General features: G+C 42.5%; 2 protein-coding genes across 3 annotated transcripts in view; one reads left to right on the forward strand and one right to left on the reverse strand.

The window, feature by feature from the left end:
- The window catches only part of Zc3h12b (zinc finger CCCH-type containing 12B), a 46,584-nt gene extending 27,288 nt beyond the window's left edge, over positions 1–19,296 (forward strand). Inside the window, exons 2-5 of the mRNA XM_028774368.1 lie at positions 13,697–13,836; positions 15,816–16,050; positions 16,633–16,739; positions 17,876–19,296. Coding sequence (XP_028630201.1) covers positions 13,697–13,836; positions 15,816–16,050; positions 16,633–16,739; positions 17,876–19,296 — 1,903 coding nt within the window. The remainder of the gene's footprint in view (positions 1–13,696; positions 13,837–15,815; positions 16,051–16,632; positions 16,740–17,875) is intronic.
- A 6,888-nt stretch (positions 19,297–26,184) lies between these two features.
- Positions 26,185–47,707, reverse strand: Las1l (LAS1 like, ribosome biogenesis factor). 2 transcript variants are annotated; one of them, XM_028774366.1, is made up of 14 exons: positions 47,439–47,707; positions 46,709–46,834; positions 45,952–46,021; positions 44,012–44,093; positions 42,675–42,956; positions 42,194–42,240; positions 41,222–41,331; positions 38,448–38,533; positions 38,074–38,124; positions 37,563–37,769; positions 37,104–37,251; positions 31,659–32,308; positions 28,276–28,426; positions 26,185–26,495 (listed from the first exon to the last, which is right to left on the reverse strand). In XM_028774366.1, the coding sequence occupies exons 1-14, from the start codon at positions 47,627–47,629 to the stop codon at positions 26,384–26,386; spliced, it is 2,313 nt and encodes a 770-aa protein (XP_028630199.1). In that variant the 5' UTR covers positions 47,630–47,707; the 3' UTR covers positions 26,185–26,383. The 2 variants fall into 2 exon arrangements, with proteins under 2 accessions (XP_028630199.1, XP_028630200.1); XM_028774367.1 differs by lacking the exon at positions 38,074–38,124.
- Between the last annotated feature and the right edge of the window lie 24,382 nt (positions 47,708–72,089).

Genomic DNA, 72,089 nt, shown 5'->3' on the forward strand with positions numbered 1-72,089 from the left:
TTTGATCTTACCCATTCTGACAGGTGTAAGAAGGAATCTCAGAATCATTTTGATTTTCATTTGTCTGATGACTAAGGACATTAAACATTCCTTTAAGTGCTTTTCAGCCATTAGAGAATTCTCTACTTGGTTCTGTACACCAAATTTTAATTGTGTTCTTTGGTTTTATGGTGTCTAATTTTAATTTTTTTTGAATTCTTTATATATTTTCGATATTTGTCCTGTCTAATGTAGGGTCGGTGAAGATCTTCCTATTCTGTAGACTGCTGTTTTATTGTATTGATGGTGCTTTTTTACTTACAGAAACTTTTCAGTATCATGAGATCTCAATTATTAATTATTGATCTTAGTGCCTGAGCTGTTAGTGTTCTATTCAGGAAGTTGTCTGCTGTGCCAATGTGTTCAAGGCAGTTCTCCACTTTTTCTTCTATTAGATTTAGTGTATCTGGCTTCATGTGGAGGTCTTTGATCCACTTGGACTTAAGTTTTGTTCAGGGTGATAAATATGGACCTATTTTCATTCTTCTACATGTAGATATACAATTAGAAGCACCATTTGTTGAAGATGCTTTCTTTTTTCCCTATTGTATGGTGTTGACTTCTTTGTCAAATATCACATGTATGTAGTGTATGAGTTTATTTCTGGGTCTTCAATTCTATTCCATTGAACAAGGGCAACATGGCATCACCTGGACCCAGGTTTCCTACTACAGCAAGCCCTAGATATCCTAACACAGCCAGAGCACAAGGGCACGACCTTAAATCCAATCTTATAAAGATGATAGAGGCCTTTAAAGAGAAAATGAATAAATCTATTAAAGAAATACAGGAAAATACAATCAAACAAGTGAAGGAAATGAATAAAACTGTTCAAGACCTAAAAATGGAAATAGGAACAATAAATAAAATGCAAACTGAGTTAATTCTAGAGATGGGAAACCTAGGAAAAAGAAAAGGAACTACAGACATAAGCATCACCAACAGAATATAAGAGATAGATGAGAAAATGTCAAGCATAAATAACATAGAAGAAATTGATACGTTGGTCAAAGAAAATGTTAATCTAAAACTTTCATGGCACAAAACATCCAAGGAATCTTGGACACTATGAAAAGGCCAAACCTAAGAATAATAGGAATACATAAAGGGGAAGAGCCCCAGCTCCAAGGCCTATAGAATATTTTTAATTGAATCATAGAAGAAAATGTCCCCCACCTAAAGAAAGGGATGCCTATAAACATTCAAGAAGTTTGCAGAACATCAAATAGATTGGACCAGAAAAGACTAACACTCCTGCCAAATAATAATAAAAACACTAATGTACAATTAAAAATTTAAAACACTGAGGGAAGAAACTGAAGAAAACAATATAAGAACAAAAGACCTCCCATGTTCATGGATAGCAGATTTAATATTGTAAAGATTACTGATATCAAAGGACTGAATCAAATTTCATTCAAATTTCAATAGCATTCCTTGCAGAAATAGAAAAATAATACATAAAATCTATAAGTAAGCACAAAAGACCTGGATAATCAAAGTAATCATGAGCAAAAGTAATCATATCCTTGATATAAAATATACAGAGCCATAGTAGCAAATAGAGTAAGGTGCTGGCATAAAACCTGAGACATAGGCCAGTGTAAAGCATAAAGGACCTAGAGGTACATTTTATAGCTATACCACCTTATTCTTTACAAATACATAAAAAAATTACACATTGGAGAAAAGATATCCTCTCAAATTATGTTGGGAAAGCTGGGAATCTATATAGAGAATAAAACCATATCTCTGTATGACATCCTTTACAACAATTAATTAAAAATGGACCAATGGCATTAATTTAAGGCCTGAAACTTTGAATATTTAAGAGGAAAACAGAGACATTCTGTGAAACAGGTTGTACTGGTTAGTTTTATGTGTCAAGTTGACACAAGCTAGAGTCATCAAACAGAAAGAATCCTCCGTAAGGCATTTCCTCAACTAGTGAGCAATGGGAGAAAGCCTTGACTATTGTGCATAGTGCCATCTCTGGGCTGGTATCCTGGGTTCTATAAGAAAGCAGATTGAGCAATTCAGTAAGCAGCACCCCTCCATGGCCCCTACATAAGCTCCTGCCTCCAGGATCCTGCCCTGTTTGAGTTCCTGTCCTGACTTCTTTCGATGATGAACAGCAATGTAGAAGTGTAAGCTAAAGAAACCATTTCCTCCCCAACTTGCTTTTTGGTCATGTTTTGTCACAGCAGTATAATCTCTAACTAACAGGTTGTGTTGTCTTGTTCTTATCAAATTGACATAAGCTATAGTCGTCTTGGAAGAGGAAACTTCAATTGAGAAAATATTCCCACCAGATTGATCTTGGGCAAGCCTGTGGGGCTTGTAAATTGATGATTGATGTGGATCAGCCCACTGTGGCCAGTGACATCTCTGGGCTTGTGGTTCTGAGTGCTGAGCAAGTAAGCCATGAAGAGAAAGGCAGTAAGCAGAATTCCTTCATAGCCTTAGCTTCTGCTTCTGCCTCCAAGTTTCTACTTTTAGTTCCTTGATGGTGGACTTTACAAGCTGTAAGCTGAAGTAAACCCTTTCCACCCAAGTTGCTTTGGATAATAGCGGTTTATTTCAGTAATAGAAATTCTAACTATTTCATTGTCATGTAAAAATAAGCTGAACAGAAAAAAAAATCTGTGAATTAAATGACATCATAAATCAAACAGAACTAACAGACATTTATAGAATATTCTGTTCAAGTACCAAAGAGTCCATGTGCACCCCAGCAGCTCATGAAACTTCCCCCCCAACACAAAACAAAGTCAACAAATATGGGTAATTTAAAGTTACATCCAGCATTATATATGGTTATAACCTGAATAAAGCTAAATAGAAACTTCAGTAGAAAGTACATGAACTCACAGAAATTAAACAGCACACTACTGAATGAACATAGAATCAAGGATAAAATAAAGATGGAAAGTTTAAAAGTCAAGTACAACAAAATTTTTGGAACACAATGAAGGGAATTCTCAGAGGAAAGTTTGTATTCATGAGTAGAACCATGAAAAAAAATGAGAGACCTCAAATTGATGCATGATGCATCTGAAGGCTCTGTAAAATCAAGAACAAATAACACCCGCAAAACAACATGAAACTGAAAAGCTTCTATAGAATTTCTAAACCAAAAGGAATGGCAAAATGTAAACAAAACAAAAAACAGTCAATGAAATGATTCCTGATGATCCTCTGCTATACTCCTAGATTGGTGCCTAGTCCAGCTGTCATCAGAGAGGCTTCATCTAGCAACTGATGGAGATAGATGTAGAGAGTCACAGCTAAATAGTAGGCGCAGCTCAGGGAATCCTGCTGAAGAGGAGAAGGAAGGATTTGTAAAAGCCAGAGAGGACATGGACACCACACAAAGCCCCACAGAATCAACTAAGCTGGGCTCATAGGGGCTCACAGAAACTGAGCTGTCAACCAGGGAGCCTGCATGGGTCTGACCTAGGCCCTCTGCACTTATATTACAGTTGTGTAGCTTGGTCTTCATGTGAAACTTCTAACAGTGGAAGTAGAGGCTGCCCCTGACTCTTTTGCCTGCTTTTGTGACCTTTTCCTCCTACTGGGCTGCCTTGTCCAGCCTTAATATGAGGGGAGGTGTCTAGTCTCACTGCAAGTTAATATGCCATATTTGGCTAATATTCCTGGGTGGCCTGCCTTTTTCTGAAGGGAAAGGAAGAGGAATGGGGAGTATAAGGGGGAAAAGGAACTAGGAAAAGAAGAGGGTGGGAGACTATGGTCAGGATATAATATATGAGAGAAGAAGGAATTAGAAATTAAAAATTAAAAATAATATCCACAAAAAATAAATCACAAGAAATTATCATAATCTCAAAAACTTTTTAAAAAAAGAACTCTGCATTATCTAGTACCTTTCTGTGATGATCTCCATTTTCTGGAGAGAGAAGACTCTTTGATGAGTAAGGGTAGCTCCAGTTATCTGAGGATATAAGGAGAAGGTATAAGGATAAGATTTAAAACGTAGTAAGTAGTTATGCTGACCTAACAAAGTACAGTACGATGTAGAGATCAATGGATCTTTGGCAGCCCACCCTCAATAGATACACCTACATCACAGATCCTGAGTCTATGGCTCAGGGAACACCACAGAAGAGAAGGCGGAAAGATTGGGAGAGCCAGAAGGCCAGAAACTGGGAAACAGTCTCTTCTAGAAATGTCTGCATTAACAAGACCAGAACAATAGCAATATATTAACATGGTAGGGGGAATTTTTGAGGTTTCTCATCTCTAGACAAAGAACTACTAGCAACTGGTAACTGCTGGGAGAATGAGATTTAGCCCAGGATGAGAGTTCTTCCAGGGATGAACTCTTGTATTGGCTGTTAACTGCATAGTGGTCAGCCTTGAAACTGTACACACAAACAACAAAAACAGACTTGGCAGGTTAAATTTATATATGTATACATGTGTATATATTTATATATAATAATATAAATAAATAAATGCATATAAATAAATATAAATATATATTTGTGCATATACACATATATAATACATATTATCAATGGAAAAGATGTTATCAACATGAGAATTGAGCAACACAGGTGGAGTTTGAGGGAGAATAGCTGGGAGGTACTGAAGAGAGAAAAGGGGTGCAGACATGATTCTAATTCAGTTCAAAATGAAGGAACACTTTCCAGCTCATTTTATGAAGCCAACATCATCCAGATACCAAAACCAGATACAGACTCAACAAAAATGAAAATTCTAGGCCAATGTCTCTAAATATGAATAAACATGAATGAAAATTCTCTCAATAAAATTGTTTGAAAACAAAATTCAAGAACAATTCCAAAAGATTATCCTGTAGGATCAAGTTGGCTTCAGTCTAGAGATGCAGAAATGGTTCGGCATATGTAAATCAATAACCATAATTCACTACACAAATTGATTCAAGGACAGAAACCACATGATCATCTCACTAGATGCAGAAATGCTCTTTGACAGAATTCAATAACATGATAAAAATCCTAGAAGATCTAGGGATAGAGACAACATATCTTAATATGATGGCGACAACAAACAAAAAGCCCAAGCCATTATCTTGCTAAATGGAGGGAAAAAAATCTAAATATTTTCACTAAAATTAGGAACTAGACAAAGATGTTGGCTGTTCCTTTTCCTATTCAAAATAGTGTCAGGAGTCTTACCTATGGCAGTAAGACAAATGAAGGAGATCAAGACTATGAAAAGGAAAAAAAGAGCTTAAATTATTCTTATTTGCAGACAATATGACTCCATATATAGAAAGAATCTAAGGATTCTACCAGAAGTACCCTATAGCTGACAAACACATTCATAAAAATACAAAATTACAAAGAGTACACAGGTAACAAGCATTCCAGAAAATAAACCTCAGAAGCAATTCCATTCACAGTAGTCTCAAAATATCTAATGGAATAAATCTAATCAAGTAAGTAAAGGCAATGAAAATACAATTGAAAGGATAAATTGGAAAGACTTCTCACACTCATGGATTGATAAAGTTAATATTGTGGAAATGACCGTCTTAGCAAATGCAATTTAGCAATTCCCAGAAACTGAACCACCAACCAAAGAGGAAGCATGGGATGTACCTAGGTCTCCTACACATATGTTGCAGACCTAAAGCCCCTGAACATATGTAGCAGATGTGCAGCAGGTCCCCCAATGAGCAGGGGCTGTCCCTGACTTTGTTGCCTGCCTGTGGATCACATTCCCCTAACTGAGCTGCCTTATCTGGCCTCAGCGGGAGAGGATACACCTAGTCCTGCAGTGACTTGATGTGTCAGGGTGGATTGGTACCCAGGAGGAGCTCCCCATTCTCAAAGGTAAAGGGGAGGGCTGTGAGGGAGGGGCTGTATGGAGGGGGGACCAGGAGAAGAGGGGATCTGCATTTGGAGTGTAATGTGAATAAATAAAATAGGAAAAAAGTGGGACATGGGGCTGGAAAGATGGTTCAATGGTTAGGAGCACATATTACTCTTCTATGGACAAGAGTTCAATTCCCAGTACCTATGTCAAGTGACTCACAGAAACCTGTAATGCCAGCTGCAGAGGAAATGAAGCCTCTAGCCTTCTCAGGCATCCACACATTTGTGGCAGGCACGCGCTTGTACACACTTGCGTGTGCATGCACACACACACACACACACACACACACACACTTTAACCACACACACACACTTTAAAAATGATCAGAGAACCATATAGACAGCTCTCAACTTATGAATTATAAATGGTTGGGAAATGTTTAAATAAATCAGATAAATGCAACATAAAACTTTGAGATTTTTATGTTACCCCAAACAGAATAGCTAAGATACAGAAAAAAAATGATGACAAATTCTGATATGTATGTGGGGAGGGAGCAACACCTATTCACTGCTGATATGAATACACACTGGTGAAGCCTCTCTGGAAATGAATTTGGAGGTTCCTCAAAAGACTAGAAAGAGGTCTACTACATGATTGAGCTATACTTCTTTTGGCCACATATCACTATAGTGATAACCTGCACATACATAGTCACTTCTGCTTCTTTATTCACAATAGCAAGGAAGTGGAAACAGCTTTGTTGTGCATTAACTAGTGAATGAATAATGAAAATGTGGTATATTTGATATATTTACACAATAGAACATTATTCAGCAACTAAGAAAACTGTAACTGAGAATCATATGTGTTCTAGTTTGCTTTCTATTGCTGTGATAAAGACCATGACTGAAAGAAACTTAGGCAGGAAAGAGCTTATTTGGTTGATAGATCCAGATCAGATTCATCATTGAAGAAAGCTAAGGCAGGAACAGAAACAGAGCAGAAACCTGAAAACAAGAATTGAAGCAGATATAGTGGAGAAATGCTACTTACTGGCTTGCTCCACATAGCTTGCTCAGTTTGCTCTCTTATGTATCCAAGGGTGACACTGCCCACAGGTGGCTGAATCCTCCCATAGTAACCACTAATCAAGAACTGACCCACAGTTTTGCCTCTAGGCTCTGCTAGTGGAGGCATTTTCTTGACTGAGGTTCCTGCTTCCCAGATTATGTCAAGTTAACAAAAATCCCCAATGCAGTCAGGTAAATGGATGGAGCTGGGAACATCTGTTCTGAGTGAAGAAACCCAGAACCAAACATCAAACATCATATGTTTTATCTCACTTGTGGATTTTAACCTTAAATCTTCAGATATGTGTGTTCCATGTAGAATATTCACAGAGGTCAGGAAATTAGTAAAGGACCATAGCAAGGGTAATTTCAGGGGAGGGGAGAGAGAATGCAGTGGTATAGAGTTAAAGAGGAATAGTGGCACAAAAGTATTTAGTGTAATAAATTAGGGAACATGGGGAGCGATAACTGTGGTGGTCTGAATGAAAATGGCCCCCAACAGGCTAGGAAGAAGCACTAGTAGGAGGTGTGGCCTTGTTAGAAGAATTACATCACCAGAGATGGGCTTTGAGGCTTCAGATTCTCAAACTAGGCCCAGTGCCACTATCCTTTCCTGCTGCTTGCTCACAGTGATGCAGAACTTTCAACTACCTCTCCAGTACCATGTCTGCCTATGGGCCAACATGCTTCCCGCCATGTGGATAATAAACTAAACCTATGAACTGTAAGCTGGCCACAATTAAATTCATTCTTTTTTAAGAGTTGCCATGGTCATGGTGTCTCTTCACAGCAATAGAACCCTAACTAAGACAATACCTAACACTAAAGACATTTCAAAAAAATTCTATGGAAACCTTCTATGGTAGAATCCCCCTAAAATCTGTACATATACATATATAAAAAGTTCAAAGGATTTATCTCATAACAGGGCAACAGTGTCTCTACTAGACACCACTGGATAGCAAATAAAAAGCCTAGTGACCAGAATGAGTTACCTTTTTACCAGTTGTTATCAAGTGAGATCTCAAGAAACCCCAAACAATATATACAAGTTATTGCCCATGCTCTTGGTTACCTTCCAAAATTGGTGGCAAGACTCTACTGCTAAAAATGCCATATACATCTGGTATATTCATTTGAGTCATTAAACATGGAAAAATCAAGCTCTTACTGATCAGGAAGCTTCATCTGTACTGGCTAGTTTTCATAGTACTAGAAGGTGCTATGCAAGTTACCACGAGAGAAAAGTAACCATTAGTTTTACTCAGTTGTGTGCTCTGGTAGCTACAAAAATGACCTGGCAAGACATGTTCACCAGAGCAACCGTGCCAGAAATGTTATAAGAATAACTAACCACTTTCCACTTGGATTTAAGGCCTACTTCACAAGTTGAAACCCATTTCTTGCACTGTTTTGGGGGCTTAGAATCTATAGCTAGACAAGTCATAGATCATGGGAGAGAAGTTAGTATTATTACTTTCCTAAAGGAACATAATGTTAAACTGACTCCTAATGATTTATCATTATATCCATAGATGAGTATATAGGCCAACCCGCATCAGAGAAGGTTCTTTTTCAGTACATGGTGATTAACACAGAAACACAACTGATCAAGGAGCAGAAAATGAGAGACTGTGGAATGATCAGTCCTAAATGAGATATCTGTGTCATAAACACACACATACACACACACACACACACACACAAGGATCAGAATGAATGTAAAGACTATAGGATGTGGATATCTACAAAGAAATCATTTTCTGGACACATCAGAGAACTTGTACATATGAATTCACAGCACTTGAAACAACGTGCACAAGATCTATGGAAATTTAAGCCTGACAAATTTCTAGCATGGAGAGGGGAGGTAGTCACTAAGTCCTAGATAAGGAGCTATTAACAGTTTCTCACTGCTGGGAAAGGAAGAGTTTGTTTTTATTAAGGGTGTAACCCCTGGTAAGTAGACCTCTAGTTAAGGCCATCCATCCAAAAATATATGAGCAGTATAAACAGTACTTAATGGATTAAAAAAAGAAGACAAAAAGTTGAGTGGTTAGGAAAGAAAAGGTGGATATACAAGGAATGGGTTAGAGGGAGGGATATAGGAATATAATAAAAATGAATTGTACACAATTTTCAAAGATCTAATAAAATGAAAAGATAAATTAAAGAATAAAAATAATAATGTGAAAGAATCATACAACTTAAGAGGCTCATAGTGAGGATGATATGAGAAAATTGTATCTGGGTGAAGAGTGGACAGGTTATGTTTTCCAAATCAGTGGTGGGGATAACAAACGAGATTTTTCCAAGATGCAAGGTTTTGTGACTTACAGCTTAGTGTGCCTTCTTTTGAATAAGGTGAATTATTACTATAGACCAAAGAGAACTAGAGAGAGGAAGCATGAGTCTGTTCACACATGCATAGTGGATGCAAATCTGAGTGTTGTCAACTTGGCTATTGGAGAGAGGGAGGATCTGGACAAATACTACTGTCCCTCCAGAGTTAGCACCCCAGTGTCAGAAGCACAGGACCAAATCACCCATGATTCAGCTTCTTGTTACTACTCCAGTTGGCTTGCAAAAAAAAAAAAAAAAACAAAACCCACTGGTATATTCCACTGCAGTAAGAAAACTAAGGAGGAGGCTGCAGCATTTGCTAAAGTTTTGGCCAAAGAGAATGGAGGAAGCAAAAAAAAAAAAATGCTAGGAGAGAATGGCCAAGAGACATAGGCTGTCCTTGCTGAGATCCTGTATTTCCGTTACTGTTTAGACTGTTACTTTTGGAAGGATGGGGGGGAATGTTGTCACAGAAGCCTTCCATGTCCCTCTTTCTCAACTATGCATCTGCAATTTTTTCTGATTGACTCAGAAATAAGAGTCTTTAAGAATAACAAACAAATGATCAGACCTTTGGAAAATTAATAAAATAAATGCAATACAGCATATACATAGATAGACTCACAGACAGAAATTAGATAGGATCATCTGAAGAGGACGAAATGGCTTTTGATGCACTTCTGCACTTTTTTATCATGAGGAAAAAAGACCTAAAACTAGAAAATGATAGTATGTCAACATCATAAGGTATATATATACAAATCTGTAGAACACCTTATAATAAATAGGGGAAATACCAAAATGTTTTCTTCTAAAATCAAGAACAAGTGTATAGGCTTTCTCCATTTTTAAACTTTAGCTAGAGAAATAAGCATGGGGGGGGAAAGCAGTGACAAGTAGGAAAATATATATGTATAATTGATTTGATAATTGATATATAATATATGTATAATATTGTATGTGTGTGTGTGTGTGTGAGAGAGAGAGAGAGCGCGCAAGAGAGGGAGGGAGGGAGGAAGGAAAGAAGGAAGAGAGGAGGGAGGGAGGGAGGAAGGAAGAGAAGGAAGAGGGAGGGAGGAAGGAAGGAAAGGAAGGAGGGAGGGAGGGAGGGAGGGAGGGAGGGAGGGAGGGAGGGAGGGAGTCAATAAACTATTAGAAAATTCTTAGGTCATACATATTATTTTAGAAACCAGGGTTTCTGAAAAAATCAGTAGCTTTTCTGTTTAACCAATGTACAGAAAATGAAATAGGTGAAATAATTTCATTTACAGTCATTCTCAAAGTAACTTAGAAATAAGTATACATAACAATGAAAGTGGTAGAACTTTATAATCAACTTTCAAAACAAAAAAATTGAAGATACTAGATGATGGAAATACATACCTTCTTGGATCAGCAAAATCAGTACTATGAAGAGGCTACACTATTGAAAGTGATTTACAAATTCATTGTTATCCTCATCAACATTCTAATGACATTCTTCACAGAAATTGTGTTTCATCTTCATGGTATCATTATACATATGTGTCTTTATTTCTCATTCTTATTTTTTCTGATTGACCATTGCCCTTCCTTATACATCCTCCCCTAGTGCACCTGGTTTCTTCCTGTGTATATGTTGTGATCTGTCTATGTGGGTGTTCTTGCCAATGTGGGTGTATGTAGAGGCCATAAGTTGCTGTATGAATGAATTCTTTAGTTGCTTCTCCACCTAAGGTGGTACAATGAACCTGGAACTTAACTGTTTTGAGTGAACTGGCTGGCCATCCACATATCTCAAGCCCTCAAGTGCTGGAGTAGCCAGCAACTCTTGGAACTCTAAATGTTCTTAATTTATTATATATATAGTTACATTGTATAAATTTAAATACACATAAAATAATGATGTCCTATGGCTTTTTCAAACATCCTCAGTGTTAATGGTGTTAATTATCCTACCACTCATGAAGGATCAAACCCTAATACCATCAGTGAGTAGAAAATAAATTGCTGTAGCAGCAACATTAAATTATATAACATATATAAATATACATAAAATCAGTTACAAGAAACCTAATGCTGTATCAATGATCATAAAGCTGAAAGTGGCAAAATTACTGTATAATGTACTAAAAAGATAAAGTTTGGATTTTTCATAATATTTTTTATTGATTCTTTGGGAATTTCACATGATGTACCCCAATCACGCTCATTTCTCAGTCCTTCCATGTCTGCCCTTCGCTTGTGACTCCTCCAACATAAAAATAAAACAACTCCAATTTGTGTTATCTATATACTCACTGGAGCATGGTCAAACTGTCAATGGCCTGCCCCTTAAATAGAAGTGAGTCCTTCCACTCTCACACCCCTGCCATAAGCCTTCAGTTGTGGAGCGATACACTTCAGCATCCTTATCCCACTTTTTAAGAGTTCTCTCAATGCTTGCTCTTTAGACTATTACTTTTGGTTGGGGGAGGGGAAAGGGGGAAGGGTTGTCACAGAAGCTTTCCACATCCCTCTTTCTCAGCTATGCATCTGCAGCCATCAATATCACTGCAAAAGTAGCTTCCGTGTTCATTACAGTAAGAGGCAGCTCAGATCATGGGCTTCCACATTCCTTCTGACAAAAGCACAGACCACGAACACTGCCCTCAGCTGCAGAAGGACCACAGAGATCAATATAGACTCAGGTGGCAGCACAACCCAGGGACATCAACATGGCTTCTGGCTGCAGCAACGACTGTGGATATCCTTATAGCCTTGCATGATAACATGGGCCATGAGCTTCAACAAGGCTCCCAGCCATATCAGGACCACTGACCTACTTGGCCCTCAGTGGCAGCATAGACTATGGACCTCAACATGGCCTCAGGTAGCTACAGAGGCCACTCACATCAACATGACTCCAACACAGGCAGCAAAGTGCAAAGCTTCAGTCGGTGGCACAGATCACATACATCCACATGGATCACAGGCTTCATCATGGCCAGGGGCAGCAGCGTGGGTCACAGACGTGAACATGATCTCTACTAGAATCATGGACCATGGAGGTCCTTTGAGGCGGTCCAATTTAGGAAGTGAACCATTCCTCATCTCAGCCTCCACCGTTTCCCAGTACCAGGACAATCCCACAGCTGGTTGACACGTTTGGGGCCTGAGTCTGCTTCTTCGTAAGCTCAGGGCTGCTGTACACAACCCAGCTGATTCTAACTGGGCATCTGTTCACCTCAGGCCTCTCTTTTATCTGTCAACTGCCCTTTTGTCTCTACTTCTGCCTCTCTTCACAGCACACTCACCACACCTTTTTTTTCTATCTTTCCCACTTCTCCATCACATAAGTATATTCATTATAGTGGAATATAGTATGGAATATAGTGGAATATATTATGTTCATTATAGTTCATTCCTCATGAGGAAGGCCAGGTGGCCTGGCTGGCTTCTGCCCTCCACCTCCTGGATTTAAATGTGTGTGTGTGTGTGTGTGTGTGTGTGTGTGTGTGTGTGTAATGGTTGTAAGCCACCATGTGGTTGCTGGGAATTGAACTCAGGACCTCTGGAGGAACAGTCAGTGTTTTAAACCACTGAGCCATCTCTCCAGCCCCTCCTGGATTTTTTTTTAATTACACAATGTTTGTGGAAATAGATTTTTTTCTCTTATTGCATCATGTTCTAATTATAAAAGAAATGCTTGACTTTGGAGGAAATTTTAGACATAGAAGAAGAGCATATTTATTTTGTCATTTTCACTGTCATTTTAAGCATAATATATATGCTTAACACCTGGGAGTATGTCACAGAAGAGGTTCCTCTAACATTCGTAAGGCCGTGAATTTGACAACGTAGAGTGGTGGCATGAGTATGAACATTTGTGCATATGTGTTTAAGCTTCACATCAACTATGTTCCATATAAACTTTTTCTAATCCTCTGAAATGTACCCTTCCTTTTCAATCTGTTGTGAATACCCAACACCTTTGAGTAAAGGTGGCAACAAAAATAGAAAGGAGGAAATGAAACTAATAGTAGTTGTCATGTCTGCTGTAATTTGTGAGTTGTTATTAATCACCCTTGGCATTGAGTGAAATTTATAATAATACAACAGCAAAATAAAAAGAATACAGTTTTCTCTTTTAAAAAGTAGTTTTTGCCATAAAGGTATAACTTAATAGTAGCAAGTTTGTGACGGTCCTGAGTTTGATCATCTGCACTTGAATATATATATATATTTACATGTATGTATATACGTTTGACATCATAAAAAAATGTTAGTTAGGAATGATGTTAGTACTCTTTAATCTCTGTCTGAAAAAAAATGTAGGAGAAAAGAAATAAAAATGTCTGTCATTAATCACAGCACTGAGAAAGGCACTGGTAAAGTGTTTCTTTTTGCTGTCTACAATTAACCTTTTTGTCTCTTGCTCTCTAATGTTTCTGAAGCCATGGGAATAAAGAAGAATTCTCCTGCAGAGGAATACAACTTGCTGTGGATTGGTTTCTAGACAAAGGCCATAAAGATATCACTGTATTTGTACCAGCATGGAGAAAGGAGCAATCCCGCCCTGATGCACCAATTACAGGTATTATTTTAAATAAATAATAAAAAAAAAGACTTTTCCTCGAGAGTCAAAGCTAAAAAGCTAGTTTGGAGAGAGGCAGATGGTCCCAACTTAGATAATTGCTTTTCTAAGTTAAGTATGCTTAAAATGTCTTTTAGTGACTGCATTTTTTTTCTAAAGGGATCCATATGAAACCATCCTTGTTTTGTGGTATGAGATAGCTGATTAAAAATTTACATGTAGAAACCCACAAAGCATATAATTGGAAAAAAAGAATGTTATTCTTATGGAAATCTGCACACACCTGCAATCCCAATACTCAATAGACCTAGGCCAGAGGATGGTGAGTTTGAGGCTAACCTGTACTGTAGTGAGTAACAGGGCAGCCTGTTTGATCATAGATTTCAGACAGTAGGGAACAAATATGGTTATGAATATAATGGATTTTTTCAATAAATTAAAGGTTACATGATATACAGTCAATCTTATTTTGTATTAGAGAAACAACTGTGGGGTTTTCAAGGTAGGGGCAACAGAGAGGAGAAAAAAATCCGAAGACAAGAAAAGCCAGTTAGCCGCCAGACAAAGGAGGCTCAGAGCCTAGGGGCGATCCCAGTTTTTAAAAATCTACAAAAATGTTTTCATTTTGTTCTTTTTCACATAAGAAAAAAAACAGAGAATAACAATAAATGTACAACAATACACTTAATTGGATTGTGTTTGTCTTCATATGAGTGCAATTCTAAAATGAACTTTTAGATATTTCTGTGGAAGAAAGAGCTCATGAAAATAAAGGTGCCTAAATTTCACAAGAATTGTGCTGTGCACCTCATGCTAGTAGCTCAGTCAGTACATTTCCTGTACACATAAGATGTGCTCTGTATAGCACTGAAGAACATACAGATCTCAGTATCCTGATTACCACCATCTCATTCCTGATGTAACTATTCAGAAAGTACAGTGAGTGGGTGGTTGAGTTCTGTGTGGAGCTGTCTATATCTGCAGAGCAGGCCCAAGCCCCAGTGTGAGAGTAGATCTTAGTACTGTTCAATCCAGTAAGCAAGTTTTCTCTCCTAAACAACTGGGTCCAAGTCAGCAAGATGGCTCAGCAGGTTAAGGCACTTGCTGCCAAGTCTGATAACCTGATTTTAATCCTTGAGAACCAAATTGTGGAAAGAAAAGTAACTCCCACAAATTGCCCTCTGACCCTCTCAAATGTGTCATAGCAAACGTAAACACACACACACACACACACACACACACATGCGCTCGAGTGCGCGCACGCGCATTATGCAACTACTTAAATGCTATAGCTTGTTGTCCCACCTCAGTTTTGTCTTTCTTTCAGGTAAAAGTAAAAAACAAAAGTCTTCATGAGTGATGGCTTACCCTCCTGACAGACACAGCCTTTGCTATTTCTGAGCTTAAACAGTCAAGAAGCCAGGCTAGGGATGAAGATGTGGATCAGTGAGAGAACACTTGCTCTTGAGTTTCTGTTTTCAACCCCAGCACCACAGGGGGAAAAATCTGATGCTTCAGACAAAGAGCAAAACAAGTATCAAAATGCTAGAGTAAGCTCACTGTGTTGGCACACACATGTTATCTCAGCTCTTGGGCCAATGAAATAGAAGACTCTGAAGCCTCAGGTTAGACTGGGCTGCATAGGAAGACTGTCTTAAACGAAAAAGAAGGAATGTTATACCACATGTTAGTTCTTATTCTTTGTGATAGTTTTTTTTTAATTAAATGTGTTGGAATCTAGGGTTGTTTTTTGGTTTTGTTACTCATTTTACTGAAAGAAAAACTAAAGTGTGAAAGAGAAAATAGCTTATATAAGGTCACAGTTCTATTTAGTGTCACAGCCAGAAAAGTATCACACTTGTTCTCCAATTAAAAATAAATCATTTATCTGGTATTAACTCTTGTTTTGGTAATATGGGGATAACACAGTTAATTTCCAAAGATGATTTCTACTATGTGGCATAAACATATTTTGATAGATCAAGATATTCTACGTAAACTGGAGAAGGAAAAGATTCTCGTCTTCACACCATCCCGAAGGGTCCAAGGCAGAAGGGTGGTCTGCTATGATGATCGGTTCATAGTCAAATTGGCTTTTGATTCTGATGGCATCATTGTATCCAATGATAACTACCGAGACCTTCAAGTTGAAAAGCCAGAATGGAAGAAGTTTATAGAGGAACGGTTGCTGATGTATTCTTTTGTGAATGATAAGTGAGTTTCTTTCTAAACAGTTGTGTACAAATTACTGGTAGTAATGCATTACATTTCAATAAACATATATTAAACGCTGTATACAATGAATTGTGCTGATTTGCTCTAAAGATAAAAGACTTAATAGGAAGCAGGACTCACCATCAAAGGCCTCAAAGTATGTGAGAAGAAAGGTAGAGATAGGGTAGAGGGAAAATGACAGGATGTTAGAAATTGCTTTGTCTTTTGAAATGAATTTTACAGAATAAAGAGGACTGCTGGGTATGACATGTGAAAGGAACACTATGAATAAATCTATAAAGGTATGAAAGTGGCTGGTGTACTAGGGGAAACCAACATTCATACCAGTATGACTGCTGCATATAGTCTATGAAAAATGATGCACAAGGAAATAGTCCTTTCTGTGTGACCAATTAGAAACAAAGGGAAGGAACACTGTTTTAACAGAAGATAGATGGAAGCTGGAAAGCACAATTAGAATGTTATGACCGCAGTACAGGCAAGGGAGAAGGAAGGCCTGAACTCTTACAAACTGGTAGGGACAGAAAGAAAGACATTCATCTCCTGTTGGCTTGCTTTCAGATTTATGCCGCCAGATGACCCTCTTGGACGTCATGGTCCAAGCCTTGAGAATTTCTTAAGAAAGAGACCTGTGGTTCCTGAGCATAAAAAGCAACCGTGTCCTTATGGTGAGTACTTCTTGACAGAATTAAGTTCTGTACTAAGGGAAGCACACAGATTCTTTGAATAATTTTCCTTTACAGATTTCTCTTTCAAGTGAGAAATCTTGGCATGTCCACTTTCTGTGAGTGGAAATGTGTCTTTATGTACTCTCAGGAGCACAAAGAACCATCCTAGAAACTGCATGAGGAAACAGTAACTAGAATTGAAGGTGGGAAATAGTTGTCACTTATGAAAATGTACTCTAGATACCTAAGTCCTGAGTGATGTTTCTGAAAGTAAGGACATGCAGAAACTATATAGTCTATGGAAATAGAAGAGCAATTTCCAAGGGCTGACCCCTAACAAGATCATATTTCTTCAGCAGGTGACTATGTCTTCTGTCAACTAACTCTACCATTTTCCTTCTGATTTGTACTTCAGTTGCCTCCACTTTTTTCATTCATATATTTAAACTTGGCTTTCTTAAGTATTATTGTGCTCGTGCCAACCCCACCCCCACCCCGCTACAAAGTTCGTGAGCCTAACAATGCAACATGAGTTGCTTGGTAGGAAGCTATTTTGGATGTTTGAGCTTGTTGAATAATCACTTGTTGAGGGGTGTGGGTTTTTTTCCTCAATTCATGTGTGTTGTCTCATTTCATCTTTATAATAATCCTGTAATATAGACATGGTTATGAAACTAGTTTACCAAAGAGGAAAATGGGCCTTAGGAAATAGTCACTTGTCCAGATTACACAGTAAAGGACATAGCTAGAATTGAAACTCAGCTCTCACTGGCTTCCAAATTTGCGCTCCTTCCACTGCACCATTTTGCTTTCTGTTCCTCTAGGCTGCCTCAACATACAGATTATGTCTAAGAAAAGTTGTCCATCACCAGAAAAATAAAGCTAGTCCACAGCTCAGCACTTAGCTCTTACAGTGCAGTTTCCTCTGAAGCTTTGCACTTACTTACTCTCCCTTCACAGTATGTGGTGACTCCTTGGTGTTGTCTGTCTCTCATCTTTGTGGAGTGTTAATTTTCTGCTTTAATCCTGAACAGTATAACTCTAACCTGAGTCGTCAGATTGTTAGGGGAATTTCTGGCACAGAGGGTTACACCACTATGAAAGAGAGAGTCTTACTCCAAGGCATTATTTTTCAGGCAAAAAATGTACCTACGGCCACAAGTGCAAATACTATCATCCGGAGCGGGCCAACCAACCGCAGCGTTCGGTGGCTGATGAGCTCCGCATCAGTGCCAAACTGTCCACAGTGAAAATAATGAGTGAAGACACCCTGGCCAAATGTGGCACAGGGATGTCTACTGCCAAAGGTGAGATAACCCCAGAGATCAAACGTGTGGCCTCCAAGCGCCAATCAGATCCCAGCATCCGGTCTGTGGCTGTAGAGCCTGAGGAGTGGCTGTCCATTGCCCGTAAACCTGAAGCCAGTTCTGTCCCTTCACTTGTGACCGCTTTAAGTGTCCCTACAATCCCTCCCCCCAAAAGCCATGCAGTGGGTGCACTCAACACCCGTTCAGCCAGCAGCCCAGTGCCAGGGTCCTCCCATTTTCCCCATCAAAAGGCCTCTTTGGAACACATGGTCAGCATGCAATATCCACCTATCCTGGTTACCAACAGCCATGGTACCCCTATTAACTATACTGAGCAATACCCAAAATTTGAGACCATGGGGGACCATGACTACTATTCAGTGTTAAGTGACTTCTCCAAACTGAGCATCAACAACATGCATAATCATGAATATTATATGGCTGAGGCAAACCAGGGGGTATATGTTCGTAATCCCGGCCTATGTACCGACAGTCACATGAGCCATACCAGGAATGACAACTATTCCTCTTACAACAACCTGTACTTGGCTGTAGCTGATGCCCATCCTGAAGGCACTTTGAAGCTGCACCGCTCAGCATCTCATAACCATCTTCAGCCTTTTTCCCACGGTTACCATGAAGCCTTAGCAAGAGTTCAAAGTTATGGTTCAGAAGATTCCAAGCAAGCACCCCACAAGCAGTCAGTCCCTCACTTAGCTCTGCACACCCAGAATTCAGCAGCTGGAGCACACTCTAGCTGTCCTGGAGACTACACCATGCCTTCCAATATCCATCCTGTGGGACCCTCCCAGCCAGGCCGTGCTCTGGTGATGACTCGGATGGACAGCATTTCTGACTCCCGCCTCTATGACAGCAACCCCATGAGGCAAAGGCGGCCTCCTCTGTGCAGGGAACAGCATGCTAGCTGGGACCCATTGCCTTGTACAACCGACTCCTATGGATACCACTCCTATCCCTTAGGTAACAGCCTCATGCAACCATGTTATGAACCAGTCATGGTAAGGAGCATGCCTGAAAAAATGGAGCAACTTTGGAGGAATCCTTGGGTTGGAATGTGCAGTGATTCTAGGGAGCATATGATACCAGAGCATCAATATCAGACGTACAAGAACCTCTGCAACATCTTCCCTTCTAACATTGTTCTTGCAGTGATGGAGAAGAATCCCCACACAGCAGATGCTCAACAACTGGCAGCCTTGATTGTTGCTAAGCTGAGGGCTGCACGTTGACATGAGAGGAATATTCCTTTACATAAATATGAATACTATTAATACATTAATACTATAATTCTAATAAGTAATAATTTGTGTTGTGCTTTTAAAATTACAGAGTATTTCTATCTTTTAAGTACATAACAACTCTGTGAGGTAGATCTCAGTAACATTCGATTTCATAGAGAAAGAAACAAAGCTTGATGCTAGCAAATGACAGTCAAGACATACACCTAGGTTCTCTGGCCCAATGTCTCATACCCTTTTCCACTAAAGTGTGGAGATAATGGAGGAGAAAACCCAAGAGGCCTAAGTGTATAAGAAACTCCAAGGTAACGCATTACGATTATTTTCTTTCCATTTTCTATTTTAGTTTTTTGAGACAGGGTCTCACATTGTCACCCTGACTTTCCTGAAACTTGCTATGTCTACCAGAACTCAGCCACCATTCTCTGCAGAGTGCTGGGATTGAAGGTGTATGCCACCACACCCAGCTACCAGTGGTTTTTCAGTCACACATTCAATATTATAAAGTGTGGATCATCTGTCCAATTTAGAAAGCAAATATATGAGGATCAGATTGTATTATGAATTAACCTTTAAGGTTTTTTTAATAGAAATATTTAAAATCAAAAGTAAAATGATTTTATTGCATGGGTATCTGATCATTCAATATCTTTAACCAAGTATAGGGTCACATTGAGGCTTCTAGAGAAATAGTTGAGCCTTCCTCTTAGCAATTCTACTGCATGTATGAATTTATGTATTTGGTTTCAGATGTGTTTGTATTTCTGGTATCAACTTTTCTATAGTGATGAGATGGTAAGCTCTATACAGTCTATAGTTTACATCTGTATAGATCACAAATACAACTTGATTTTGTCACATTTTATAGTTTCAATTAGACTTGAAAGTGAAATCACATGGCGACATTTAAATTTGCTTTCTTAAAGACCAGAGTAAAGCAGCTGTATTTCTTCTACATATTTTACTTGACCACATTTATTAACCATTCTTAGCTTTCAGAAAGTCTCTTCACCTTAGCAAACTAGGGGTCAGGCTCAAGCCTTCTATAGAGGAACTAGTCTATAAGCTCATGTTCAACACTTAGTATGTATATGATACACATGTGCTAAAGCACTGGACCAGGACCAAGGGACTTACTCGCAGAATCTACTTCCCTTATCCCAGGAGGGATGGCATTAAGTGATAGCTACAGAGTTGGAACTTCTGACTAATTCAACATTACAGAACAAAGTGTAGTGAAAGAGAGTGCATAGGCATACACGCCATTCTCTCTAGCTGCCCACCCTTTGAGCAATAAGATCAGTAATTAATAGAGCAGAATTTCTTTCGGAAACAAAACCAGGGTATTTTCTAGGTGGCCAAAAGCAGTTTCCAAAGGGGAAGTGTTCTGTTATGCACTTCAAATCCATGCAAAGAGGGTGCCCTGGATTAGATCATAATGAGATGCATTATTAAAGAAGGTATGACTTTGGGCCAGACAGCACCCTTTGCACAATTTGAATCTTACTCATTTGTAGCTGCATGCCTCTAGAAGGGGCATTTATTGATTTTATTTTTTAAAAGATGCATTAAATGAGCCCTCCTCTCTGAATTCACTGTATATTTCAACATTTTGAACCATGACCAGCTCCCAGTTTCTGAGGCTGGAAGTTACTAACTTCTATAGTCCTTTTTCATGAGAGTTGAGAAGGCCTGGCCTTGGCCTTTTGTTTCTTCATGAGAAGGTGTAATACTGCCTATAAATGTTTCTTACTGTGAAACACTCTGAATGTGAGGCTGTAGTCAGGGTTGTTTCTGGTGGTTTGATAATGGCTTACATGCTGCTTTCCAGCTTTCTCTCTCGGAAAGTTGATGAATAGTACATCCTAACAGTATTCATTTAGTCACAGTTTTACATCTATCTCTTCCTACCTTCTAATTGATCCATTCCCCAGTATACTGATACAGTGTAACAATATTTTCTATCAAGTAGATCCATAAAAACTGACAATTGCCACTGGAGTGCTTGTTATCTCACACAAGCATCTCTTCATACCTTGAAATTCTTGGACCTTCGAAATCTGTTCCTTGACTAGATCAGGGTATTTGACAATCTCAGAATATTCCGATGCCTTTGTACCAATTAGTTCACCTTCCTACCAATGACACTGCAGTGTCCACTGGCTTCCCATTTTGCAGGAAAGCCCAAGATTCGTCTTGTCAGCTGCAATCCATTTGGAATATGTTCATGTTTAAGCTCCTCCAGTAGGGGCAATTTTTTAAAGATAGCGTATGCATTTTTTACTTTCTAAGAAAGGATTGCCATTCTTCTCTCCTTGTAAAATGTGTATGAACCAAAGCAGCTAAGAGCAATGCCTCAAATAACCAGAAATGACCTTTTGTTGATACAAATTGTATCTCTTTTTCTCCTGATTGTATAGAAACAAATATACAAAACTCATCTTAAACTATGTTTAGTACTTAATTTTCACCATATTTGTGGCACTGTGTGTCACAGGAAAGTAGCCCAGGGGTCATGAGGGAGCTTTTATTTCCAAAGGGCAGTAGTAGTTTATAGACAAATACAGTTTTCAAGGCCTCTTTATTGTTAGATGCACAACTATTGTGTGTACAATCTGCAACAGTGTGATTCTCTTTAGCCTATTAAATTTAATATGTCCTTATCAAAGGGATTTTTATAAAGTGTCAGTAGTAATAAACCATATGTAAGAATCTTTAAGGAGATGTATAAATATGAATGCATAAATCCAACTTGGTTCTTACATTAGAGAAACATTTTTTATATCAAGATCTGCATACTTCTTGACTTTTCCATTTTGTCTATAATTATAAAATAGCAAATAAAGAAGAGCATTGAGACCTCGGTAGCACCCTTCAAGGGGCTAAGTGTGTTGTCCTTCAAGATACTTACCTCCAAGTACACAGTAGGGGTTAAGGCACAATGTTCTGTGTGGTTTTCAAGAAGCAGCGGATTCTGTAAGAGGTGCTTTGTCATTTGAATTCCTTCACTGATTTTCTGACCTCATAGCAAATCTGTGCCTGTCCAGGCCTTAGACTTTGTATTTTCTGATTTTCGTTTTGTTGTTGTGACCTTATTGTTGTTGTTGTTTTCATTTCCACCTAAAGGAGAAAAGTGACTCTGGCAGGGCATGGTCAATCCAGAGCACCCTTTCTATAAGACAGCTCAAAGAAAGAGGAGCCTTTTCAAAGGTAACACAGAACTATTGAACTCAATTAAGGTACCAGGTATGGAAGGGAAAATGACAGATGCCTTATGGAAATGGTCTGTAAAACTTTTCTTCTAAGCAATGAGGCATATGGCATGACTTTTCTCCCCCTTTCTTATTCTCTCAAGCCCCTTCTAGTTTCTAAGAGACTACTTCTCCACAATCCATTTTTTTTTTAAATCTCGGAATAAATAACACTTATAAAACAATTCAATCATTAATATCTATTAATCTTTGTTACAGTTTCCCTTTAATGTGGAACAGTTCGCTGTGAAGAGGCTCTCAGTTAAAATTCTATCTGTTCTCTAAGCGTGCGGCTTTGTACAAATGCCCTTTTTGAGGGCCAACAATTTTAATAGAGTTTGTTTTGCTCCGTAAATCAGGTTTGGATTTGCACAGGGAAAGTAATGCCAAGCTGTCCAAAGAGCCCCGCTCAGGTCTCCTCCTAACCCTTCTCTTCCACCTCCCAGTTTGCTTCTCTTCGGATATGAAACTGAGGAGTGCATTATCTTCAACCAAAATGGCACTAGTTTAGTTTTCATTTGAAACCAGTGTATTTCTAGAACTTGCTTGTCTAAAGTAGTCAATGCCTCTGTGAAGACTCAGCATATTTGATATCTATTGTATTATAGCTAGCTATACACATAGGCAGATTGACTATTTTTTAGTCCTGGTTTGTGTATCATTGAGCTATAGTAATTTGTTTTATCCATTTGTGGGATTAAACAGTATTGTTTAATGGTTGTAAACTTTTTATAAAACCACTTTGGGTTCCTTGTTTGACCCAAACATAATGTAAGTCTCAATGACAAAATACAAAGAGCCAACCTAAGGTGAGTGAAAATATAACCCTTCCCCAGTGTTGTCTGCCTCTACAATGCATGTGCAATGCTTTATACAATATTCTCACTCGCATGAATGTATTTATGACTTCTTCATGAGGTTTTTATTTGTTTCACCTATAATTGTGATGAAAATGCTGTATCGTTGACAACAGTGAACTGTAAACCCATTTATTGCATAAACTTTGTCTACTAATCACTGATGGCTCTTTCTTTCAGCAACAAGTAATTGCATACACAGACATGCATACTCTAATTTGTTCCTGAAATACTAAGCATATGTCCTTTTGACTTGCACTGTTAAATAAACAGTGGGGCACAGATCCCCATCCCCACTCCCAGAGTTCACCTGAACTTTATCAAAGTCTTCTAATTTTTGTGTTTCTTGTGGTTTTATGGATCAAACCCAAAGTCTTACAAATGCTAGGTAAACATTCTACCACTGAAGTACATCCTCAGGCCTTAGCTTTTTGATGAGAAAAAGCCTTGCTATGTACTTTAGACTGGCCTTAAATATTACACACACACACACACACACACACACACAATTTGTATACAGCTATGACTTCTCAGTTCTTCTGATTTTGCCTTCCAAGTGCTAGGACTACAGGTGTGCTTGGAAAATACAATTTTCTTTCCTTCTGAGACAAGGTTTGTGTATAGCCACCAGTCACATATATAAAACATGCTATGCATCAGAAAAACAGTTCATTCCGTAAATATTTATTGAGGACCTATCATGTATCAGGCACTATTCCATATTTTTAGGAGATAGTACTCGATGTGGGATTTACCAGTGTTTTCCCCAGAAAACATTTTTCATATGTGTGTGTGTGTTTGTGTAAAGTATGTGTGTGATGTGTGCACATGTGTGGGGGTATGCACCTGTGTGTGCACATGTGGGGGCCCAGAAACCTCAAGGGTTTTCCATTATTGCTCTTCACCTTATTGCCTTGAGACAAGATATCTTATCAAACTGGAGTCTCGCCATTTTGGCCAAGCTGGCTGCCCAGACAGCTCTTGTAATACAGCTGTCATTCCCTCTAATACTGGGATACAGCCATGCCTGGACTTTTATGCAGGTACTGGGGATTTGAATGCAGGTCCTCAAGCACTCTTATCTACTGAGCCATTTCCCCAGATCCTGAAAAGCCATTTTCTAATCTCTCCTGTTACATACGAAATAAATATCCCACTAATTAAGAGAATGGCATGATTTGCCTAAGGTTGTTCCAGTTAAGTACTGGAGTATGCCTGGAACCTGTGTCTTTTGGCAGCTTTTACCTGTCCACCAGTGCATCAAAATAATCACATCTTGTTGAAGTTATAGTCCTGGTTCTTCCTCCCAACCCCATGTTCCCCAGAAGTAAGATTCAGACTCCAAATATATTTACAAATACCTTGGCCATATAGCTAGGCTCTTCTCTTACTAGATTTGAACTAAAATAACACTATTTTAACCTATATTCTACCACACGGCTGTTTACCTGTGCTTAGGTACTTTATGTCCCTCTCGTCACAGGTGGATCTTCCTGGCTCTACCCCTTCCTTTCTCCTCCCAGATGTTCCACCTTCTACATAAGCCATAGGCTATAGGCTTTTTAATTGACAGGTGATGCATCCATATAGTACACAAGATATTCTATGCCAAAACCATAGATTGTGGCCTATTCCCAACCTTTTTGATTCATGTCAGGAGTGGGCTCTAATAATTTGCACTCCTAATATGAACCCAGATGATGTTCAAGAAAATACTGATCTACACCAACCTAGCAACTGCTTTTTGCCCATAGCTCAATCACTTCTCATTTGTCTGTCTCAGTATCTCAGTGCACTTAAAAAGCAGGGGACTAATCCAAGTGGTGGTAGTGCGTGACTTTAATCTGAGCACTTAGGAGGCAGGGCCAGTCTGGTCTACAAAGTGAGTTCAGGATAGCCAAGGACTCTGTTATACAGGGAAACTCTTACTTCAAAAAAAAAATAGCGGGGTCAGGAAATCTGGAAAACAAATAGGTAAAAAGTGTACATATACTGGGCGGGGGGGAGGTAGGGGTAACTATACCAGAACTATTACTTTCAAAAGTGTTTCTCTTGGAAAGACTAATCTTTAAAAAGCAGTGTCATTTAAGTTCCCAAAACATATGCAGTAAAATGAGAACTACTCTCAGGTAGACTAGAACTGAAAGCTTGTTGGCACCCCCCCCCCCCAGACCACAATGGATGAATACTCATATTTTCAAGTTCCTTCTCCATGTTTAATCTAGAAGTTCATTGAGGCTCTTTCCAGCTTCAACTCTCCAGTATGCCAGAAAACCTTTGTTATGTGGAAAGAGAAACATTGGGAAAAAAAAAAAACCTTTGTCTAACCCAATGCACAAGCTTGCTTTGTCAACACCTGCTTGGTTACATGGGAAAAGTCTGTTGTGCTGGTGAATTCATGGAATTCTGATATCACTAAGGTATTTCTTAAAGCTCCAAAGCCCACTGCAAGAATATATTGTGTCTTTTCTAGGCCAAAGGACAGAGAATGACAAAGTATGGCATATCTTAGCTTTCAATTCCTGTTTCTTGCTCACTAAAAACTGGACCCTCCTCCCACTCTCTGCTACCTCCTGCCCCTCACAGCCCCAAGCCTCAGATGTTCACAGTCTAGCTAGGAAGATAATCAGAATTGATATACTTCTTAGGTCTCAAGCTCCTACTTCTACGCAAGAGCCTTGTTACCATCTTACCATCTTTAGAATAGCCACAAAGTAAAGGAAGAATTTCACTGGTCTACCCCAATTTACATGCCCCTCATCTCACAAAACTCCATGACAAAAATCTTTTTATTATTTTTCAAAACACAACAGAAAGTGTGGGTAAAATCATTCAAATTTCCATTGTGGTAGAAAGCTGAATTGATAAGGCTGATCTGTCTCCCAGGTTGTCCAGTCTGTACCATGGGTGGATTCTGGACTGAGCTGTGACAATGGCAGGACTACATGGACACTTGCATCAGGACAGTGATCAGAAGAGCTGCAGGCCAGCTTTGAGCCTATGCATTTGCCCTTGGTTCCAGACAAGGCCTTCCATGTTGCCACCGCTGCTGCTAGAGTTGGTATTGCTGCCACAACATAGGCTGCAGACAGAATGGGCAGTTGGTCAGGGACAGGGACAGCTCTAAACTCTGAGGGAGCTAAGGGAACTTGCCCTGTATGTGCCTGTGGGACGGGCCTGTCTTTATAAAGAGACAGGAGCTCCTCTGACAAGTGATTTCAGATGAGAACTAGGGGTGGCTCTGGCCCCAGCCTGCTCCCCCCCAGATTGAAGGGTAGAACTAAAATGACGCATTATGCACAACTGTAGTATAGAAACTAGGCATGCAGAGTGGTGCTGCTTGAGATTAAGGGATGGAAGCCCCACCCCAGCCCCAGGAAGAGAAATCAAAGTGGCTGCCTTAGCAGGGCCTCTTTCCAAGGTCCTAGGGCTTAGGGACCCAAAGAAGACTTGGCTGGATCCCTCCCACATCTAATAACTAGTTAACTACTCAAGATGAGGCTTGAGATATAGAGATCAGATGGCCAAAGTCCATTCCATATTTAAGACTGCTTGAGGTACATAAGTACCCTCTGTCTCGCTAACCTGGCTCAAAAACACTCAAGTCCCTGCTTTCTGTAGGTCAAAGGACTTTCCAGCTAGACGAGGTGTCATCCTTTACTCACTCAGGCAGATCTATAGCTATACTACTGTAGCAGAAAAAAGTAACCTTTGAAGTACTCTAGTCCCACCCTTCCCATCACCCATAACTTTACAAAAAAAGAAAACTGAGGTCCAGAGTTGAGTAAGAAATGATTTGCCCAAAGTCACATAGCCAAGTCAAGGGTGAGGCTGAGGAAAGAATTAAGGGTGGGCACTTTATCTTTCAACTATTAATGGTGGAGGGCTAACAAGCTGGGCCAAGTCAATAGCTCTACCAGCACACACTTCTCCCTTTATATCTGGGCACTCATTGGACCAAGCTTTCCTAGGGTCAGGTTAGTTGGAAGAGAATGGGGCCTCTAACAATGGAATCTTGTAACAGTAACTTATTTGTCTGAGGTAATTGTCATCTCTGAGGCTTACTACCTCCATCTGCTAATCTAGACTTAGTCCTAGAAGCTTCTAGCCTCTATACAGTATTATCTAGGCCTAGAATGCTTTCTGCCTCTGAGACTTACTGCTGAATAAACTCATGCTTTCTAGCTCTTTCTGAGCTCTGGCTAGCTGGTCAACTCAGCTGTTCTGGCTCAAAACTCATCTCCATGCCAACTGATTCAATCTGGCTTCTCTCTAGGCCTCTCCTGAATTGCTCCGTTTGGCCTCGAACTAACTCTAGCAATCTGTTCTAATCTTCTGGATCCTTCTCATTCTCTGGCTCATTCTGTCTTTATGAGGGATTAAAGGTGTGGGATAAGGGCTGAGCCACACCACAACTAGAAACAGGTTTTCTCAATAAATAATACAATCTCGGGGTTAACAGTGTGATCAAATATCCTGCAACAGAATTCTACTTCTAACTGGCTTCCACAGCTACCTCCTCTATTCATCTGATTCGGGGACACTTGAATTCTAGAGCTCTCTCTCAGAATGCCCATGTGAAAGGCAGTTCAAGTCATCTCCTAGAGAATAAGCAAGCAGAACATGAATGGACTCACAATTCCAATGGCCCAAAAGCCAGTGCATACACAGACACTTGCACACAAACTGTCTCAACCTGGAAGGGATGTCAAATCATCTCTGTGATGATTTCATCAATTCCCTACATTAGGGTAAAGGAATCCTAACAAGGGCACAGCCACTGACTCATTTACCCCGCTTTGTTTCTTATCTAAAAGGTAGCAATTGGAGAGGTGAGAAATCCCACTGCCACAGGTACTCACCTACTCTTGGACTTTTGGGGTTCTAGCCGGTGTTCTAATACAGGTTGGTCCAAAAGATACATGGTGTCATAATTATCCAGCATAAGCTCTGCTGGGTCCTCAGTCTGACCTGGTATTCGGCCTATAGGGAATGAACCCCATCGTACATCTTCTGTACAACAAAGAGAAGAGAAAAGAATGAGCTTTTGAAAAGTCAAAATTATATTCAGATTCAATCTTACCTCAGCCAGAATGGCAGCCATTAAGAAAACCAATAACAATAAATGCTGGTAAGGATATGGAAAGGGAACTCTGATGCACTGCTGGTAGAAATTATAAACTAGTCCAGCCACTGCAGATGTCAAGGTAGGAGTCTCTCCAAACAAACAAACAACCCCAAACAAACCCAGAGTACCTTTCTACCCAGGAATACCACTCCTGATTATTCACCCAAAGGATTCCATAATCAACATATCACACAGATATTTGCACATCAATGCTTTATACAGCATTATTCACAGTAGCTAAGTCATGGAACCAACATAGGTGTCCAAGAACAGAGGACTAATGAAAATATGATTTACAAAAAAAAAAAAATCAAAGGTTTTTTTTTCTGCTTTCAGAAAGAAAATGGATACAGCTGCAGATAATCATTAAGTATGCCAATCTCAGAAAGACAAATATCATGCTTTATCTCATTTGTGGTTTCCAGATCTTATAAAGATGCATATGTACTATGTCAGACATTAATGTAGAAATTTTAACTGTCAAGGGAAATGAGGTGAACTAATGAAAGAGTATGAAATGAGGATAAGGGGGTATGATGGGGAATATGTCTAACATACAGTGTATAGTTTCACGAAAACTTAAAAGATTAATTTTAAAATATCAAATAATATTCACAGAAAAAAATGTGGGTTGATAAGCTTGTTTTCCTGTTAGTACACAGGCCCACCCCCATCTATACCTACCTAGCTCTCTTAGCCAATTCAGCATGGGTTTGCTGCGTATCCCTTGGCTCTGTCCTCACTGTTACCACTTCTCTAGACTGCCTCTCTGTACATCTTAGCACTTTGTAACTCTTACCTCTCTCTGTGTGCTTACATTATACACACATACACATAGCTACAGACATTTTTGTTCCTTCTCACATTCTTCTTAGGTAGATCTCCACATAAACCCACACATCTTCAGATGTAGCAACACATAAATTAATAGAAATCACAGAATTCTCAAAGCACACTTTCCCCATACCCACCAATACACACACCCCAGATGCACAGAAAGAACACCACATATTCTAAGATTTATTTTTTGTTATTTATATGAGTACACTGTAGCTGTCTTCAGACAGACCAGAAGAAGACATCAGATCCCATTAGAGATGGTTGTGAGCCACCATGTGGTTTCTGGGAATTGAACTAGGACCTCTGGAAGAGCAGTTGGCGCTCTTAACCACTGAGCTATCACTCCAGCCCCCGAACACTACATATTCTACCCCACAAGTATATGCAGAGAAGCATATACATTCCATTCAACGAATGTCTCCTACTCCACTTCCTGCCTCCTAAATCATTTATAGGTAGAAACCCCAGATATCTTAATGTCGTCACACATGTGCACATGCACAGAGGGAGAAAGGAGAGGGAAAGAGGAAGGAATGAGTGCAAGGTGGGGAGAGGGAGGGACTTCACATCATAACCTTTCTTAATTCATAATCTACAACTTCCCCAAAACATACATACATGAAGATGTTCCACTCAGGGATGAAACTTAATTCTCCCTGTCACATAGCTTTGGATGTATGCCATTTAGCCTTGTATCAATTTTTTAAATGCAAAAACCATAGAAACCACTCAAGAAGGGGCGTTCCTGTGTTAAACATTATGTATCAAATTATCACACTGTATCTCATAAATATACACAATTAAGTGTCAACTGAAAAAAAGGATGGGCTGAGGGTATAATTCAGTGGAAGAGCATTTGCCTAGTCTGCTGATTTCCTGGGTTTGATTCCCAGAATTGTACACACACACAAAGAGAAGAGCTACTCCCAAGAGCTACTCTTGTATCTGTTTTAATGATCTCTAGCATCCAATAATATAGATATTTACACACACAAGGATCACTCCCTGTGTTCTATCTAATAGCACTGAGTTGACGATTTCCAGACCTATGTATATTATTGTCCGTGCCTCTTTAGCCTGACATTCTTGTTTTTGTTTTTCCAAGACAGAGTTTCTCTGTGTAGCCCTGGCTATCCTGGACTCACTCTGTAGACCATGCTGGCCTCGAACTCAGAAATCCCCCTGCCTCTGCCTCCCAAGTGCTGGGACTAAAGGCGTGCACCACCACCGCCCGGCTTAGCCTGACATTCTTATACATATCCCCTTGGTGACAGCACAGATACAATTCAAAATGACTATCTCATTGCCTAGTCATAAAACCCTCCCACAGGTTCCCAAGTCTTCCCTCACATAGTTGATTCTGCTTCCTCTTCAGAAAAACTAAACAACACTATGGCCTATTTGAGATTCTTTTTGCACCCCCTACTTTTCTCTTATACCCATATCTAACTCCTCAACTGTTCCTGTACTAATTCCTCTCTCTTTTGCTATTTACAAAAACTCGAAAGAACTTCAGCCTTCTTTGCCCTAAGAGTTTTTTGTCTCTAAGTCATAATTTACCTATCAGGTGTGGACACACACACAACACAATGTGCTCATTCATAGACTTGGGTGAACATCTAAAATCTGAACCACTCCATATTTTCTTTTGATCCAGTTTCTTGGACTTAATGCCCTGGGTTTGAATAAACATAGCAAAACCCAGTTTTACCACAGTGAGTGTACATGAAAACATGTGATCTAATATATTTTACCCCTCACCTTCCACATTCTTATGCTCCTACTGCCCAGGGCTTACACACAGCTACTTCTATGAAACAGCAATCAGTCTGAGAGCAGTCCCTGATGCTTATATACTCCAACCTAAGAGGGAAGCCACTTGCCATTCATGTATCTATCCAGTTGCCCCTGAGGCTTGCCATATACTGTTCACATCTTATTCCTTTCTTATCTATTCTCTAGGGTGAAGGAAAGCCTCAAGGGTCGGTCAACAGAGCACAGTAGTATCAAACTATAACCTCACCTACTCAGGAGGCTGACAGAGGGGAGATCATCAGGAAATCTTCATTTCAAAAAGAGCTAAAGTTGTCAGGATACTGGGGCATGCACTCAGAAGGCTTAGGCCACAGGATCTCAAGTCTGAGATTATACTGTGACACTCAATCTTGAGAGAGGTGGAGGAGAGGCAGAGGGAGACAGAAAGGAGAGAAGGGTGCCATCAAGAATAGAGGGAATCAATGACAGAAGAAAATAACAGTGGGTGCTAGGACTACTTACCAGAGCTTACTTGCCATGCTGAACCCTGCAAAGCTTCTCTTTTCCGAGACATGATTCTACTATTCTCAAAAACACAGGATCCCTGTAGGAGAGAGAACCCCCCTACGTCCATCCTGTCTTCATCATCATCGTCATCATCATCATAGTCATCATCTTCATCATCTTCATCCTCATCTACTTCCTCCTCTTCTTCTTCTAAGTTATCACTTTCCTCTACATCTGCCTCCATCTGATCTTGAAAGACCTTTTGCTCCTCTTCTTCATCTTCCTCCTGTTCTTCCTCCTGGTGCTCTTCATGTTCCTGCTCTTCCTCTTCCTCCTCCTCTTTCTCTTCTTCATCCATCTCCTCCTCCTCTTTCTCCTCCTCTTCATTCTCCTTTTCCTCCTCTTGCTTGACATCCTTAAGGTTGCCTTGCTCCTTCTGTTGAATACTTTCTTCAGATTCACAGTTGGTACCAGGTGGTTGCAGGTCCTGATGTAAGGTATCCAATGTGTATGGAGCTTTCCCAGTGGAGGAGGAGGAGGAGGAGTTGGAACCTTCGATTGCCTTTGCCAAGCCATTGTCTCCATTCTGAGTATAAATGGAACAGACTCGCAGCAGCTTCTCCTGCTCTTCATCTGGCAAGACCTGTCCCATGGCTTTGAAGACTCTAAGCAAACAGAGGAACGGAGTAGGGAAAAGGTCAGTGTCTCAAAGTCACCTCATAGCTCAACACTCTGGAGTTTGAACTTGTTCTTTGAACTTCACACCTGCCTCTGAAAGGCAGCACAACAGAGCAGACAGAACAAAACCCCAACAGGACCATGTATGCTGAACCAGTTCTCTGGTACATCTGTTTTAATTCTTATTACTTCTCATTGAATGAAGACAATAACAGAATTCAATTTCTAGGGTTCTTGGGGGTAAGAAATAAGAAAGCTCACATAGAATGCCTGGCAGAATGCCTGGCAGATAATAGCAAGCAATTAATGATAGCTACTAGTCTGCACTGAAATACTACATAAATATATAAACTATCTAATAGGCATGTAAGGCTGGAAATGAGAACAGGAGAACACTGGAGGAATCTGTCCTGGGGGCCAAGGATATGGAATACAGTGTGCTGGCTTCTTCTGCATGGAATACAATGTGATTCCTTATGGAAGCAGCTACAGGCCAGGCTAGAATAGAGGGAGGGAAAGAAAGAATACAGCAGCTGTTAACTAGACAAAGCCAATGTGTGTGGGGGGAGGCCTGATGAGCACTGTGAATTGATTGTGGGTGCTACAGGAGCTAAGGGGAAGCAGAGAACACAAGGAAGATGTAGAGACTGGGGGAGGGCTTCATGGAGGTGAGGCCCAGGTGGCCCAGGGGCAAGAGGGTGCATGCAGCCTGTGGCCAGAGTAGCCTGGCTGAAGGGTGAGGCCTGTGCCAGGGGGCTGCAGGAAGAAAAGGCTGGGAAGAGAAGTGTGTGCATTATGGGGCAGGATACCTGCCAATTCCGAGGACAGGTCAAAGTTGCCATTTCTGAAGATCACCCTGTTAACAACAGAGGGGACTGCAAGGACAAGACAGGGAAGCCTGGAGGCAAGAAGACCATGGAGGCACCTGTCTTCACAATCCAAAACAGTTGGTAAGGGTGGACCTCAGGTGTTGTCGGGAGACACGGGAGGGAGGGAGGGAGCTGTAGAAGACAGACATACAGCAGCAGAGCCCAACTTGCTGACCAATGGAGATGGTCAACCAGAGGAGTACTAAACAAGATGGTGCTGTGCACATACAAGACAGTGCTAAGAGCAAAACCACTAAGAGATAGAGAGCTGCTAGGGAAGATGAGGGTGAGCACACTTCACAGACAGAGCCTGGCCTCTAAGAGGTAGCCTGCACTGTGGGACACACCGCAGGAGGGAGGGATGGGGCACATCCTTCTAGAAGTGCCAGGTGTGAAGCATGCACGCTTTGTGGAGGGAACACAAGTCATGCATGCAGACTGGTCACATGTGGCTGGCCACTGTCTTTGGGGGCAGAACTAGCATCTACTGACTAGACTGGGAGTCCCTGTAGGCAGGGCTCATCTCCTATTCCAAGAGGACACTGGTTCAAACTGAATTGATCTCCTGGCTAGGGGAAGATCCTGAAATGCTTACAACTTTATGTGAGGAAAACCCAGGAAGAAACCCTCCCCTCCCCTCACTGTTGTCCATTAGTGTGATTAATAATAAATATCCCCAGGCACTTGGTGCTGGCAAGCTGCCTTGTCAGTGCTGCTCATTACCCATCGGCCATCCCCGGCTTCCAGGGTACCCGTTAGGTGCTGTGGGAGAGGAGTCATAAAATGCACACACACACACATACACACACACACACACACCCCGGGACTGAAGCCAGGCGTTTAGGCTGGTGGAAAGAAGGTGGAGTCTAGATTGACAGAACTCAAGCCCAGATTCTCATCCCATTATCAACAAACCACCATGATTTTAAGGTACTTCAATCCTCAGTCCCTAGATATCTGTAAAAATGTATTTACTTAAAGGAAATTACCTATTTAAGAAAAAAAGCATGATGGCTGATAATTAACTATTCATGGCATCCTTTGGGAGGAAAAAAAAAAAAAAAACAAGTTCTGTATTCATACAGTAACAGAAGTCCTCTGCCAGAGTTCAATCTATGTGAAACATTAGGGAAACCTCCAGACTTAAGGACCGGCTACAGGGATCTCTGGCCTAGCCAATGTGAAGCATACCTAGGCATAACCCCTCTATTTTCCACTCTGTAAACAGGTGAATCGATCTAAATTCATTGATTATCTGAGAAAAGTAGGATCTGTGCACAAGGAATCGTACCCAAGTGAGCCACTATTACCAGTGGCATGTGTCACATCCCTCTGATATACTTGGGCTGGGAGAAGATGTCTATGGTTCAGACTGCTCCACTCTGCAGGCACTTAAGATTGGACAGTGTCATGAAGGCCATCTAATCAAAGCTCCCCATGCTCTCTTCCCTCCCTCCTAAGTATACACATCCTTCCTTCTATACTTTAAAGCTTCCTTCATTTTTCCTCCTTGAAATGCTAAATCCTTCTCCTTTGATGGTCTAGCCTGACTCCTCCAGAAACTGCTAATTTAATTCCCAGTTTATTCATGTCAATTATAATCCGGAGCTCACACATCTGACAATGTGTCTATATAGCTCGGCCCCTTCTCCTGGAGCTATTGCCTTGGCTGAACTTGTCAGTAAGGCCACATTTTCATTTTATAAATATGTCTGTAGCTCAGATACTGGTAACTAAGGTTCAAGAAAGATTTCTGGATCAGAAAGATGGATCACAAAACTGACACTGTCTTGGCATCCAGTCCCCCACTTCACTCATTCCTCAGACGCTGGGTCATCTCCTTCCAACAGAAGAGGATATTTCATTCAGCTCAAGGGCATTTACTAAGGCCTGTATGAAGACTAGATCTGTGTGATGTGCTAGAGTACAGATAGCTAATGCAGAGCTCTTGCCCTTGTAAAGCTTAGTCTAGGAGAGGGAAGGAGACACATGGGCAGGGGGAGGAGACACGGCAACACAAATTTCAAATTTAGGAAATATTCAGGAGTCAACAGGATGGGCTAGCCTGTGCTACCACAAGTGAGATCTATAATGGTCAAGGAGGATCGCTCTGGAGTTGGAGTGCCCATCCAAAGGCAGATATTAAGCATACAGTTGAAAAGTAGAAACCGAATTATAGAGGAAAGGACTGAAGTAAGGAGATCTGGGCTGAGTAGTTGATATAGACCAGAAGTAAGCACTGGCATTTCCAGAAGGGTGTGGCATCCAGCATTAGTGTAACAGATACAGGGATTAACAAGGAGCTCTGGTTTGGGTAATTAGGTCAAGGCAGCATTGGTACTGAGTACCAACCATACTGCAGCAGGCTAAGGAGGAAAAAGAGTGAGAAAAATTAAGATGAGAACCTTTTTGGAGATGGAAAAAGAAAAAAAATGCCCAACAAAATACACATGGGCAAAGCAGATGTTACTTGGGTTATTACTCTTTTAAGATGAATAAAACCCCATACCTCAGGCACATTCATAATAACCAGCTAAGCAAAGGAGACAATGAGGTAGGGCCCTAACAATGCTGACATACTTGCCTCCAGAGCCCAGACAGAACAAACTTTGATGCAGTGCAAGACCACCTCAAACTAAGATTGGTAGTGTTGACTATAGAGACAAATTAGCTCAAGAGGCCTCAACCAGAGGTTGAGGGAGACCTGGTACATGCCTTCATCCACTGGAGGAAGCTAGGGTGAAATGGGAGAGCAGCAGGGACTTGAAGTCAATGGTGTATGTTCAGAAGAGTTCAGGATGGGAGACAAAGTGGTCAATAAGCAAATGGTCAGACAGAGCACTGATGCCTGGCATGAGATCAAAACTTGTAACATTCCAGTGGCAGCAATGAGCAGTGCTATGTAATTCTCAGGGAGAACTCAGCCACCCAGGCTGAAGAATGAAAAGAACCAGAACAGGGAAATTAATCCCAGCTTGAGAGGCTAGAAGTCGGACACTGCCAAAGGATTAGTAGAGCAGAAGGTGTTAAGGATGAATGAAGTGATAAACTACAGACAAGGCTGAGGAAGCAAAGGGAAGGAAAGGGATGGGGGTTGGGACACAAGGGAAAAGCAGTGTCATGGGATAGGAAGTTCAAAAACGAAAAGAACAGGACATGGTGGCCACCAAGTGGGATACTGGGCTGTCAGCTTTCTGAGTCATGAAAATATGCTGCTGTATACAGTGAAAAATGAAAAATCTCTGGAGTTGAGGAAATGCAGGGGTCAAATGAATTGTTCAAATGAAAGAAATACTGTTCTAGTAAGCAGGAAGAGGATCAGGTACTAAAGGCTTCTAGGAGAATGAGAGAAGTAGCTTAAGGCCAGGAACTGACAGAGATGAGGGAAAAGAAGACAACCATGGGTATTTAAAGAAATCAAAACAACACTCCAATTGACCACACAACCTAGAGAGAATAAAGGGGTCTCCAAAGAGATATGGTTACCATGATAGGTAATGCAGAGCAGAAAGATCACTGAATGTCAGGTTAAACCTTCACTTTGTTAAGTTGAATAACTTTCAAAAGTATACTCAGGGAAGCAAATAAAGGAGATAGCACTGGGCTTCAAGCAAGAAGACCTGGGTCCACTAATAAACACTAGCTACTATTTAATGTGCACTTACTCTGTGCAGGTCACTATGCTAAGCATTCTCCCACTGGACTCAGTTTAGCCAAGCCTTACACTGAGTGACTATAGGCAGCAGCATCCTACCCCCGCCCCCTCGAGACTCAGTTCTCTTGTCTGTTATTGGAAGGGATATGGGGTTAGACATCACCAAAAGAGCCTTCTAATTTAGTCAGTCTAATGCTGAGAGGCCCTGAGCCTTCCAGGCAGGGCCATAACCTCTTACCAGAAGGAATTAAGACTTACATCTGAAGGAGTTGGGGGCTGGCCCAGCAAGGTGAGCCCAAGCAGGACTCAATCACCTGGGGCCAGTCAAGGGTGGTAGAGCAATTGAACAGCCTCCAGCTCTTTCTTGCTTCCCACTGGCCTGCGGAAAACCGCCGAGCATTCCGTCCTGAAAGAAAACAGAGGCTTATGAGAAAGAACCATTTGAGTCCTTCACCCAATCTTCGACCTTAAAAGGGATAAGGCTCCATCTCTCTTCATCTCCCCAAATTTCCACCCTGTAATTTCTAACTACTCAAAGCATCCAGAGTGCCTCCTTTCCATGGCATTGAGAAGAAAAAGGAAAAGGGAGGTTTCTCTCCTAATTCCTGCAGCTTTGGCAACTCTAAATGTTTAACAAGGGAGTTAAAGGCAAAGCTGAGGACACTGGCTGAGGACTTGGGATGCCTGGGCCCTGGGATTAGGGTTAATTTTCCTCACCAGTCTTGGTATTGGCCACGATCAGTTCAACGGTCCATCTAAGGATGTAGGTAGGCCGGATCCCAGTGCTCCCCAGGGTAGACAATTCAGAGAACATCCTCTCTAGCAGGGCCTGTGTGAAGGTCTGGGAGTGCAGGCCCCTGAGCAGGGGCTGCCAGAACTGGGAGAAGGGCTTTGGCACCAACACATCACTCAGGTCGATGTTTTCTGGTTTGTGAGGGATACCCGTTGATGGATGGGAAGGGCAATGGGACCAAGGGCAAGAGAATGAGAGAGGGCCAAAGCAAGCCAGCAAGAGGGGTGGGCAGAAGAGAAGAAAAATTGCACACCAAAGAGAAAGAACAGACACACCCAAGTTCCAATGACAAGAATTGCCATTGCAGAACAAGAGGGAAGGAAAGCAGAAGAGCGGGGAAAGAGAAACCAGTTAGTATCTGGCAAACAACAACTGATACAAAACCAAGTATAAAAGAAAGAACTCTTTCTGACTTCAGCTTCGTCAATAACTCACTGTGTGAATTTGGTTCAGTAAGTTCCCCTTTCTGGACCTCAGTCTGACCATCTGTAACATGAGGATGTTGGACTAGATGACCTCTCAAGGCCACTCCAATGCTGCTGTTCTAGCTCTCTAGCTAGTGGCTAAATCATATTTGACAAGGCACAACAACAGTGTTAAGAAACCCCACCCTACCCATTCCAACCCACCTTAACCGATTCAACGCCACCTAAGGAAAGTCCCATGGCACGTCAGCAGGACTACCTAGTCTGTTCAGCCAAAAGGGCTGACATTTCAGCCCCACCCCACCCCACACTCCATTCCACTTCTGGAGTTCCCACACAAGAAACACAGAACCCTAGGGTTTCAGTGAACACCCAGGACCCTACCTTCATACTCTATCTGCAAAGCTGCCAACTGCTCGAAAGTAGGAATGAGGAAGCCATCATCTAGAAAAGCATCCAGCACAGCATCCCTAAGGTAAAGAAACAGTAGTTTAGAGAGGCATGGTTGCACATGTCTATAGTCCCAGCTACTTGGGACACTCAGAGACTGAGGTGAAAGCATCATTAAATTCAGAACCACCCTGGGTAATATTTTTTAAAAATGAGTCTTAAAAGAAAGAAAAAGGTTACCTTTCCAAATAGGCTGGAATGATTCACTGGTTGTTTAAAGTTGAAATGACTTAAGGGGCTGGAATATGGCTGTATCTCAATGGTACAAGATTAAACATAAGTGTGCATAAGGGCCAGAGTCTAATTCCCAGTACCAAGAAGAAAGACAAAAAGGCACACTAGAATGAAATTGACAAAAAGACACCTATTCCTGCAACACTTCCAAAAGAGCTAATGTCTCTGGCTTAAATGGCCAAAGTACCAGTGGCAGAGAGTAATCAGAAGATAAAGCTATTAGGCTTCAGGCTCCTGGGACAGGGACTGAGCCAGAGTCTAGAATCAGTGGATTTTGAACACTCATGTACCAAGCATGTGGTGATCTATGTCCCATAAGTGAGAGCAGTGGTGACTGAATAACTCAAATCACAGAATAAAAGTCTTAGGCTGACAGAAGAAATTAAATGCCTGGGATGATCACGTGCTTTTAGACCTCAATTCCTACATTGTTTTTTGTTTCTCCTGTCTGTTTCTCTATCCTTCACACTGGATACCTTCTTCATTTAGATCCTAGAAGTAGAAATGCTAGGTATGCAACTGCTAGTCTGGATATGACTCAGGCCTCCTTACAGAGAACCCAAATCAAAGTTAGAGGGCTCGAAAACATCAGCAATAGGGGAGATTTCTCAATGTCAGCTAGCTCAAACCTAAACCACAACAGTGGGTTTTCCAGTTACTGGCCTGCTAAGAGCCTCTCCTAGCTGACTAGATCTAGCAGGTGTCAAGCTTTCAAGATGTCCCAGTATCTAGAGGGATGCCAACACAGTCAGCTCCTTCTATCCAGCAGACCAGGCTTGAGAACACAGTTATCCCTCCACTCATCTCTCATCTCCTCAGATAAGAAACCTAAAACTTGGGGCTGGAGCAATGGCTCGGTGGTTAAGAGCACTCACTGACTATTCTTCCAGAGGTCATGAGTTCAGTTCCCAGCAACCACATGGTGGCTCACAACCATCTGTAATAGGATCTGATGCCCTCTTCTAGTGTGTCTGAAGAGAGTGATGGTGTACTCACATACATTAAATAAATAAATCTTTACAAAAAAAAAAGAATCCTAAAACTTAAAAGTAACCTACCAGTTGCCTACTCAGCACAAAAAAGGCAGATACTACTATGTAAGGCACAGAAGTAATTTTTTCCAGCTGCTGGGGAAGCTGTTCCTCAAACTTTTGCTGAAGGGTAGAGCTAAGAAGTCTAGCATGGGTAAACTCTCATGAAATGTCTTTGGAACTGAGCATCGTGGAGTATAGATATTTAATCCAAGCACTAGGGAGGCAGAAGCAGGTAAATTTTTATTTGAGTTCCAAGACAACCTAGTCTATGACAGCCACAGCTACACAGGGAGACCCTGTCTCAAAAACAAAACAAACAAACAAAAAAAGAAAAACAGCACCATCACCTTTGGGAATAAAGATAAAGGAATCCCAGCTTACATGGCAAGCTTTCATCTAAACTCACCTACATCAGATCTAGTGTAGATTCTTTCCAACTCTACATCTTAGATTTCTTTTAACTTTCCTTTACTGTAGGGCCAGCATTGCCTCCATAGTTTTTTGTTTTATCTTCTTTCTTCCCTTTTTGGCACTGTGGATCAAAACTAAGGCCTACCACTGAACATCACACTCCCAGCCTTCTTCCACAGCTTGTTGGCTCAAGTTCTCCAAAGCCCTTTCAAACTGAATTTAGGCAGAATACACAAGAGCAACAAGTTCTACCTACTCTGGTTGAATTGAACATTGTTTGTGGACAGGGCAACACACAGCCATAATGAGAGGAGGGAACCTAGCCTAGCCTCTAGCAGCCATGACCCAAGGTCTCTCCTCTGTCTGCCTAGCCATGATTATCCAAAAGATACTGACATCTTCCAAGAGTTGTTTGAAAAAACAGACTAGCAGCACTCAAGACTAGGTGATGAAGTGTTATGTTATATATCAAAAGCATTTTTCTATTTGTCAAGTCTGTCACATTCTATGTGACAGAGGGAAAAGGTTGTCAGGGACTGCATGACTACAGGCATTTATAACTCTAGTTATTCAGTAACTCACAATAGGCAACCTGGTAGCTGGGTTGGAGGCAGATACTATAGAAGACAGTCACCATTTAGGGTAAGAGGATTTACTCTAGGATTCCCTACAATAGAAATCAGCTAGCTAGAACATGACAACTGTTGTCTCTTTCTGGTACTAGGAATTGAATTCAGGACATTGTACATGCTAGGCAAGCATGATACCACTGAATTATATTCCCAGCCAGTTCTCTTTTTCCCCCTCAACTATTATTTTTGAGACAGAATCTCACTAAGCTGCCCAGACTGGCTTTGAACTCATTCTATAGCCCAAGCTGTGAATTTGCAATCTGTCTACTCAACCTCCAAAGTAGCTAGGATTACAGGTCTACATCACCAACTATGTCTTGTCTTGAAACCCAATTTCAATGAGGCTGTTACCCTCTACTGTAGAGAATAGGTAACCCTGAGTTGTCAAGTTACAAACCTGTTCTCCCATGAAATGCTCTTGAGTTCTTCTAGGATGCATTGTACACGTGGGGAAAGGTTATTCCAGACCTTAATAGCCTGAAGTAAATGCCTATATTTCTCCAGCACCTGACAGCAAAGAGAGTCCAATCAGAAGTCTGACTCTATAAAGGAGCCCACCCCAAACCCCTCCAGGATCGCTTCTCATAGGACCACAGCACTGTCCTTAAGGGAACAGGACAAAGCATGCATGGTGGGCCCACAACTCCTTTATAAGCCCAATAACTAAAAATAACTCCATTTTCTCCTTCTCCACTCTCCCCAGTCCAAATCCTCTGTGGCTCTCAATCATCAGAGGTTCTGATACTTAGGTGTCAATTGGGAGCATTTGGTTTGAGATGAGCAGAGATCTTTGGGCCAAAGGGTAAGGAGCAAATGAGAGAAATGAGTTATAGGAACAAGAGAATCGTGGAGACCCAGGTTCCAATCCTAGTTCTGTCATGCACTGTGTATATAACCCTGAATCTGTCCCTTCCATTATCCACAGGTTTCAATCTGTAAAAAAGGGAGGACCTAAATAGTTTCCTAGCCTTCCTAAACATATATGTACACCTTAAGTCTCATCTGATCTAGGGATGCTCTTAATCTCCATCTGCTGGCCATCTTGAGAATCATAGGGCTATACAGCTGTACCCCCCATTCCCAGTTCTCTACACCACAACAAATAGTCCATCAACTTCATTATCTGCTTGCTCTCTTCCATCAGCCCACAGGATCATCTGATTAGACTCTGCTGGTCTCCTTCGTAGTGCACACCCTCTCCAAGAAGTACCTTCGTGCTTTGCCATGTTTCTTCCAAATTCTCTGAGAAGTTCCCTCATGCTTTGCCACTTTCAAATTCTTTCTCAAGACTTCTCTTTCAGGTAGCTGGCAAGATGGAAGAAATGACTACGACAGGTGACAGCATACCGCACGCAGCAAGGATGCTTACCTTAAATTGTTCCTCTTCATATGATACCAGCAATTCTCGTGCTTTTTCTGAAAACAGAATGAAAAACAGTGAAGGAAGCCTAGCCTCTCATTCTTTGTGGGAATCTGAGCTTCTTGTACCTTGAGCTATAAGCTGACAACTAAAATTCCATCCCTACTTACTTCACATAACTCAAAAAAGGGGGAGCAGCAACAGCCAAGCCAAGCGCACCCTCCCCTCCCCACCCTGGGTCCCAGGCACCAACGCGGGAGAATCCTGGGGTAAGCCTCCACCCAGCCTGTGACTGCCTGCCCCTTTGGTGGGGCAATCCATTCACCATAGAAACTATCCCAATAAGATAGTTTGTGACAGTGGTTCTTTTTAATGCTGGGACTCCTCCATAGCATACAGAAAATAATCTATCAAGGAAAAAAAAGCAGTACTGACCCCAAGCTTGAGTGTTCCAGGAACATGTGCCCCCCTTTGCCCCATGAATACCTACCATACAACTCCCTATGTCTTGAAGGTGGTTCTGGATGAGAAGCTACCTCTTCATTGCCTTGAGTGTTTGCATCGTCCTCGACAGCCAACTCTTCACCTTTGTCATCATCCTGAGACTCTGGTATCTCTTCAATTATTTCATCAACAATAATTTCACCTTCCTCTTCTTCAGGTTCATCTGCTTCTACCTGGTCCTCATCCAACTCCCAGGTTTCTTTCAGGCTGTCTTCCAGTTGTCGGCTCCAGTATGTCTTCTGGAGCCAATTGAGGACAAAGTAGCAACCTAGAAGAGGCAGGGGTGGATGTGGGAGATATGCCATAGGACCAGTTATGGGCAATTAGCAGGTCCCCAGTTCTCTGGGCCTCTATTTTCATTTTGTATGCATAATGGGAAAGTCTAAGAAAGAGACTTGGCTTGGCTCTAAGGCTCAAATCTCAAATATTTGCATATATCCTCTCTTGTATTCTCCTGCTCACTGGTATCTTTCCGGGGGGTGGGGGGGAGAATATAATGCTAACTTTAGACATGGGTGTCAAATAAAGCAAGGGGTGGTAAATGGAAGAACTGAAACCTAGGTATACCAGATACTAATATGGCCTTAACAAAGTCTCTTCCCTTTTCTAGATCTCAGTTTCCTGATTACAAGGGAAGAAACTAAAATCAGGGATTTTTTTAATCAAGATGGAATGAACATAAAAAGGATGCCTGAGTTCATGAAACTATGGTTTACACCTCTCAACCCACCACCTTTCAGAGCAAAATTTAAGAGGAAAGCAATACCCTACCATTAAAATAGCAAAAGGGACCAGAACAGAGGCAATACAGATGGCTCAGCAATTAAGAGCAATTGCTGTACCTGAAGCAATTAAGAGCAATTGCTGTACCTGAAGAGAACCCAGGCTTAGATTCCAGCACCCAGAGCAGGTGACTAACAACTGCCTGTAACCCTAGTTTCAGGGGACCCAGCAACCTCTCCTGGCCTCCAGTATCCACACACAAATAGTGAACACACACTCATGTACATAGATAAAAAAATGACTCTGAGATTTATAAAAGAACCAGAATAGTATACTGCCAAGCCATATTAAAACATGAAACAAGGTAATATTAATCCTGATTTTATTTTTTCATACTTTCCACATGGATTTTTTTCCCTATGAAAAGGCTACATATTATGATCAATAAGCTTGTGAAAGCCAAGCCTTATACTGTAACCAAAAAGAGTCTATAATATATTTCACTTGGTCCTGATACCAGGTACAATCCTCCTCCTTGTTCCTTTTCCCCAAATGCCACCTAGCCCAGACCCACGAGCTTAACACACCCCTGGCACTCACCTCGGCGGCAGTCATTTATATGGGGCATTTTCTTATGGGTCAACTTGTGGCGAAGTTCAACAATCCAGTCTGGAATGTTCACCTGATTAGGAGTGGAGAATGAGTTTAGTTAGAAATGAGAAAATAATAAAGCTTGCAGAAACTCAGGGACGAATCACCCTGGCCATCCATCTCAGTGAAGTTTCCAGTCTTACTGGTGGTCAAGATTACAATCCAGAGTTCCTGATTATATTTTACTGTTCATTGGAAGTAGTCTTAACATGAGAAAAGGCAACTATCCCCAACCACCAGCCATTCTCCTTTAAGAGATTTCTATGATGGGCATTACTAGTAACCCCAGTTTCCCTTTGCCTGTTTCTTCTTCCTAGGTACCTTTATTCTTCCTTGCCTCTCATAAGAGCTCCAGAAATTTTTCTTCATGGTTGAGAACACACCTAACATCAACTCCTATACAACTAACATACTTACTGAAGCCAGAAATATCTGGCATTCTTTGCTGCTTGGTTGATCTGTTTCTTTCCTCAGATTGCCAGCTCCGTGAGGACAGGCATTTGACTGCTAACTCTCTTTTGTGTCCCTACCCAATGGTATAGTCAGGCTCCTCACTTTCACTGGGCCACTCCAAACTAGCAGAGCTGGCCAAGCCCACTGAAATGCAAGTCATGGGAAATAAGGGAGCAATTTTCTTTAAAACTGGACATTCAATCGTTCAGTCAAAACTTTCTGGCATGGGCTCCAGCAGCACAAGAAATAAGTCAACAAATGGATTGCATTGACACTTTTTAAGTTTTTGAACATCAAAGAAAATAACAGAGCAGAGAGAGAGCACAGCTTAGAAAATGGGAGAAAAATCTTTGCCAAGTGTATATCATACAGAACATTAGTAATAAGGAATCCAAAAAAATTAAACATTACCCAATCAATAAATTTAACAATGTACAGTTCTCAAGGAAACATACATGGCCAATAAATATTTGAAGTAGTGCTTAACAGCCTTAGTCATTAAGGAAATACTAATTAAACTTTTTCAAGATTTGATCTCAGCCCAGTCAGGATTGGTAGCATTAAAAAAAAAAACAAGCAACAGTAAATGCTGGTGAGGATGTGGGGGAAGGAGTATCCCTCTTCACTGCTCACAGGAGCAGAAATTTGTATGGCCACTAGAGAACCCATATGGAGGGTCCTAAAAAACTAAAATGAAAATTATCATATGATCCACCTATATCACTTGTAGGCACCCGGGGGATTCTAAGGCAACATACCTCCGAAGTACTTAAACACCCCCACTTACTACTACCCTGATTTACAATAGCTGCAATATATAATGAACCTATAGGTCTATCAACACATGAAGACAATATGGAACAGACACTGAATGGAATTTTATTCAGCTGTAAAGAAAAATGCAAGTATGGCATCTTCAGGAAAACAAATGGAATTGAAGATCAGTATGTGAACCAAACAAAATAAGCCAGACACAGAAAGACAACTGTTTCAAAACTTTTCTCACATGCAGAATCTAGACTTAAATGTGTATATGTGTGTATATATGTTTAGGGCAAAGAATACAGAAAGAGGAGTGTGAGCAAGGGAGGAAGGGAGCTAATGAAAGGGACAAGGAGAACAAGGAAGGCTAATGGAATGTGACATGCAAGCACCAGGAAGGATTATTTGAGAGAAGAGGGGGCAGGGATAGGAGTGGAAAGCAGAGAAGGGCAAATAAGAACAAAGTATAGTAATATATGTACACATGTCGTAGTGGAACATGTTGTTTTACGAGTTAACAACATCAAAAAACTTGAAAGCTAAGGGTCTGAAGCTTCTACTGGTTTACCTGGTAGCCATGAGATAAACTGGTTGATTTGCATACTTTAACCCATGACCTACTTAGGAAGCCCTCCTAGAAAAAGAGAATGAGCAATGCAACCTTTCACACATACCTCCTGAGCCAGGTATTTGAGGGGAAGGTTAGAAGATTTTGTCTTCCTCTCTGAGATAAGATTCACAAACCTGGGTTGGGAGAGAAATAAGTGGCATAGTACAAAAAAACTCTTTTACTCAAAATTCTTTGTGAAGTTCCCTTTCTACTGACTGCCCTGTTCTTATGCTTGGTGTCAGCCAGAGCAGGTATAGCTCCTACCCACCCCAGCGTTTACTAAGGGCTCTGCTATGTACTGAAACAACACAGACAAATAATACACTGTTCTGGTCTTGGCAAATTTGATCTAGAATAATCATAAGATATGGTAGAACACAATATGCTATAGAAGTCAGAATAAATGACTACATTAAATAATATGGGGAACACAGATAAATGACAGAAACAGAGGTCAAAGGGGGAAGACATCAAAACAGAGATTGAACAATATAAGGCTTTGTCACATGAGAAAACTCAGTGGTAACCCTCCCCCCACCATGTATGAAATGTTCTGAATTTCACACCTCCTACACATTCTAGAAGGGAAGGAAGAACAGAAGAGAGAAAACTTTCTGGAAAAGAGAAAGAGAGTTGAGTAGACAAGACATAGCTGTGAACAAGACATAGTCATGGCCAAGTTAAAAAAAAATCACAGGTTGATTCACACACAAAGACCCATCCGTGGCTTTTTGTTTCAGGTAGCACCCGAAACCAAGCCTTTTAAATCCATGCCCCCCCCCCCCCGCCCCGTTCCCAGTCTTACCCTATGCAGGTCTTACCTGACCAATGCCATGCCATAGAGCAGTCTAAGTTCATCAGTGCCCAAGCTACCTTTTGCATCGATGAGCTTACATCGTATCAGGTCAGCAGTAGACGCCACTGCCAGGGGCAGTTCGTTGCCTAACCTAAAGGGCCACAGTCCAGCACCATCATAAAAATCCTTACATTGTTCCATCCTCTACCACAGAAGCTTGGTTGTTGCACTATACACCCATTACACACTGAAAATTGCACGGAGATACAAAACACTGTGGAAAAGACGGGTAACGTCCCCGAGATCCAACAGTAATAAAGGAATTGAGAAGCTGGCTGCGGTATACAGGACATCTTAAGTGCTACATTCATCAACAGTTGCGTGGACACAGTCCATTCTCTCCCCCCTCAAACTATTTAGCTAGAGACGCCCCAAATCTCTATACCTCCCTCTCTCATCAAACTGAGCCACCTCAATCCTGAATCTAACCTAAAGGGTGACAGTCCAATCCCTAACTGGAACAAGAACATATCAACCGTAACATATCAACCTACTCCTTTAGTCCCGGCTCAGGTCCTCTCTATTTTGCACGTAAAACTTAAGCCTCACAGACACAAAAATATTATTGGAACGTATTCCCTACTTTCCTTCGATGGGATGAGTACAGGAGTTTGGGTGCAACTTTTCCCCAGGTACTTAGGAAGGAGTAAGGCACCACCAGCACCCAGGCAAGAGGGCTGACCCGGCCGCCTTACCTGCTCCTCCATACTGTAATTCGGTTCAGCGCGTACTGCTGCAATTTCTGATCGTCACAGAACAGATAAACCGTCACTTGCTCCCATTCAGCCCTGCTGAGCCAGGAGACTACCATACTCCCGGCACTTGGCGACTCTGGCTCTTTCTCTTTGAAGGACTTATCGTCCCATGCACGCCACACGAGATCCATCCTCCGGGAGCCAAGACCAGGCCTAAGCCCGGACTCCCGCCTGAACTGAATGAAGTACGCAGTCTGCCGCGCGCTTCACACAGCCCTCTCTCCAACCGTCGCCCACATCATTAGCCAATTGGAGAGCATGACCCCGATGTAAGCCCGCCTCTCAACGTTAGTGTGGCCAATAGGAACGTGGGACACTCAGGATTCTGTTACCACTCTCTGCCGGAAGTGTTCATTCATAAAGCAGCCTTACCAGAACCACAGTCGCTTCAGCTTCTAGGTTCTGCTATTTTCCTGGCTGTTTAGCGTCATCTGTCCCAGACAGGAACTAGTGTGTCCGGACTGAAAAGAAAAACAAAAAAACAAACAAACAAAAAACTTTGCGCCCCTTGGCGGTCTACGGAGGAATTTTTCTTGATTACTGTACTTCCTTAGTTAAAGTGCTTTCAAGTTTCCTGGTTTTGTTTTTTGTTGTTTTGTTTTTGTTTTTGTTTTTTTGTCTCCACGAACAGTTACTAATCCAGCAGATTACTTTGGACGCAGAAGAAGAACTACAGAGAAAATAACATATATTTAGGTAAGACTTGGTAGAACAAAATCGGCTTTCTTGACAAGCACTAAGTAAATTAATACCACCCTATTTGGAGGAAGGAAAAAGAACAGTGTGAGGGGCCAGTAAAAGATGGTAATAGGGACAGGAAGTTAATATTAGCAAAGTGCATGCATGAAATGTCAAAACGGCTCCTGTCAGAATATAGCTGTCTCCTTAGAGGTCTGCCAGAGGCTGACATATACAAAGGCAGATGGGGTTCCCAATGGAGGAGTTAGAGAGAAAACTGAAGGACCTGAAAGGGTTTGTGACCCCATGAGGAGAACAACAATACCAACCAACCAGAGCTCCCAGGGTCTAAACCACCAGCCTGGGAGAACATAGGGAGAGACCCATGGCCCCAGCTGTATATCTAGGGGAGGATGGCCTTGTTGGATATAGGTGGGAGAGGAGATCCTGGGTCCAGTGAAGGCTGGACGCCTCAGTGTGGGGGAATTCGAGGGTGGGGAGGTGGGAGTGGGGGGGTGAGGGGGCACATCCTCATAAAAGCAGGAGGAGGGGGGATGGGATAGGGGGTTCCTGGTTGGGGGGGGGAATGGGGAAAGGGGATAACATCTGAAATGTAAATAAAATATCCAATAAAATATTATAAAAAAGAAAATATAATGAAACCCATTATTTTATGTTAAACAAAAGCATTAATATGAAATAGGTAAGCTGGTATGTGCCTGTTGCACAGTGATTTTGAGGCCTCAATGAGAGGAATTAGAATTATCTTGAGAGTACAGAGATCAGGGTTCTAGTCTTACCTTTCCTTTGCCACTATCAATGTGACCTTGGACAGGTCTCTGCCCTTTACCTGAGTTGGGTTTTGTTTTGTTGTTTTGTTTATTTGTATGATGAGGTTATTAGTCTAGACTCCAGTTATATACCACATTCCCTGTGGAAATTCACTCAGTTAATACTCTTTCCCTTACTTCCATATGACTCCTCCTAACACTCATGGATGACTTTCATGCTTATCTGCCAAGGCAGCTATTGTGTTGTTCTTCAAACATTCTCCGTATGATGATAGCCTGAATAAAAGAATTTCTCTGATTGTCCTGTGCATTTTATCATTTCACTGAAGTTGGTTTTGTCTTTATTAATTTACAGATGAGAAAGCTGAAGCTTGGTCTCGTGACCTCATATGTTAAGAAAGTAGGTAAATGAGCCAGAGGTGGCGCTAGGGTTCAAATGGTGTACTGTTCTGGCAGAAGACTGGAGTGCAGCTCGCCAGCTCTAGCACCACAGAGACCCAACACCAACGGCTTCATCTGGCACCTGGATTCATATAATATACCCCAATACAAATACACATGATTAAAAACTAAAGAATTAAGAAAATGTGTTTAACTCTAAGGCTAGGCTCAATTTAAAACTCTCAGATATGCAGCTGTGCTCTTCCTGTTTACAACTTATGACCAGGAGAGCTATAAAAACAGGAGTCCTCAGTGTTTAACACACTCTGTCTCCACCGTTCGCTATGTTGGATATTTATTTATTTATTGGATGGTTCCTGAAGAAAGGCATTACTGTGGTGCTTCTTGGATTCTCTTTTTGATAAATATCAAAATTTAGTTTATGTGTCTGAGTGTTTGTTTGCATGTATATCTATGTACCAAGTACTTGCTGATGCCCACTGCTGTCCCTGCCTCTCTTAATCTCTTCCTTGCCTGTGCATTTCTGCCTCTCTCCTTATAGCTCTGCTCCCCACCTCCGCAGTTTCCCCTCTGCCTCTCTGCCTTTTCACCCCTGCCTCTGCCTCTTTGCTTCTCCCTCTGCCAGTGCTTCCCTGCCTCTACTGTTTCTCTGCCCCTCTCCTCTATCTTTTCCACTTCACCCATCTGAACCTCTGCCTGTCATTTTGCTCCTCTGCCTCTTTGCCTCTGTATTTCTGCCTCTCCTTCTACTATTCTGCGTCTCCCACTCTGCCTCTTCCTGTCTACAGATGATTTTGTTGCTCCACCTCTGCCCTGTGCACCTCTTTGCCTCTCTAATCACCACTTCCCCTCTCCTCTGACTTTTTGCCTCATTACCTGCCTCTGACTTCCTGCTTCTACTGACCTGGACTAGTAGGCTGTTCTTGAGTAAAGGTCTCTGAGGGGAAGGATCAGGAAATAAAGGTAATAGAAAAGTTGGGATCAGGAGGCCTTGCCCAAGCTGTCTTATGCCAAGCAAGTTTCTTAAGCCACACAGCTTCTTACTTACTGTAAGTAAGGCAGGGGAGAGGGAGGGCTGGTCAAGGTCAGCAGAAAGCTAAATGATACAATGATGGTAAGAGAACACAGAATGCTTCAGACACAGCTGCCTTAGGACTGATAGCCACAGCCCGAGGGAAGAGTCATCCCAGAAACTGCAACTCTGACTCCTTTGAGGCCCTGGACCCAGGTCCAGAAAGGATCCTGTCGAGTCATCCCCTTGTCTTTTCATCAGGACCTCTGAGAGAGCCATGGATGGGCCTGGCTCCCAACAGGTTCCCTTATTTTTTTTTAAAGCTAGATGAACTGTTAGTGTTTCAATGTCTAGAGACCCTGACACCTCTTAAACTAACAAATGCCTCCAAATATTTTCAAAGGAATCACTACTAACACAAGTAATCTGAGCATAATACTGAATGAATGTTGAAGGATGTTAAAGGGGTTAAATCCTTGTAGCTTGTATAATAAATCTTTGGCTAACCCCAAACAGGATGAGCATGGCCAGGTCACTAACTCATTTCTTGAAGATTAATAAATATAATCTAACATTCTCATGATACCCTGTTCTATGCAGATGATTTTTTAACTCCCATTTCCATTCAGATTCATAGCTTAAAGGAGTAACATGGACATATCTAAAGCTCGAATGATGCTGTAAAGTGTTGTTGTATTGCTTGTACTGTATGTTCTAGATGCAATACCACAACTTTTAGGACATTTAACTTAGCTTCTAGGTTTTTTTATATGCACATTCTTCTACAAAGGCATAATAAGCAAACTGATTTTTTTTTAAAAAAAAAGAAAAATGGCAGTTTGCAGTTTTGGGGAAAAGGTCACTGTGGGAACAGCTGCAGATTCGATAACATTTACTACCACAAGAAATGTTAGTTGAAACCTGATCTAAAAATCTCTACTTCCTATTAAAAGCTTGATGTGATTCAAGGAAGACGTGTTGTCCAAAACCACCATACTGCACACAGGAACCATAACAAAGAAAGGCTGCCAAAGCGAGAGAAGGCTCTTATGAGCAGAAGAGTAGTTTACACAGTTAGAGAGGAAACAACTGATACGGTAAATTTGAAGTATCTCCCACTCTCTTGAATAGAGAGAGGGACTCCCAGTCAGTAACATATGCAGGGTTATCACAGGCAGTTATCCAAACATTAAATGACCATGCCATAATTGTTCATTTTCTCCAAAAGTCACATAAACAACCACATTGTCCAGGGCTGTGGGTAACAGCCAAAGGTCCAGCTGACCTTTTCCCTCTGGAGACATTATAACAGGGTGTGGCCAATGAGAGGGTCCTAAGTGCCAATGACCAGCTTTGGCATCCATGTGGTAGGTAAAATGATTCAGACAGCCATTGGGGGTCAGTGCTTAGAGCTGCTGATGGGGATGGATCCAGATACCTACAGGGGCTGATGCCAAAGGCAGCCACCGATTAAAGAAGTTACTCAACAGACATTTTTTCCGAGGGAACAAAGCTTAATTTACTGGGGATGCCACTCCCTGCGGCCACTGGAAAAGCTATGAACTCTTTTAACATCCAGGGGCTGGCCAGAAAGAGAAAAAAAGAGCGAAAATTTAGACACACACACACACAGAGAGTGGATGAAACAAAAGGCAGAGTACAATAACTTCATACACACAAACATACATACACACACACACACAGACCTACAGACAGACATATACACATTCACACATGGAATGGTTAGAGCAAGGGTCTAGGAAGCAGACTCCAAACATTTCACACATACATACATACATACATACATACATACATACATGAATTAGTGGGCGGAGCAAGCTCCAACACACACCCAGACAAGCTTTACATATATATGTAAATACATACACCCACACCCACAATTGTTTCAGCCCCCATTCACTCAAACCTTACACACATAAATACATACATACGCATAGTTGATGGACAGAAGAAACAATGTGACAGCCCACCATATACATAAACCTTACACATGCACATAGTTAATGGGTGCTTCAACTCTCATACTTTATTCTTTCTTCCATCACTTACATATCCCAGCAAAACCTTTCAAGCAGTATACAATTACAATCTGATCACGTTTTAGTTTCCTTCTAGTGAATAGCTATGAAAATACAGTGTGTTCCCCAATACCTTTACAAGAAACAACATTACGTAGTATACGTAAAGAAAACAAATCATTCCCCAAACCCACATACATTCATAACTAAGCAGCATGTTATAGATGAACAAAGTGTGAGCAAGCAAGGGAGTTTTCTCAGCCACTTTCTCCTATGGCAGGCAGCAATTTGCCGTTACAAAGAAAGAATGAATTACTTATCTTTAAAAGTAATCTTAAAAGAATCACAAATCTAAACTTTTATATAAAAATCAGTCATATCTACCTTAAATCCTTAGAATGCATATCTACTCATCAGCAATTCTTAATAAACTGTATCAGGAAACTGACGACAAAAATGGGTATAAGAAATCAGTCATCACCAGTCCAGCCTCAGTGAGAGTCACGTCAGCCAGTGCTGCCATTCATTCTTCTTGTTCCCTGACCATAAAAGGTCCCTAGTTTAACTAATAAGAGTGTGCCTTTTTGAACTTCAGGTTGTTCCCTAAGATTTTCTACATCAGAGCCAGTAGCAAAATCATCTTAACCTAGCTTCACTAACTATTTTATTTTTCCAAATGTTTTCTAACAGTGGTGGTCACAGCTGACAATCTACATTCTCTAAGTTCTTTCCTAGGGTGGTGATTGAATCACTAATCTGCTCCAGCAGCAATGCCTGTGAAGAGACCAAGCATTAGTACGGGGAGTGCCAGAGATACTGCCCAGTGAGGGACTGGAAGCTCCCTTAAAGTTTTCATATAATTCCTAGATTAAGAGGGGTGTGAGGACAGCAAGCGAGCAGAACTCTGTAACAACATGAAGTCCTCAGGACACGTGGTTCTTGGGACTGTGCCACATGGAGGCTCACCCATGTGACTGTGGTAACCTGTAAGCCAAATTCCATGAATTCTAAAGCCATTTGTCATTCCTCCTGCTTGGCCCTCAGCACCTAAGAAATTATCTTCATCCAGACCAGGTGGGCGCCTCCAAGACAAGTAAATGAGCACCTTAGGTCATCCATTCAGAGGCACAGAATTCTTTAGAACTGTGGAGTGGGAATTCCATTCTGGAAATTTGGGCACAGGATTCTCATTGCATACTTGGAAGCATCCATCCAATGGGGTAACTTGTGGGTGATTAGAGATTGGAAAACTAAATTGATGGGTGAATTGATGATGTTTAAAAAACTCTCCTGTACTCCAAAGACATAAGCTTTTTGGATCACTTGGATTAGAGGGGCAAATCCATAGTGACCCACCAATGACAAATAGGAATGATGGATGAAAGTGCAGTGCACGGTGGCAGGTAGCACATGAGAAATATCAGGACTGTCAAAAACACTATAACATTAGTAAACACTCTAGTTGCTGAATCCTTCCAAGTGACTGGATGGGTCAAAGTGGGATCAGGTACCTAAGCCCAATAGACCCCCGCACTTTCTACCAGCGGGGCGGAGAATAATGCCAGAACTGCTGAAAACAAGCGAGTAGGAGAAACACGTTGCCCTTTGTCCTTGACCACTCGAATTCCTTCAGCAGTAAAGTGTTTAATCTGTTTCCAAGTCTGGAACAGACGCTTCTGGGTAGACTGGATAGGATGCTTTGGGCTCTGCTCTGCCTTGAAATTCATCATCTTCTGCATTCTCAACCTCTGGCGCCTGTGATGCAGCCATCGCTTTTGTAACCTGGGAGTGTTCGACAAGACTCTCGGGAACCCAAGACGGACCATCAGCTTCCTGTGGGAAAACTCAGATATAACCTTTCCCATACATTAGCATGGAGTCAGGCCTGTACCAATTCCCTGTGGCAAATTTTTCCACAACCTCTCCTTCCAGAGACTGTTTACTCCTTAAATGCTGTGCAGCTGTTAATACCTGTAGATTCATTCTCAAAAAATTTAAATAAAATAAAGTATGATTAGAAAGATTATCCAGGAATAGTAGGAGGATGGAGATATATATATATATTCCTATTTTTTTCATGCAAAACTTTAATAGATTCATGTGTCTTTGAGGACTGTAAGGGATACCTGTTTTATGCACAATTCTGAAGGTGGTGGTACAAAACTTCTCAAAGGGATCAGAAGTATATAAAGGAGTATTGTCTGTATTTCAACATTTTTGGAAGGACAACTACAAAAACTGACAGCAGGCAGTGCATAATGCAATGCTCAACAGCTTGCATCCACCCAAACGCCATAATGTATTAGGCAATAAGTCTAAAGGATTAACACCATAACAAGGAGCAGGCAGAGAAGCTATTCAAGCTGAGCAGTCTGGAACAATTTGTTGTGCCTGTTCTCCCGATCATTGAAATTGACACCAAAGTATGGCAGATGGTTGATGAGGGAGTACATGAGATTCTGTAGCTTACTTACATCAAACTGACTCAGTAAGCACCTGAATAAGAGTGAGAGGCTACATGCACAATTTGATTTACCCCTGCCAAAGGACCAAGGAGACCAGAATGTACTCAAATGTATTGGAGAAAATAAGGTGCCTCCTAATTTTGGAGCTGTTGCTGAACCTGTTGAAACAAATGAAATAGTTCTTTATCCCCAGTCCAGTTTATAAAAGCACCAGGAAGTATTTGTGAAACCTGTCCAACAAATAAACTATCAACATAAATATTCAGAGGTTGAGGGAATAACCTCAAAGCTTGGAGTAAAGCAAACAGACAAAGTTTCCGTGTCTCCATCAACAATAAGGTGACTCACTGCCTGTAAGAGGTGAGACACAAATTTGTGAGAGAGCTCTTCCAGACTCTGAAGAATTGATGAACATTCCTCAGAGGTCAATGGTAGACAGTCTCTGAGAAAACTGTTGAGCACTGGCATTCATTTGATCATAGGAAGTCCCTGAAACTTGCCAGATTCACTAGGCCCTCTCCTTGCCAGAGTAAACAATAAAGGCTGATGAGAGTTGATCTCAAACAAGCCAAGCTGCAAAGAAGACTCTATCATCAGACCAACTGCCAGGAAGAAGCAGAAACCAGCTGAGCTGCCTGGAAGAGGTTTACACCAACTGAGTTGCCTGGAAAGGACACTCTCTAACGTGTTGAACGGCCTGCAGGCTGTGCAATGAGATTCAGGTTCCCAGCTTTGTGAGCTGTCATTCATAGTGGGGTGGGCTTTGGTGATGCAGCTGTCTTTGAGTTATTTCTGCTCCTATAATAACCTCTCATCCATTTTCCTGTAAATAACCTCAATAAAATTCATTGCTTCATTAAGTTGGACTTTGGTGGTCTTTACTTTGGCTAGTGTGGACTCCCTATCTGGAGTGAATAGGCATGTGTGTGTTGCATCTCCCCAGGAAAGTCTTACCATGCAATAGAGTATAAAAGTAAACTATATTCTCCTGATGTAAATGCCATCTCGGAGGCTGACTGCCTCAGTCAGCTAACCTAGGCCTAGTCCAGGAAGCTTCTAGATTCTGTACAATCTTACATGAAACTATGCTATATTACAGAGGGTTCAGGCTCACCTGGCTTTTAAAAATGAGCGTCCGGAGGATAACAGGGGACCTAATAATTCTTTATTTGATGAAGAAGGGGCTTTTTGCTCAGTTAAACTAGTAAGAGCCACTTCAGATGATTTTATAACTATACCACCAAGCAAAAAAGAAGGTTCCTTTGAGGCATCATGGAGATAAAGTAACTCAAGAAACTAAAGCTGCTTCCTTGTTCTCAGGGCCTTTTTAGTCTATTTCTTGAATTTTATTTTTTATATCTTCTCCCCCCAATCCCACAGTCTGCTTTGAAGTAGATGTCTAGCTTCAAAGCGCTGTTGAATCACAACTGAATGAAATTCACACTGTGGGTCTAAACAACCACATATAAAATTCCATAGTGCTAACCCATCAATGGGAAACTCATATGGCCCTCATAGGTGATACTCTGGTTTTTAAAGTTTCATCTGTGCATTTCCATGTCTTTAAATTTACAGAAATTTCTTCAGGGAACCAAGGGGAAATTTTTTAAATGAAACTAAAAAAGTTTTCTAAAAGCTTTAGAAAATTACAAGAACAACCATACAGAAGAAGCAAATGAAGCATCTGTAGACAAAGAAAGTGTTCTTCAGGCTCTTGCTGCCCCCATGTTTCACTTCTGACTCCATCACATTTTCCTTCGTAGTCCCTCCGGACGGACTTCTCTAATTTAGATAGGCTAAGAGTCATAAAGACAGAGAGACTAAGGATATATAGGCCGAAGTGCATAGATACACAGAGGTGGAGGGACCCGAGAGGCTGGAGGGGCCCGAGAGACCAAAAGTAGAAGAGGACGAGAGGCATTGAGACAAAGGGACATAGAGGTCGGGTTGCTGGAGCATAGAGGCTGAGCTATGTAGAGACAGAGAGGTTGAGGCTCCCAAGAGGATGAGGGCCATAGAGCTGGAGAGGTGTAGAGGCTGAGGCTAAGAGTCATAAAGACAGTACAGTAGGCGTAGAGCCCAAAGAGCATAGAGACAAAGAGGCTGAGGGGCCAGCGAGGCCAAAGGGAGCATAGAGACTGAGGGGCATAGAGACAAAGGGACAGAGAGGCTCATGCCCGAGAACAGGGTGATGGTGTATAGGGGTGGAGCTGCATGGAGGCCAAGGGGTATAGAGGCTGAGGGAAAGCAAGCCCCGGGGGCATAGATGTATATTACATGTCATACTTACCTTTTTCTCCTTACTCTAGTCCCTGTTCAGGTGCCAATTGAGGTGGGCCAATGGGTCGTCCTTCCAGACAAGGCCCTAGGGAGAAGCAGCAGAAAATCAGAAGGTGAAGACAGGAAAGTTTGGGATCAGGAGGCCTTGCCCAAGCTGTCTTACGCCAAGCAAGTTTCTTAAGCCACACAGCTTCTTACTTACTGTTGGCAGGGGAGAGGGAGGGCTGGTCAAGGTCAGCAGAAAGCTAAATGATACAATGATGGCAAAGAGAACACAGAATGCTTCAGACACAGCTGCCTTAGGACTGATAACCACAGCCCGAGGGAAGAGTCATCCCGGAAACTCTGACTCCTTTGAGGCCCTGGACCCAGGCCCAGACTGCACCTGAGCAAGGACACAGAACTAATGTTCCCCTTTTCCCTTCACTGGGGCCCCTGAGAAAGCCTTGCGTCAGCCTGTCTCCCAACACTCTACCTTTGCATTTTTCTGCCTCTCTGCCTTGCTGCCTCTCCAACTCGGCTTCAGCTCTTCTTCTTCTTCGTTTCTTTGCCTCTCTTCTCCAGTCTCTCTGCCTCTAGGGTTCTCCATTTCTTCCTTTGCCTCTCTGCCCCTCTAGCCCTGCTTCTTGGCCTCCTTGCCTCTGTCTCTGTATTTCAGCTTCCACCTTTCTACCCTTGCCTCTCTATCTCTACTTCTCTACTCCTCTGAAATGGCCTGTGTGGCTCACTGCCTCTCAACCTCTACTTTTGCCTCTGTCTCCAGGTCTCAGTCTCCACTCCTCTGCCTTTCTGCCCCTTAGCCTGTCTCCCTCTGCATTTCTTCCTTTGCTCCTCTGCTTCTGCCTCTTCTCTGCCCTCTAGCCCCCTTCTCTGTCTCTACTTCAATGTCTGTGTGCCTCAGATTTTCAGCCTCTCCAACTCTATGCCCCATATCCTCTCCTACCCTCTGCCTATCTGTCCCCCCAGCACCTCAGCATCTATGCCCCTCTGCCTCTATGCCCCTAGACCTCTTTGCTCCTCTTTCTCTATGCCTCTGTCTATCCCTGTCTTTATGCCCAACAGCCTCTCTAGTCCTCCAACTTTTATGTGTTTATGCCCACCAGGCACTTTGCCCCTCGGCCTCTCTTTCTCTCAGCGTCTCCTAGCCTCTGTCTCCAGGTTGTTCTGCATCTCTGTCTATGAACCTCTATGCCCCACTGCCTTTCTGTCCCTCAGCCTCTCCTACCCTCAGCCACTGTCTCTAAACCCCTCTGCACCTGTCCGTTCTACCCTGTCTCTATGCCTCTCAGCCTCTATGCCCCTGGGCCTCCCTGTCCCTCAGCCTCTAGGCCCCGCAGCCTCTCTAGCTGCTCTGTCCCTGAGCATCTGTCTCTATGCCCCTCAGCATCTCAGGCCCTCGGCCTCCATACCTCTCCAGCTCTATGGCCCTCATCCTCTTGGGAGCCTCAACCTCTCTGTCTCTACATAGCTCAGCCTCTATGCCCCAGCAACCCGACCTCTATGTCCCTTTGTCTCAATGCATCTCGTCCCCTTCTACTTTTGGTCTCTCGGGCCCCTCCACCTCTGTGTATCTATGCACTTCGACCTGTATATCCTGAGCCTCTCTGTCTTTATGACGCTTAGCCTATATGCTCCTTGGCCTCTCTGCCCTTCTGTATCTTTGCCTCTCAGCTTCTGTGCTCCTAGGCCTTTCCTTCCCCTGGCCTCTGTCTCTATACAACTCAGCCTCTATGCCCCTTGGCCTTTCTGTCTCTAGGCCTATCTCTATGCCTCTCTGTCTCTGTGAAGTTCAGACTCTATGCACTTTGGTCTCACTATGCCTCAGCTTCCCCTAACCTCTGACTCTAAGCCACGCTACATCTCTGTCCCCCTCCCTCTCTCTATGCCCCTGGGACTTTCTTTCCCTCAGCCTCTGTACCCCTTGGCTTCCATGCAGCTCCACCCCTATGCACCACCACCACCACCCCGCTCTCATGCATGAGCCTCTCTTTCCCTTTGTCTCTATGCCCCTCAGCCTCTATGCTCCCCTTGGCCTCTCTGGCTCCTCAACCTCTTTGTCTCTATGCTCTTCAGGTTCTATGCCTACTGTCCTCTCTGTCTTTATGCAGCTCAGCCTCTATGTCCTATGTCTTGAAGTCCCTCTGCATTTCTGTCTGATACTCTATGTCCTTTCTGTCAATCTATCTCAATGGCTCTTGGATTTTCTGGCTCCTCAACCTGTCTCTAACTCTTCAGCCTCTATGCCCACTGGCTTCTTTGTCTCCGTGTCTCTCAGCCTCTATGCCCCTTGGCTTCTCTGTCCCTCTACCTCTAAGGTCCTCACCCTCTCGGGTCCCTTGGCGCCTCTGTGTCTATGCAGCTTGGCCTCTATGCCCCTGGTACCTCTCTGTCCTTTTGTTGTTATGCCTCTCAGCCTCCCCCACTTTCAGCCTGTCGGAGCCCTTGGCCTCTTTGTCCCTCTATCTCTATGGCCCTCAGGCTCCTCAAACTGTCTCTTTGCAGCTCAGCCTCCATGTCCCCCATGACCAGTCCCTCTATCTCTATGGCTCTCAGCCTCTCTGTCTCTATACAGCTCATAGTCTATGCTCTTTGCCCACCCCCCAGCCTCTGTGACCCTTGGCCCCCATGCCCCTCAACTTCTCTGTCCTATCTCTATGGCCCTGGACATATAGGGACCCCTGCCCTTTCCTTCCCTAGGCCTCTGTCTCTATACAGCTCAGCCTATATGACAGACCTCTCCGTCCCTCCACCTCAGGCCCTCCTAGCCTCTATCTCTAAGCCCCTCTGCCTGTTAGACTATTCCCCTAACCTATCTGTCCCTCGATCTCTATGGCCCTGGGCATATAGGGCCTCTTTCCTTGCCCTTTCCTTCCCTAGGCCTCTAAGTCTCTATACAGCTCAGCCTATATGACACTTGCCCTCTGTCCCATTGTCTCTATGCCCCTCAGCCTCTCCTACTTTGTTTCTCCAGCCCCTCAACCACTCTGTCTCTATGTCCTTCGCCTCTATCCCCCTTGGCTTCTATGCCTCCATGCCCCTTGGCCTCTTTGTCCCTCAGCATCTACTAGTCGCTGTCTCTGAGCCACACTGCATCTCTGTCCCTGAGAATCTATGCCCCCCCATCTCTCTGCCCCTCTATCTCCATGCTCCTGTGGCCTGTCTCTGCAACTAAGCCTCTATCCCCCCACCCCACCGTGGCCTATCTGACTCAATGCAGCCCAGCCTCTATGTTCTCCGTGGCATCTCTATCTTTATACAGCTCAGCCTCTATGCCCCTCTGCTTGTCAGCCTCTCTGTTGCTGAGACTCTATGCCCCTCAGCCTCTATGCCACACACTCCCAACCCCCATGGCTACTCTATCTCCCTGCAGCTCGGCCTGTATGCTCTTCAGCCTCTCTGTCCCTGTATCTCTGTGGTCCTCAGCATTTGTTTCACTCGGCTTCTATGCCTCCCGCAGCATCTGTCTCTAACAGCTCAACTTTTATGTCCATTGGAGTCTCTGTGTCTAGGCCCCTTGGTCTCTATGCTACTTCCCGTGGCCACTCTCTCCCTATGCAGCTCAGCCTCTATTCCCATGTCCTCTCTTTCTCTCTATTTCTATGCTTCTTTGTTTCTATACCCCCGGGCTATATTTCCCTCAGCCTCTATAGCCCCTCCCATGGCCACTATGCCCCTCGGTGTCTCTAAGAATCTTGTCTTCTATGTCCCTTGGTATCTCTGTGTCTAGAAACTTGGCCTTTATGTCCTCGTCCCCACCTCTGTCTCTAGTCAGTCTGAAGACCTCCCCAGAGGGGAGACCCTCTCTCAAGTCTCAGAAAGTCGCGACCACCCAGTAATCTACTCGAGACACCATATACCGGAGCAATTGCGAGGTTATTTATTAGGGCGTGACAACTAGCTGCCGGTCAATTTGCATGCCCACGCAGGAGCTGAATTGACCCCGACTGCCAGTTTGAGGGGTGTTTTTAAAGGGAAAAACCACAAACCAAGGAAATGAGGAGGGGGTGAGGGGGTTGCTAGGGTGGTATAACATAAAAATAGTGGAACATTCCAAAGGAACCCAACCTACATGAGTCAGGATCAGATGAAAACTCTCTGTACGCTTATCTTTCTCAAGAATGTAGTCCTGTCCTGTCACTTCGGCCTTGCCCTGTCACTTCGGCCTTGCCCTGTCACTATGGTTCTCAGCTTGGTTCCACCTGACTAAATTGCATTCTTTCCTTTCTCTTTGCAGGTCGGCCAGTTCCAGTAATGGTGACTGGTCTTTCCACATTCCTAAAGAAAGCCTAAAGAATATTTTATATCTAAAAAGGATTCTATATACCCAGTATCCATAACTTTTCCCTCTACAAGTCCCCTCTATGACACTCCTGGCCTCTCTGTTGCTGAGACTCTATGCTCCTTAGCCTCTATGTTTCTATGTCTGAGGCCCTCTGCATCGCTGCCCAGCTCTATTCACCTTAGTTTATATGGCCCTCGGCCTCTCTTTCCCCCAGCCTCTATGTACTCGCCACTCCCTCGAGCCTTCTCTGTCCTTATACACCTCGACCTCTATGTCTCTATACCACCCAGGCTCTATGTCCTCCGAGTCCTGTGTGTCTACACAGCTCAGCCTCTATGCCCCCATCCCACCCCCAGTGGCCTCTCTGTGTTTATGTAACTCGGGCTCTATGTCCCAGTGTTCTGACTCTATACAGCCCAGCCTCTATGCCCCTCAGCCTCTATGTCGCAACATTTCTGTAGCCCAAAGGATCTCAGACCCTCTATCTCTACGCCCGTATTGTCTCTATGGTCCTCGGCCTCGCTTTCCGTCTCTTTGCCCCGCCCCCCCGGGGGCCTCTCTGGCTCTATGCAGCTCGGCCTCTATGCTCCCTACTGGCCTCTCTGTCTCCATGGAGCTTGGGCTCTATGGCTCCAGGGGACTCTGTCCCTATATGACCCAGCCTCTATGCCCTTCAACCGCTTTGTTCCAACATCTCTGTAGCCCTATAAATCTCGGTCCCTCTATCTCTTTGCCCCGCCCATTGTCTCTATGGCCCTCGACCTCTCTATCTCTATGCAGCTGGGGCTCTATGCTCCCTCCCCGTGGTCTGTCTGTAGATAGCCAAGCCTCTATGTCACGCCCCTTCTGGACTCTGTCTCTACGCAGCCCAAACTCTACAGCCCCTCCCACACCTCTCTGTCTCTATGAAGCTCGGCCTCTATGCTCCCTTCTGGACTCTATCTCCATGCAGCTTGGACTCTATGCCTGCCCACCCTGTGGCCTCTCTGTACAGAGCCCAGCCTCTGTGGCCCCCTGGAGCCTCCCTATCTCTATTCAGCTCGTACTCTATGCCTCCTCCTGTCCCACCACCCTGTGGCCTCTCTGTTTCCTTGCAGCTTGGACTCTATGCCCCTCCCCGTAGCCTGTCTATATACAGGCCAGACTCTATGGCCCCCTGGAGCCTCTCTATCTCTATGCAGCGTGACTTCTATGACCACCGCCTCCCACCCCCCACCCCCGGGGGCCTTCCTGGCTCTATGTAGCTTGGACTCTATGCCCCTCCCCATGGCCTGTCTATATACAGCCCAGCCTCTATCGCCCCCGTGTCCTCTCTTGTGTCTATTAGCTCCACCTCTATGGTCCTCGTGTACTCTCTGACTCCATACAGTCCAGCCTCTATTCCCCTCAGCCTCTCTGTAGCTCTATGCATCTCTGCCCCTCTATCTCTATGCCCGTATTGTCTCTGTGGCTCTCGGCCTCGCTTTCCTTCAGTCTCTATGCCCCGCCCCCGGGCCCTCTCTGTCTCTACACAGCCCAGCCTCTATGCCCCCCATCCACCGCCTCACTATCTCTATGCAGCTAGCTCGGCCTCTATGCTCTCTTCTGGCCGTTCTGTCTCCATGGAACTTGTGCTCTATGGCCCCTCCGGGGACGCTCTATCACTATACGACCCAGCCTCTATGCCGCTCAGCCTCTCTGTCCCAACATCTCTGTAACCCTATACATCTCTGTCCCTCTATCTCTATGCTCCATTGTCTCTATGGCCTTCGGCCTCTTTTTCCCTCAGCCTCTATGCCCCCTCCCGGTGTCCTGTCTCTATATTGCCAAACCTCTATGCCATTCTCTCCCTGGCCTCGCGTGGCCTCTCCGTGTCTATGCTATCCAATCTCTATGCCCATCCCCTCTTGGTCTCTCTGTTTGTACAGAACCCAGCCTCTATGCCCCACTCCTTGGTGGCCTGTCTATATACAGCCCAGCCTCTGTGGACCCCCTGGAGCCAGTCCATCTCTATGCAGTTTGGCCTCTATAATCTCCGTGGCCTCTCTGGCTCTATACAGTCCAGCCTCTATGCCCTCCCCCTCCTCTGTCCCTATGCAGCTCGTACTCTATGCCTCTCACCCCACCGTAGCCTCTCAGCCTCTATGCAGTTCCGACTCTTCTCTGGCCCTATACAGCTAAGCCTCTATGACCCTCCGCCATCTGATCCTTAACATTTATAATGCTGAGACTATGCTCCTTAGCCTCTCTGTCCTTATATCTTTGTCACCCTCTGCAACTCTATCTCTGTCTTTCTCTCGGCTCCTTTTTCTCTAATTGCCCTTTACATCTTTGCCTAAGCCTGTATGCCCACGCCCCCAATGCCTTCCTGTATCTATGCAACTAGGTTTTTGCCTCTGTGTCTCGATACAGTCCAGTCTCTATGCCCTCCACCCCTGGTCTGTCTCTATGCAGCTCAGCTTCTATGCCCCCCCCCCCAGCATCTGTACCTACATTTCTGTAGCCTATGTCTCTCCTCTCTCTCTGTCTGCCCCTTTGTCTCTATGGCGCTAAGCCTCTCCCTCTGCATCTCTGACTAACCCTCCACTCCGCCCTCGTGGCCTCTCTGTATATAACTCGGTCTTCATGCCCCCAGTGGACTCTCTGTCTCTATGCAGCCCAACTTCTATGCTCCCTCCCCCGCCTCTCTGTCTCTAGGCAGCTGGGCCTCTATGCCCCCTCTTCATGGACTGTCTCTATACAGCCAAGCCTCTATGCCACGCCAACACCCCCCCCCTCCGTGGCCTCTCTGACTCTCTGCAGCTCGGCCTCTATGGTCTCCTCTGGCTTCTCTGGCTCCATGGAGCTTGGGCTATATGTCCCCTGCCCCGTGGCCTCTCTGTCTCTATGGAGCCCAGCTTCTTTGCCCCCTGTGACCTCTCTATGCAGTTCATCCTATATGACCACCATGGTCTCTCTGTCTCTGTACAGCTCAATCTCTATGCCCCTTGGCCTCTGTGTCCCTCTAGATCTCCTAGCCTCTGTCTCTAAGCACCTCTGCATCTCTGTGCCTGAGACTCTATACCCCTCTGCCCTTCTCTCCCTATATCTCTATGGCCCTCACCATCACTTCTGTGTCCCTATGGAGTTCAGCCTCCATGCTCCTTGACCTCTCTATTACTGGGCTCCACCAAGCCTCTGTCTCTAAGCCTCTCTGTATCTCTGTTCCCCTTCTCTCTATGTCCCTTTATCTCTATGGTCCTCAGCCTCTTTTTCCCTCAGCCTCTGTACCCCCAGTGGGTCTCTTTGTCTTTATGCCTCTTAGCTTCTATGTCCCCATTCCCCACTATTCGGCTCATACTTGGGGAGTCCATTTTGATCATAACACAAAATACAAGTATAGCTTAGAATTCATTGTGGGGTGGGGCACTTACAAGCAAGCCAAAGAGCAGTAGTGCAGGCAGTCTCCTGAACTCTCCTTGTTCTGTAGTATAGGCTGGTTGTAGATCTTCTATATGAACTGTATACAAGGTTCTAGCAAAGAGGAGCTTGTCTACTTAGCAGGTCAATGTACCACTGTGGGCATTCTAAGAAAAAAGTGAGCTTTAACTCCATCCCAGGAAACTTGGCTAGGCACTGCATAGTTTTCTCTGAGTAACAAAAAATGTAACAATGCTCTCCCAAAGCAAGAACAATGCTCAGGATTGTGTGTGCCCAAGATCAAGATCTGCATACAAAGGAGCCTAGGAAAAGTCTCGTCTGCTGGGAATGCTGACATTAGCGAAAGACCGTGTCTTTTCCACAGATAGCTCAGTTCAGAGCAGCCAGCCCTCTACTAAACTACTGGAGAAAGGAAGGAAATGAGCTTCCAGTGTCATTCTTATTTGTCTCTTAACCAGTTTCTCCAAAAGTGGTTCCCATATAACTATCGTGTTTCCACCTGTACTTTAAAACTACATGTTTCCAGCATGCAGTCTCTGGATACAGCTGTGTCCTTAGATATCTGCCAGAGCCTGACATATACAGAGGCAGAAGCTCACAGCTAACCATTGAACTGATCAAGGGGTCCCCAATGGAGGAAGTAGAGAGAAGACTGAAAGAGCTGAAGAGTGTGCGGCCCCATGAGGAGAGCAACAATACCAACCAACCAGAGCTCCCAGGATCTAAACTACCAGCCTGGGAGAACATAGGGAGGGATCCATGGCTCCAGCTGTATATGTAAGGGAGGATGGCCTTGTCAGGCATAGGTGGGAGAGGAGATCGTTGGTCCCATGAACGCTGGATGGCCTAGTGTGGGGGAATCCGAGGGTAGGGAGGTGGGAGTGGGGGGTTAGGTAGGGGCACATCCTCAGAGAAACAGGAGGAGGGGCAATGGGATAGGGGGTTCTTGGGTGGGGGTGGGATGGGGTAAGGGGACCACATCTGAAATGTAAAATATCCAATAAAAATTTTTAAAAATTACATGTTTTCATGATTGATGCAACTAACATTTTTATGGTGCTGTTGCTGCTGTTTGAGGTCATGGTTTTACAAGTGAGATCTTACTAAATTTTATGCTTTATTTATTTATTTATTTATTTACTTATTTTTACAGTTCTAAGGATTGAATATCAGAATATTCCCATGCAAAACAAGTGCTTTACTACTATGTTTTATATATTAAATGTATCCAAGTTAGTGTATGAAATTTTAAATCCAAAAATTATGAAAAACAAATTGGATATTGGTGAAAGTAAAGAATATAGGTGCAACAAGAGTGGTACATGTTGATAATTCTTGAGATACATTGTTTTATCTTTGAAATTTACCTATAAAACTGTGTTACCAAGTATTGAAGCCAGGCTTTGTATATAGGGATCATAGGCTCTGTTACTTCACTACTTTGTCAATCCTGATATTTTTCTTAGTAGTTTTTAAGTCAATTTTACCGCAAAATTATTCAACCAAAAATGGTCAGCCAGGACATAATCTCACCACTTAGAGAGGTAGAAATAGGAGGATCAAACGTTCAAGAACATATAGCTAGCTATATAGCCACTTTGAAGCCAGTCTTGGCTACATGAACCACTTTCTTAAAAGAAACACTAAATAATGTTAAAAGGAATGGAACAAATACCAAGAAAGAAAAGTAAAGTCATTAGATAAGCAATTATACTCGACCTCTCAACAGAGACTCTTAAAGCAAGAAGATCCAAGACAAATGTCTTGCAGACTCTAAGAGATCACAGATGCCAGCCCCAGACTATTATACTCAGCAAAACTTTCAACCACCACAGATGGAAAAACCAAGATAATTCATGACCAAACCAAATTTAAACAATATCTTTCTACTAATACAACCCTACAGAGGATACTAGAAGAAAAACTCCAACAGAAGGGGGGTAACTATACCTATGGAAACACAAGAAATTAATCATCTCACAGAAAAACTAAGAGAATCACAAACACACAGTACTACCACCAAAATATCAGAAGGTAACAAATCACTGGTAATTAATATCTCTCAACATCAATGGACTTAATTCACCAATTAAAAGGCATAGGCCAACAGACTGGATACATAAACAGGATTCATCATTCTGCTACACATAAGAAATATACCTCAGCAACAAAGATAGACACTGTCTCAGAGTAAAGGGTTTGAAAAGTTTTTTCCAATTAAATGAAGTAAAAAAAAACAAACAAGCTGGAGCAGCCATTTCAATATCTAATAAAACAGATTTTCAACAAAAAGTAATCAAAAGAGATGGAGAAGGACACTTCATACTCATCAATTCTGAAGATCTATGCCCCAAATGCAAGGGAACCCACATTCAGAAAAGAAACATTACTAAAACTCAAATCACACATCAAACCCCATACAATAATAGTGGAGACTTCAACTCCCCACTGCTACTAATAGACAGCTCATCGAATCAGAAACTAAACAGCAAAACAATCAAACTAAGAGACGTCATGAACCAAATAATCTAACAGATATCTACAGAACCTTTCACCCCCAAACAAAAGAATAGACCTACTTCTCAGCACCTCACAAAGCCGTCTCCAAAACTGACCATATAATTGGGCACAAAGCAAGCCTCAACAGATACAAGATTGAAATAACCCCTTGAAACGTATCAAATCACCATGGACTAAGGCTGAACTTCAACAACAGAAACAAAGGAAAACTCACATACTCATGGAAACTGAACAACTCTCTACTCAATCATCACTTGGTCAGAGAAGAACAAAAGAAATTAAAGAGTTTCTAGAATTCAATGAAAAAGAATGCACAGGAAACACAAACTTATGGAACACAATGAAAGCAGTGCTAAGAGGAGAAAGCTCACAGCACTAAGTGCCTTCATAAAGAAATTAGAGAGATCTCAAACTAGCTACTTAATAGCACACCTAAAACTCTAGAACAAAAAAAAAAGCAAACACACCCAAGAGGAGTAGGTGGCAGGAAATAGTCAAACTCAGGGCTGAAATCAATCATTTAGAAACAAAGAAACAATCAACAAAACAGCTGGTTCTTAGAGAAAACCAACAAGACAGACACACCTTGTAGCCAAATTAAATAAAAGGTACAGTATTCAAATTTAAAATAATCAGACATGAAAAGGAAGACATAACAACAGAAACTGAAGAAACAAAAAATAATTAGGCCGGGTGGTGGTGGCACACGCCTGTAATCCCAGCACTTGGGAGGAAGAGGCAAGCGGATTTCTGAGTTCGAGGCCAGCCTGGTCTACAGAGTGAGTTCCAGGACAGCCAGAGCTACACAGAGAAACCCTGTCTCGGAAAACAAAACAAAACAAAACAAAACAAAAAGGTCTTATTTCAAAAGCTTGTACTCCACAAAACTGGAAAATCTGGAAGAAATGGATGATTTTCTGGATGGATACCATTTACTAAACTTAAATTAAGCTCAAGTAAACTAACTAAACAGTCCTATAACTCCCAAGGAAATAGAAGCAGTTATTAAAAGTCTCCCAAGCAAAAAAGGCCCAGGGGCAGATGGTTTTAGCACAGAATTCTAGCAGACCTTCAAAGAAGACCTAATCCCAGTATTCCTCAAACTACATCACAAAATAGAAACAGAAGGAACACTGTCAAATTCATTCTATGAGGTCACAGTCACACTGATTCCTAAACCACAGAAGCATTGACATAGACCATTGGTCAGGAGATAACTTCCTGAACAGAACACCAATAGCTCAGGTTTTAAAGATCAACAATTGATAAATGGGACCTCATGAAACTGAAAGGCTTCTGTAAGGCAAAGGACACTGTCAATAGGGCAAAATGGCAGCCTACAAATTGGGAAAAGATCTTCACTAACCCTACCTCCGATAGAGGGCTAATGTCCAAAATATAAAAAGAACTCAAGAAGTTAGACTCCAGAGAACCAAATAACCCTATTAAAAAATAGTAGAGAGCTAAACAGAGACTTCTCAACAGAGGAATCTTAAATATCCTAGAAGCAGCTAAAGTATTGTTCAAAGTCCTTAGTCATCAGGGAAATGTAAATCAAAACGACCCTCGGGTTCCATCTTACACCCATCAGAACAGCTAAGAACAAAAACTCAACTGATAGCACACGCTGGGGAGGATGTGGAGAAAGAGGAACACTCCTCCATTGTTGGTGGGATTGCAAGCTGGTACAATCACTCTGGAAACCAATCTGGCAGTTTCTTAGAAAATTGGAAATAGTTCTACCTGAAGACTCAGCTATACTGCTCCTGGGCATATACACCAAAGATGCTCCAACATATAACAAGGACACATGCTCCACTATGTTCATAGCAGCCTTATTTATAATACGCAGAAGCTGGAAACAATACAGATGTCCTTCAACAGAGGAATGGATACAGAAAATGTGGTACATTTACACAACGTCATACTATTCATCTATTAAAAACAATGACTTCATGAATTTTGCAAGCAAATGGATGAAACTGGAAAATATCCTGAGTGAGGTAGCCCACAACCAAAATGACATGCATGATGTGTACTCATTGATAAGAGGATATTAGCCATAAATTACAGGATACATCCTACAGGTCCAAAGAGCTAAACAAGAAAGAAGGCACAAGTGAGGATGCTTTAATCCCACTTAGAAGGGAGAATAAAAAAAATCATAGGAGGCAGAGGGAGGGTGGGAGAGGAGATGCAGAGGGGAGTAGGGGGGTCAGGATCGGGTGTGGGGAGACACAGGAGAGAGGTCCAGAGGGCTAGGAGAATTATGGAAATCTGCAGCTGGTAGGGGTGGGGTGGGATGGGGTATCTCTAGGAAGTCCCAGAGACCTGGTGTAGGAGGAGGTTTACAGGAGTCAATGCGGGTGACCTTAGCCAAGATGCCTAACAGTGGGAACACAGAACCTGAAGTCACCACCTCCTGTAATCAGGCAGGAGCCCCAGTGAGAGATAACAACACCAACCCACCCACAAAATTTTTCAGCTTCAAACTTGCCCTGTCTAAAAGAAATGCAGGGGCAAAGATGGAGCAGAGAATGAGGGAATGGTCAACCAATAACTGGCCCAACTGGAGATCAATCCCATGGGCAAACACCAATCCTTGACGCTATTAATGATACTGTTATGCTTGCAGACAGGAGCTTAGCATAACTCTCCTCTGAGAGGCTCTACCCAGAAGTTGACTGAAACAGATGCAGAGACCCACAGCTGAACATTGGACAGAGGTCAGAAACTCTTATAGAGGCATTGGAGGAAGGAATTAAGAAAGGCCCTGAGAGGATAGGAACCCCACAGGAAGACTAACAGTCAGCTAACCTTGACCCCTGGGAGCTCTCAGAGACTAAGCCACCAGTCAAAGAGCATCCACGACCTGAACATAGGCCCCCTGCACTTAATGTAGCAAATTTGAAGCTCAGTCTCCATGTGGTTCCCCCAACAACTGGAGTGCCGGTATTCCTAAAAACTGCTGCCTTGTCTGGCCTCAGGGAGAGGATATGCCTAACCCTGCAGAGTTGTTGTACCAGAATAGGTGGATATGGGGGGGTGGTTTCACCCTCTCAGAAGAGAAGGGAAGAGAGGGTGGAGGGAGGCACTGTGTGAGGGAGGAATCAGGATAGGGGACAGCAATTAGAATTTAAATAATAAATAAATAAATAAGTAAATAAATAGCCTCTCAGTGATCACAGATACATTGACAAGATAATAAAATTATATTGATAAAATTAGAGTTCAGGAAACCATGATTACAAAATCCACATCCCACCCCCACTTTTAAATGTTCAAGGCTGGAACCATCTCTTCTAAGTTTCAGTTCCTTATTACCCTCTAGGTGTCTGGGCCAGCTTTGGGTTCATTTTTCTCTGCAAGCTAAGTAATTAAAAGGCAGGAAAAACTCTCAAGCCCAACTGATAGCAGCAGGGGGAAAAAAATCTCAGACACAACAGCAGGCAGAACAGATGGAAAATACTTTTATTAAAGGTGAAGATATGCACAGACACAGCAAGAGACACAGAGACAAAGACCTCCTGCAAAGCAGAGGGGACACCCAGGAAGTCAAAGCTCTGTCTCTCCTCTCATGCCAGGGCTTTTAAGTGAATCTGTTGGGCTGGAATCAGGGTCTTCTCCTAATTTTAGGGTTGGTCAGTTTGAACAAAGACAGGGAAGTCGATAGGCCCATAACATTAGGTAAATGTGTCCTTGTCAGACCTTAAACCCCTCAGACAGGTCACAGGGCAGGAGGATCAGGAAGAATCCAGAAGAAAATTTGCCATATTTTCTAAATCTATTATTTCTTTGTCTAGCTGTACCAGGGCCTTCCTCTGTACAAAATAGTGACTCTAAAAGTGGTTCCTTAGGAAATGAGAAAATTTGGGCCTATGGATGTAGCTTGGTAAGCAGTGTACTTTCGTAACATGTAAGAAGCCCTGGGTTTAATCCTCAGCATGACATAAAACCAGGAGTGTTGCCACACTTCCTGTAATTTCAGCATCCAAGATGATCAGAAGTTTAATGTTTTATCCTCTGCTATATACAGAGTTCACAGTCTGGAATACATGAAACCCTGTCTCAAAAACTACAAATTAAATAAAAAGAAAACAAAAATTTTAATTTTAATTTTGAAGGGATTAATTTACTTAGTGGTCCATATTTAAAACCAGGCACCAAGATGCAATGCCAAGCTATACCTAGAAACAAATTTACTTTCATGACTTTTTCCATTTTTCTGTCCCTTCTTTTATTCCATTCAAGAAACCGATGCTGAGCTCTCCCTATGTGCAAATTTTCTTGCTGGGTACTAGGAAAACAAATGGACCAGGTGGAGTCCCACCATTAATAGGTGAACAACTATTTCAACCAGCTCTCTGCCTCTTACTAGCAATGTATTCTCGAACAAGTTATTTAATCTCTCTGGAGATGGCTTTTTATATACCTAGAATTTAAGGCAGAATATTTGCCATAATTGAAGTCAAGATGGGCATGAAAGAGAGATATCAGTTCCACCTCTGAACATCAGTGTTGCAGATTTAATCCATCCTTGCAGCTATAACAAAATATTACATATGGATGAGGTAATTTATAGGCAAGAGACATTTCTTTTTCTCAGTTTGAAGGGTTATACTGGGGCAGTATCAAGAGGGTTGTTTTTTTCCAAAGTCTGCTCGTAGCTTCAATATGGTCTTTCTTGTTAGTCTATCTGTTTCTTTCCCAATCTCCCCCTTTA

Source organism: Grammomys surdaster, unplaced genomic scaffold (assembly GCF_004785775.1).
Source record: "Grammomys surdaster isolate TR1022 unplaced genomic scaffold, NIH_TR_1.0 240, whole genome shotgun sequence".
NCBI classification, from domain to species: Eukaryota; Metazoa; Chordata; class Mammalia; order Rodentia; family Muridae; genus Grammomys; species Grammomys surdaster.

Bases quoted from the DNA above. Each gene is read 5' to 3' on its own strand.
- Las1l (XM_028774366.1), bottom strand. From the start codon at position 47,629: ATGGATCTCGTGTGGCGTGCATGGGACGATAAGTCCTTCAAAGAGAAA. The intron at 44,094-45,951 runs GTATGTGTGAAA...ACTCCTAATCAG, and splicing joins TCAAATACCTGGCTCAGGAG to GTGAACATTCCAGACTGGAT. The intron at 42,957-44,011 runs GTGAGTGCCAGG...TGCCTCTTCTAG, and splicing joins TATAAATGACTGCCGCCGAG to GTTGCTACTTTGTCCTCAAT.